Below are 72,089 nucleotides of genomic sequence, written 5' to 3'. Positions count from 1 at the left end.
GTCTTTTCCCAACCAACAACGTTGATCCAACATCAGACATCAATTTTGCCTCAATTTACATATACAACTATTTTGCAGCATTGTTTCAAAGTCAGTTTTAAAGGACAGGTTAACATTGTTTCAATGTCTTGTGGGTTAGGGTTAAATGTAAATATATTTATTTTCAATTTCTTTGTTTTCAAAAGTTTTTTTGTTGTGTTGTTCATATTGTTACATTTTTAATATAATATGATCGTCTGCCTTTATTTTTTTATTTTTTATTATTATTATTATTTTTTTTTTTTGTCCTGTCCAACTTCTCAAGCAAATCATATAGTTGATGTAGATGCCCATGTCGGCTGTTCAGATTTACTTTACAAAAGAGAAGTGTAGGATACTTTTCTTGTTGCCTTATTTGTATTTGACTTTATTAAATGTATTTATATTATCATTTAGTGCAGCTGGGCCGGAGCAGGAGGGGATAGAAAGAGAAAAAAAAGAAGGGGGAAATTGTCGGGACAAGAGGGGGATTAGACAGAGAGACAAAAACAACAACAACAACAACAATAGAGCAACATCAGCAATCATCTGCCTTTATTCCATCCATCTTCTTCCGCTTATCCGAGGTCAGGTCGCAGGGGCAGCAGCCTAAGCAGGGAAGCCAAGACTTCCCTCTCCCCAGCCACTTCGTGCAGCTCCTCCCGGGGATCCCGAGGCGTTCCCAGGCCAGCCGGGAGACATAGTCTTCCCAACGTGTCCTGGGTCTTCTCCTACCGGTCGGACGCACTCAAAACACCTCCCTAGGGAGGCATTCGGGTGGCATCCTGACCAGATGCCTGAACCACCTCATCTGGCTCCTCTTGTTGTGGAGGAGCAGCGGCTTTACTTTGAGCTCCCCCCGGATGGCAGAGCTTCTCACCCTATCTGTAAGAGAGCGCCCCGCCACCCGGCGGAGGAAACTCATTTCGGCTGCTTGTACCCGTGATCTTGTCCTTTCGGTTATACCCCAAAGCTCATGACCATAGGTGAGGATGGGAACGTAGATCGACCGGTAAATTGAGAGCTTTGCCTTCCGACTCAGCTCCTTCTTCACCGCAACGGATCGATACAGCCTCTGCATTTTATTATCAAACAAAAACATTTTTTTCTCAGGTAGTTGTTATAATTTTTTTCAACTGTTGTGTTTAATTTTCACCTGTTTAGTCTGTGGGCTGTGCAGCTATTTCCATTGTCTTATATACTGTATGTGGTGTTTCTGCTATTGTAACCTTCAGTATCAGGAGTGTAATGATTCGTTTCAACAACGATTCAATTCGATTTAGAATTTGCGGTTGCCAATACGATTCAGTATTGTTATTGTTATTTTAGAACGGTACGATTCAGTACATTTTTAGCAAAAAAAATCAAGCAGTTTGACTAAGAAATAAATACTAGATACTGTAGGTGAGGTTTACTATAGTTCTGTTATTTATTGTAAGGGAATTGTGTATAAAGAAATTATGGATACAAACAAGCCGGTAATCAACAATTAATGACCAATGCATTCACATTTTATTTGAAGTGCAACTAAAACTTTAGGTTGAATTAACAAGAGGAAACCTATTCTGCTCACATTTTCAACATCCTTTGTGGCTTAAAGTTGTGTTGCGGCTTTATATCATTGTTGTGTCGTTTATCTTTGTTGTGGCTTTTGCAATCGTGCTGTAGCTGAAAGTTTTTGTGTTGTAATTTATGATATTATCTTGTGCATATGTTCTAACATTTCTCGACCACCGCAGGTATCCGACATTTTTGATTTGATCATGCCACAGACTTAAGTCTGCTGTTCTTGAATCCAATGTTTTCTTTTTTCTAGTATTGATAAAATCAATCGATTTCCTTTTAAAATGATCTTGGATCGATACTTATCTTCCAGGGTGTAAACTTGCAGAGCAGAGATCTACGTAGTTGAAACTCAGGAATATTAATCGATATTAGATGTTACACTCTTATTCATTATATATGATGATTAGAGATGTGCCGATAGGTCGGCCACTGTGCAGTATCAGCCAATATTTGTGAAAAAGGATATAATCCCCATTGCTGGTTAATGCTGATCACATACGCCGATCCCCTTTGGATAACACTGTATTTATTCTTTTTTGTTGTTGTTGTTGTTGTCCTGTCCAGCTTCTCAGGCAAATCATATAGTTGATGTAGATGCCTAGACTGTATTTATTCTTAATGCCCTAGTTGACAAGCGTCTACAGCAGCTAATTACATGTTTCCATACACAGTGTGGAGCTGCTCCTCTAAGCTAATAATCATCACCTCCATTACAGCAAAAAAACTGCATTGCTTAGTATCTTACGTATCCTTATCACTGGAGGATGAGGCTAAACATATTACACAATGAGTAAGAGCATGCCAAGATCGGGCATCTTAGTAGCTAAAGTACAGTAGCGTAAAACAACAGAAGAAATAAATGCTTAGTAAAGTTTAAGAAGTGCAGATGGAAACACATGACAGTAAAATGTAAGCAGATATCACCGGGAAATTAACTATTAGATATTAATTGGCAGGGCAGCACGGTGGTGCAGGGGTTGGCGCATGTGCCTCACGATACTAGGGTTCTGGGTTCGATCCCTGGGCTTGGGGTCTTTCTGTGTGGAGTTTGCATGTTCTCCCCATGACTGCGTGGGTTCCCTCCGGGTACTCCGGCTTCCTCCCACCTCCAAAGTTATTCATAGGCTGCCCTAGTGTGTGAATGTGAGTGTGAATGTTGTCTATCTATCTGTGTTGGCCCTGCGATGAGGTGGCTATGTGCCGACTTGTCGAGGGTGTACCCCACCTTCCGCCCGAATGCAGCTGAGATAGGCTCCAGCAACCCCCGCGACCCCGAAAGGGACAAGCGGTAGAAAATGGATGGATATTAATTGGTAGTCTAAGGAGAGGAGGTTAGTATAACAATGTGTCAGCAATGTTGCAGGCAGTACACAACGCTTAAAAGGAGGGAGGATCGATCCATAGATTTATGGTGTAGATAGTTAGTATCACACTTTGCAAAACACACAAAAAAAGACTAAAACAACTTACAATTTCAGAAAACACACAATATAGGACTAAAACAACAGAAAACAAATGAACAAGAGACGAAACACTCCAATTTCAAAAAACACAAAAATTAAAGACCAAACATTTTACAATTTCAGAAAACAAATTAACAAAAGACGAAACAATTCACAATGTCAGAAAACACAAAAACCAAAGTCAAAACAACTTACAATTTCATACACCAGAAAGGGAATGTCCCAAATCACAAACTAAATCAACCAATCAGCCGCTGAGTCTTTACTTCCTCATCCAGGCTCTGCTCACATGAACACAATGATTGGCTGACTTTGCCGTCTATCTTTTGTTTGATTGATTGAAACTTTTATTAGTAGATTGCACAGTACAGTACATATTCCGTACAATTGACCACTAAATGGACACCCGAATACGTTTTTTAACTTGTTTAAGTCGGGGTCCACGTAAATCAATTCATGGTAATTCTGAGATTTGGGACATTCCCTCTCCGGTTTATCAGAATGTAAATCAGAATGTAATATATACTTACTTTGCTTCAAAAAATTGTAAGTAATAATCTTATTATTTTTGTTTAGATTGTTACAGGGTCTTAATAATAGCGTATTTATAAAATGTTCAAAAACTTGTGTTGATCAATATTTGCCTAAAATCCTTGTCCTGTATTGTGATTATAATCATGATCAAAAAATGACGGCAAATATTACACAACTATTCAATGATCTTGAAAAATGTTCAAGGTTCGAGAACTGTAATGTGTGAACCAAATTTGTGTATAGATTTGGCCCTTTCCGTTTGCCATAAATCATTTATCAAAGTAATTTTTCCATCCTCTGTTGCTAATCCTCTTGTATAATTTGAAAGACACTGTGTGAATGTGAGTGTGATTGTCTGCCAATCTGTGTTGGCCCTACGACGAGGTGGCAACTTGTCCAGGGTGTGCCCCGCCTTCCGTCCAACTGCATCCGGGATAGGCGGCAACCCCACCGCAAGAAAGAAAATGGATGGATGACTGCATGCAATCATTTATTGCATGGAGTTACATTATATTGACAAAACAGCTTTAAATAGTCTACAATGAAATAGATTACATAGTTGCGGATGAAGAGACAGGGCTGCGGAGCTAGCGCTTGAGCGCCGGGACGGACAAGCTTCACAGTGTCTTGGCTGAATGAGCTGGTATCGGACACCTCGGCCTTATTAGACGCATCCTCACTCATCCATGCGGACTGGACACTGGCCGAGAGTTAGTGGGCGGTCAAGGGTGGAGTCAGCTCTCTTGGTTGCTTTGTTGGGTCTGCTCCTGTCTCTGGCCATGCTCCCCCCCTCCCCAGCAGTAAACGTATTACAGTCAAACGTTAGTTACGCTGTAAAATACAGTTTCGGCAAAAAAAACTTTTATAAAGTTGTCAGAATAAATTGTATATAAGTTATCACACAACTTTGTATTCCCATGAGTTCAGGCTGCCCTGCGAGAAGACAAAAGCTGTCTTTGTTCTTATCAAGCAAAAGGCCTGCCGCTTGTAAACCTCCACTGTGTGCGATGGGATGCGACGTGGAGGTGTTGGTTTCCCTGATCTATTGGACAGCCACAGGAAGACCTTGTCATGACCCGAGATCTACAAAGCAGAGAGGGAGCAGACCTGACACCGCTCCAGGCACCTTTTCTTTGAACTGTTTATGACCGAGTGCGGCAGCTGTTTATGAGCTCCCTCCCCTTAGGAGCACCTGCGTAGTGTAATGTAATCCTGTTTGGGTCCCACATCAACCTTAAGAAAGTCAATGACTTCACTATAAAAGTGGGTGACATTGTTATCACCAGGAAAGATGAGGTCACCTACCTAGGTTCCATTCTAGAGGCTAATCTTTCCTGTGATAAAATGGCAACCAAGGTAATCAAAAAGGTCAACCAACGAACGAGATTTCTCTATAGAATCTCCTCTCTGGTCAACAAAAGCACCATGAGGATTCTAGCGGCAACTCTCGTTCAACCCTTTTTCGATTACGCATGCACCTCCTGGTACCCTAGCAAAACCCTCAAATTTAAACTCCAAACATCCCAGAACAAGCTAGTCAGAATACCTCTAGACCTCCACCCCAGATCCCACCTCACTCCTACCCACTTTTCCAAAGTGGGCTGGCTCAGGGTGGAGGACAGAGTAAAACAACTTGCAGTGAGCCTAGTCTATAAAATCCGCTACAGCTCCCTGATACCGAAGTACATGTCAAACTACTTCCTTAACGTAAATGACCGCCATAACCACAACACCAGGGGGAGCTCCACTAACCACGTTAAACCCAGATTCCGATCTAACAAAGGTTTTAACTCATTCTCTTTCTATGCCACATCAATGTGGAATGCGTTCCCAACAGGTCTAAAAGAAAGGGCATCTCTATCCTCCTTCAAAACCGCAATAAAAGTACACCTCCAGGCAGCTACAACCCTAAACTAACACCCTCCCAGGATTGTTAATAATCAAATGTAAACAATCAAATGTAGATACTTTTTCTTATGCCTTCTGATCTCTCTCTCTCTCTCTCTCTCTCTCTCTCTCTCTGTCTGTCCACTACTTGCTGTACATATCCTACCAAGTCAGACCTACACTGTTCCAATATCCATTTCTCTGTTCTCAACTGTTGATGACTGATGATAACAACCAAACCTAACCCCCCCCCCCCACACACACACACACCCCGGATTGTAAATAATGTAAATAAGTCAATGTGATTATCTTGTGTGATGACTGTATTATGATGATAGTATATATCTGATAGTATATACAGTATCTGTATCATGAATCAATTAAAGTGGACCCCGACTTAAACAAGTTGAAAAACTTATTTGGGTGTTACCATTTAGTGGTCAATTGTACGGAATATGTACTGCACTGTGCAACCTACTAATAAAAGTCTCAATCAATCAATCAATCAATCAGAAAATTCCCAAAAAAAGGAGGAGCGCGTTGGGACTGCCTTCAGAGCATGGTGGGAGACTGTATGAGTGTGCAGCCCCAGACGTTTCTCCTCATGAGCTAAATTGAATCCTGTCTCTGTTTGATTCCTTTGCTTCTTGTCTTGTCTAATAGATGTCATCAGTGTTTGAACCTGACCAAAGTTTAACAAACAAATGTGATTCACGTTCGATACTCACGTGCCTACCATCATCAATCTTCTGTATCCATAAATACTGAAAGCCAGGGTCCACAAGTGTGAGTCTGAACGGCGCTAAATGCACGCGCATCAACATCAACGTTGGTGAGTTTAAATTTTTTTCAAACGTGTTCAATTACAAGTGATATATAATATAGTTCACACATTTACATTTCTCTTTGTGTAGGAGTGTAGCTAGACTCTCTGGCGGTAGTGTCAGAGAGGAAAAGTCTAGCAAAACTCCTAGCCATTATGGACAACACCTCCCACCCACTACACTCGGACCTTGCGGGGAGAATGAGCACGTTCAGTGGAAGGCTCAAACTCCCAAAATGCAACACGGAACGACACAGGAGGTCCTTCATACCGACAGCCATCAGACTGTATAATGCATATGTTCCTTGACTGCACTTAAATGTAGAGTATATGTAGAATATATTTATATTATCTATATATTATATATATATTATATTATATTATTTATAATTATTATTGTCTAATGTGAGCGAACTGTGGTGCTGAATTTCCCCCAGGGATCAATAAAGTACTTTCTATTCTATTCTATTCTATTTACAACATGTTCGAAAAGGAGTTAGAAGAAGTCAAGCTTATTTATTCCTACCCCTTTTCCAATTCATAGCAATTTAATAGGACATATTCACTTCCTGTCCTCATTTTGTAACACAATTTACATCAATGAATACACCAGATCTCTTAATAATAGTTAAGTCAGTTATGGTCAGAGGTGGGTAGAGTAGCCAGAAATTGTACTCAAGTAAGAGTACTGTTACTTTAGAGATTTATTACTCAAGTAAAAGTAAGGAGTAGTCACCCAAATATTTACTTGAGTAAAAGTAAAAAGTATGTTGTGAAAAAACTACTCAAGTACTGAGTAACTGATGAGTAACATACACACTCATATCATATATATATATATATATATATATATATATATATATATATATATATATATATATATATATATATATATATATATATATATATATACATACATACATACATATACATTGATATATACATACATATACATTGATGTATACAGTATATAATTTATATGTATTTATTTTGCTGTTTTTGTTTACATGTTAAAGGTGTTTTCTTTCATGAAGACTAGAATATAAGTTGGTGTATTACCTGATTCTGATGACTTGCGTTGATTGTAATCAGACAGTCGTGATGATAATGTCCACGTTTTCAAATGGAGGAGAAGAAAAGTTCCTCCTTTCTGTCTAATACCACATGAAAGTGGTGAGTTTTTGGCATCTTAGTTGTCCAGCTTCCATATTCGTTTTTATACACTTTACAAGAAATATATTGGCGTCAAACTCCGTAGCTTGCTAGCTTGTTTGCGCTGGCTTTCGGAGACTCTTATTTTGAAAGCGCAGGCGCGATGGAGCGGCACTTTTATTGTGAAGACAGGAACGTCCTCATGTGCGGTCAGTTTTTAGGCTTTTGACGGGATGTATGGTTGGAATGAAAAGGTATCTTTTTTCCTTCACACTTTTGATTGATTGATTGATTGGAACTTTTATTAGTAGATTGCACAGTACAGTACATATTCCGTACAATTGACCACTAAATGGTAACACCCCAATAAGTTTTTCAACTTGTTTAAGTCAGGTCATGTGACCACCTGGCTCTGTTTGATTGGTCCAACGTCACCAGTGACTGCATCTGATTGGTGGAACGAAGTGAAACGTCACCAGTAAGGCAGGCACCATGAAGGTCTGTCTGACAGACCAAAACAAACAAAGCATGCATTAACAGATCGATAAAAATTAGTAGCGAGTAGCGAGCTGAATGTAGATAAAAGTAGCGGAGTAAAAGTAGCGTTCCTTCTCTATAAATATACTTAAGTAAAAGTAAAAGTATGTTGCATTAAAACTACTCTTAGAAGTACAATTTATCCCTAAAGTTACTCAAGTAGATGTAACGGAGTAAATGTAGCGCGTTACTACCCACCTCTGGTTATGGTTCATATATGAGATGCATATTATCTAATTTTCAATCAGATTGAAGATGTTCACCAAAATTCTTCTTTTAGTTTGAACAGCCTCTTAAACTGGATCACATTGTTTAACTTCTGTGCTTAATCCATTCCATAATGTCATCACTATTTGCAAACAGTAAAAGGGTCTATTCAGAGGTTGTACCAGTAGAGGGCAGTATGTCATCAGCAAATATCTCTACACTGCATTTAGACAAGCAAATGAAGACAGCTTACCGACAATAAAAGATAAAACTAACACGAAAAGACAACAAAACTTTCCACCCCTTTGCAACCCTAGTTGTCAGTTTTGTATAAGGCCAGAGGTCACTGATCCAAGTTAATTCCAATATAAATGCGATCAGAAGTCTGCTTTAGTGTCACCTCTCAACACCTATATATGTAATGTAGTAACAGGCACATTTATAATAAAATGTGATATTTAAATTTTTGGTCATTTTAAGCATACGGCGGTGCATTAATTTAAAAAACTCATCACGACTTTCGCTTTTTCCTTTGTCAACATCCCTGATTACCAGAGGTGGGACCAAGTCATTGTTTTGCAAGTCACAAGTAAGTCTCAAGTCTTTTGCCCTCAAGTCCGAGTCAAGTCCCGGGTCAAGACAGTCAAGCCCCGAGTCAAGTCCAAAGTCAAGACTGGAAAGTCTCAAGTCAAGTCCTAAGTCCGGCATTTTGAGTTTCGAGTCCTTTCAAGTCCTTTTAACCACAGACTAATATATTAACACAGATTGTGTATGCTTTTCAAACGCTGTATTTATTTATTAAAACAAGTGCATTTTAAATTGCAGGAAAGAAAATTGTGCTGACATTGCACTTTATAATATCACTATTAACCAGTCATTTTAAACATTAACTCATTCCTTTACAGAACAAACACATTGAAAAATAAAGTGCAAATGTACTTATTTGTACAAAAGTGTTAACATTGAAAAAACATGACATATACGTGAACATAACAAAAAAGTTGTACTTTTTATATGTCAGGGCCCTATGCTGCATTGCATTTGCAAAAGACCAAATTAGCCAAGAGTCTGTCAGTCATTTGTGCACAATGGGGGCGTAGTATGATGCCACCATGGCTGAAAACTCGCTCCACTGGAGCACTGGAGGCAGGCACTGCCAAGACTCTCATGGCCACTCGGAACAGTGAAGGAAGAGTCTTCATGTTCAATGCCCAGAACAAAAGGGGGGAGAGAGTTGTTTTGGGTTGGTGCACTACTTGTAAGTGTATCTTGTGTTTTTTATGTTGATTTAATTAAAAAAAGAAAAGAAAAAAAATATTTCTTGTGCGGCACGATACCAATCGATCCACGGACCAGTACCGGGCCCGGTGGTTGGGGACCACTGAGGTAAACAACCAACAGTATGTCAGAAAGCTAGCTAAAACGGTACACATATTCATAATATAGTATACATTTTAACTGACCTTTATTTTACTATTTTTGTCTCTTTTTTAGGTGGCTAAAATACGCGGTGCTGCTGACCGCCGTCTAACGTTACGTGTGATATATTGACTAACGTAACCCTGCTTGAAAAAAATCACTGAACAAAAGGTATGAATAAGGTAGTGAACTGCAACAGATTCCCGTGTTTGCAATAACGTTATAACGTTAGCAGTGAGTTTACAGCCTCACTGATTTAACTACACAGCAAATAAAAATCACGTTACTTAGCCAATAAACGTTATCTTACATTCAAAACTTACCGTTCTTTGTGCAACTTCAAATGCCGGACGAAGTTGGAAGTTGTTGCCTCTCCATCAGTAATTTTCGAACCGCATGTGTTGCATACTGCAAACCGTTTTGTGTTGACCACCTCGTAATTTTTATACCCAAACAAAATTATTTTAGGTATCATTTTTTGTTCACTGGCGTGTGGTTTGGACATGTCTTCTTCGTTGGTTGTCCTGCAATTTGATTGGATGAATGCTGTGTGATGACAACAAAGTAGATCTTTGGGGCGGCATGGCGTAGTGGGTAGAGCAACCGTGCCAGAAACCTGAGGGTTGCAGGTTCGCTCCCCGCCTCTTGCCATCCAAAAAAAATAAAAAATCGCTGCCGTTGTGTCCTTGGGCACACTTCACCCTTTGCCCCCGGTGCCACTCACACCGGTGAACTGAATGATGGTGGTGGTCGGAGGGGCCGTTGGCGCAAATTGCAGCCACGCTTCCGTCAGTCTACCCCAGGGCAGCTGTGGCTATGAAAGTAGCTTACCACCACCAGGTGTGAATGATTGATGGGTTCTACATGTAAAGCGACTTTGGGTACTTAGAAAAGCGCTATATAAATCCCAGTTATTATTATTATTAGATCTAATTTGATTGGCTGTTGTACTGAGACCACACCAGCTGACACACGCAACGCTGATAGACAAGTACACAATGAAAAATACGGAGCGCTCCCGAATAACTTTTTCATCTTTGGGTTTTGGGGAAAGTAGCAAGTCATGTCAAGTCATGTCAATTCAAAAGGCTCAAGTCCAAGTGAAGTCACAAGTCATTGATGTTAAAGTCTAAGTCGAGTTGCAAGTCTTTTTACATTTTGTCAAGTCGAGTCTAAAGTCATCAAATTCATGACTCGAGTCTGACTCGAGTCCAAGTCATGTGACTCGAGTCCACACCTCTGCTGATTACTACTCACTGCAGACTTCACGATAGCCAACAAACATAATAAAACATCACTTACTGTACAATTTCTGCTGTCACTGGGATGCCGATTGATGGGATGTCTATATCTTCCCCTTTAGATCAAGAATGACTCATAATCTTCTCAAAGAAAAAAAGGGCATGGAAACCACCGTCTTTTTGTCTTTTTCACCATTTTCCGGGTCTAAATTTAGACCCGAAAATGGTCTAATCTTTAAGAAGGGGAACCGGGGGGTGTGTTCTAACTATCGTGGGGTCACACCCCTCAGCCTTCCCGGTAAGGTCTATTCAGGTGTACTGGAGAGGAGGCTACGCCGGATAGTCGAACCTCGGATTCAGGAGGAACAGTGTGGTCTTCGTCCTGGTCGTGGAACTGTGGACCAGCTCTATACTCTCGGCAGGGTCCTTGAGGGTGCATGGGAGTTTGCCCAACCAGTCTACATGTGCTTTGTGGACTTGGAGAAGGCATTCGACCGTGTCCCTCGGGAGGTCCTGTGGGGAGTGCTCAGAGAGTATGGGGTATCGGACTGTCTGATTGTGGCGGTCCGCTCACTGTATGATCAGTGTCAGAGCTTGGTCCGCATTGCTGGCAGTAAGTCGGACACGTTTCCAGTGAGGTTTGGACTCCGCCAAGGCTGCCCTTTGTCACCCATTCTGTTTATAACTTTTATGGACAGAATTTCTAGGCGCAGTCAAGGCGTTGAGGGGATCTGGTTTGGTGGCTGCAGGATTAGGTCTCTGCTTTTTGCAGTTGATGTGGTCCTGATGGCTTCATCTGGCCAGGATCTTCAGCTCTCACTGGATCGGTTCGCAGCTGAGTGTGAAGCGACTGGGATGAGAATCAGCCCGGAAAAGGGTGGAGTGCCATCTCTGGGTTGGGGAGGAGACCCTGCCCCAAGTGGAGGAGTTCAAGTACCTTGGAGTCTTGTTCACGAGTGAGGGAAGAGTGGATCGTGAGATCGACAGGCGGATCGGTGCGGCGTCTTCAGTAATGCGGACGCTGTATCGATCCGTTGTGGTGAAGAAGGAGCTGAGCCGGAAGGCAGAGCTCTCAATTTACCGGTCGATCTACGTTCCCATCCTCACCTATGGTCATGAGCTTTGGGTTATTACCGAAAGGACAAGATCACGGGTACAAGCGGCCGAAATGAGTTTCCTCCGCCGGGTGGCGGGGCTCTCCCTTAGAGATAGGGTGAGGAGCTCTGCCATCCGGGGAGAGCTCAAAGTAAAGCCGCTGCTCCTCCACATCGAGAGGAGCCAGATGAGGTGGTTCGGGCATGTGGTAAGGATGCCACCCGAACCCCTCCCTAGGGAGGTGTTTAGGGCACGTCCGACCGGTAGGAGGCCACGGGGAAGACCCAGGACACGTTGGGAAGACTATGTCTCCCGGCTGGCCTGGGAACGCCTCGGGATCCCCCGGGAAGAGCTGGACGAAGTGGCTGGGGAGAGGGAAGTCTGGGCTTCCCTGCTTAGGCTGCTGCCCCCGCGACCCGACCTCGGATAAGCGGAAGAAGATGGATGAATGGAGTTTACCAACTTCTCAGTTTATGTCTTTATCCTTCTATTTTCAAGGTGAGAGGCAATATTTTTGATCTAGAATGAACTTTCACGAGTTCCGAGGCGAGAAAGCAGCTCAATAGCTGAGGATGTCAATACAGCCAGCCTAGAAGTTGCCTCTCTCTGATCAATGCACCGCTAAATGTAGGTCCTTAACATTAGCGCTTATAATACAATATCACTTATACATGGTTAATATTCAGGTCATGAATTGTAAATGGAATATTGTTGGCGCATTTTAGATGGTTATTTATTGGGTTTTATGGTTAGACTAAACGCAGTAAGTGCAATGACGTCATGGATCGCATTTGCTCCATTGTAAACTGACTTTTATTTCTGTTTATTTACGAGTTAGAATGCAATAGAAAAATACATACAGTATGTGTTCTTGTCTTACTAATGAATTGTGAATTACAGACAAAATTTCAAATAAAGTGCAGTTCCCGTTTAAGATTGTTTTGAGATAAGATCTGCCTCTCAGTTAATTGTTATGCTTTAAAAGTTGCAAGCAAACATTTGAGTTACAAGTATCTGCGCCATTCGTCGGCGTAGCAAATGTCACAGTGAACCCCGTAAGATCTGACTAAAACAAAATTTAGTTTTTTCCAACCATGGGAAGGAAGAATGCACGCGAAAAACAGTGCTGAGAAGTAGAAGTGGATGCTATTCATTGAATTAAAAGAAATAAATCATAAAGAACTTGACAGAGCGTGTCCCCAACTTGGCGAAGGAATTGGAGAGCATCACTGCTGGCCTGCACCACACAGAAGCAGAATGAGTCTAAGAATGTTAAAATAATATCTACAGGTATCCATGAAAATATAGAAAAGCTGTTGACGGTGTGTTTGACAGAAGCAGCTGGAAGGGGATAGCGTAAAAGTCCACTGGGGCGCCACAGCGCGGTTGGTAGAGTGGCCGTGCCAGCAACTTGAGGGTTCCGGGTTCGATTCCCACTTCCGCCATTCTAGTTACTGTCGTTGTGTCCTTGGGCAAGACACTTTACCCACCTGCTCCCAGTGCCACCCACACTGGCTTAAATGTAACTTAGATATTGAGTTTCACTATGTAAAGCGCTTTGAGTCACTAGAGAAAAGCGCTATATAACTATAATTCACTTCACTCTACAAGGTTAATGGTGAACATTATTATTACATGACGTCATAAAATTACTGTAGTTGAAAGTATCACATTCTATTGTGTGGTTTTCACAAAATATTTCTTATCTAAAAGTTTGTTATTCTTTTTAAAAGACATGTTAAAATTGTGCTGTCTTGGGAGGCCAAGCACCTATTAAATTTATATGAACTAATTTCAATGGGAGACGTTGATTTGAGGTGCAAGTGCTTTGAGTTAAGAACTCTATCAAAGAACCCAATCTGAAAGTATGTCTCTAAATAGCCATGAACTGGAAGATGCACTTTTTAATCAAGATACAATTAAGAAATTAATTAAAAGGTTGTATGGAATAATAAATGAACATCATACTAGAAATGCAAATGATGCATGTGTTCGGAAATGGATGATCGACTTAAACATTTTAGATGAAAAAGACATATCATGGAATGATATTTAATAATAATAATAATAATACCTGGGATTTATATAGCGCTTTTCTAAATACCCAAAGTCGCTTTACATGTAGAACCCATCATTCATTCACACCTGGTGGTGGTAAGCTACTTTCATAGCCACAGCTGCCCTGGGGTAGACTGACGGAAGCGTGGCTGCAATTTGCGCCAACGGCCCCTCCGACCACCACCTATCATTCATCATTCAATTCACCGGTGTGAGTGGCACCGGGGGCAAAGGGTGAAGTGTCCCGCCCAAGGACACAACGGCAGCGATTTTTGGATGGTACGAGGCGGGGAGCGAACCTGCAACCCTCAGGTTTCTGGCACGGTTGCTCTACCCACTACACCATGCCGCCCCTATTATTTATTTGGAAAAAGGCCAATAAGACCTTTAGAAGCATTACAAATAAGCTGAGTCAATTTAAGATCTTGAATAGATTGTATTTTACATCTTCTCAGTTGTTTAAAATTGGTGCACTAGATTGCAAATTACCGGTAAGTGTCGGGCAGCTGAGGGAACTCTTGTCATTGTGGGAATGTCAGAGAATAAAAGAGTTATGGTTAAAAACAACTAAAGAAGCAATCACATTCCTAAAAATAAACATCCCAATGACTCTGCAAACTTGTATTCTTGGTGATCGGCATCAATTTAGTAACGTGTCATTAAAGAGTAAAAAGGCATTTCTTTCAATATGCATGATAACCAAAAGGGTTATACTAAAAAAAATGGATAGATGTTGATAGTCCAACTCATACTGACTGGTATACACAAGCTATGGAAATTATATCAGTAGATAAAACTGACTTCTTTTATCTTTGTGGAAAATAACACAATGTGTTGTCAAGCTTATGAGATGTGATGCAAGTGTAAGCCACTGTGACACTATTGTTCATTTTTTATTTTTTATTTATTTATTTATTATTATTATTTTTTTGTCCTGTCCAGCTTCTCAGGCAAATCATATAGTTGATGTAGATGCCCATATCGGCTGTTCATATTTACTTTACAAAAGAGAAGTGTAGGATACTTCTCTTGCTGCCTTATTTGTATTTGACTTTATTAAATGTATTTATATTATTATTTGGTGCAGCCGGGCCGGAGCAGGAGGGGATTGAAAGAGAAAACAAAGGAAGACAGCGAGTAATTGTGGGCACAAGAGGGGGATTAGACAGAGAGACAAAAACAACAACAGCAAACACAACAACAACAACAACAGCAACAACAATAGAGCAATATCAGCAAATCCGACATGTACAAATATGATGGTAAAAGTAATAGCAAATAAGCGGTTAGCGAAAATAAAAAATAACGCAGAAATGACAATGAGCATTATTACACAACAAATGGATCAATACAAATACCAATAGAAATAGCGCTATTGATAATGAACAATACCAATACTTTACCTTTATTATCAACAATGCAGTTGTTCAAATGCAACAATACATATATGTAATGATAACTAGAGATACGAAAGAATGCAGAAAAATGGAGGGGAAGAAAGAGAAGCAACCTACCTTAACCTTGTAGATTGTTATAGTAACAATAGGTTAAGCTTTGTCAGTGTGCCATGTGTTATACCCAGTTTACCCTAGGGCAACAACATTAATATATGTTTGATGAAACGTGATTATGTGCATGAGTGTATGTATGCATATGTACTTGTATATGCACAGAATGTGTATATGTGTTTGTACAGTGAGTGTATATGTACAGTATGTGTATATTATATATTTTTCATTTTTTAAATGTTTGTATTTTATTTGTTATAAATGGCTGTGATGATAATATCAATGAGGGATTTCTAATCACTGTTATGTTGGAATTATTATTAATATTGATACTGTTGCTGATATTTATTTTTGTTTGACTACTTTTGGATTGTTTTGTGTCATGTTGGTGTGTCCTCTCAATTGCTCTGTCGATTGCTATTCTGAATGTTGCTGGTTTTGGAATTGGAATTGTATTATTATGGTATTATTGTGTACGGATAGGTTGATTGGCAACACTAAATTGGCCCTAGTGTGTGAATGTGAGTGTGAATGTTGTCTGTCTATCTGTGTTGGCCTTGTGATGAGGTGACGACTTGTCCAGGGTGTACTCCGCCTTCCGCCCGATTGTAGCAGAGATAGGCTCCAGCGCCCCCTGCGACCCCGAAGGGAATAAACGGTAGAAAATGGATGGATGGATGGAAAAATAAATTGTAAATTGAGATTCTGTAATAAGTTTTGTCATTTGGTCCACAAACAGAAATGATGAGAGTAGCATGTAGAGAAGTTTGTCACCTGAACTTATATACCTTTTGTCAGGCTCATTCATCTTTCATTGTTCACCCAGCAGGCTGACATCAGATGAACCTGCAGAGATGACGTTGGGGGGAAGATGGTGGTAATGATAAAGAGGATGAATAGAGGGGCTGGGCAACACCTTCCCCTCCCTTCTTGGAGCGCGTGAGATGGAGCGGTGGCTTGAAGATATGCTTCCAGTCCAGCTGGATACATAGATGAGCAACGTGGCAAGGAGCTTAAAAAAAGTGGATTCTGTAGTTTGAATTAGTTAGTTTAAAAGTCTTCCAAAGACATGAAATTAGATTCAAGGACTTGTCCAACATCATCTTTGTCCTCTGAATCCTCACTGCACGTCTGAGAAGGGTGCAGGGTTCGTCTGTCTGTGTCACCCTTGGCACCTGCAGTCAACAGTGGAGTCAACATCTCGTGCCACAAGCCTATGAAGGATGGACGTTTAGTGGATTTTGTCGGTCAGAGACGCCAAGACACCTTTTGCTTAACGGAGACCAGTCAACATGCCTTTTGGTGCTTTGGGGGGTTTGAAGGAGCAGGTGCTAAAGCCTGGAAAAGAAGACGTGAAGAGTACAGTTGGAAATTCTTTAGGCAAACTGCAAAGGTAAGAGCATTTTTTATTATAAAGAGAATGATGGGAAGAGCAATGTTTCATCTGTACTTTCAAAAAACCTGTAGAGTGCTGGTGTGTCACTCAGAGTCTGGCAGTATAATATTATGTTCATTGTTATCAGAAGATACATATTTGGTTGTTGTGCTTGCCAGGCTGAATAATGTATTTAAAGACAGTAATAATTACTTGATGTCTCATACATCACAGTGTTTGGTGCTGGTACATGCTTTCGTACTGGTGATTATATCAACTCTTTTTTCTTTATTTTCTATTTGCGAATCTCATTTATCGGGCTCAATTTTCAAAAATCTAATAAAAAAACTGTCAAGACTTGGTCCTTGGATTTTGTTTTTCCAGAAGGCAACGGAAAGTTGGCTCGGGCGAGACGGGAATGCGAGTACATATTTTATTTAATATATCAAAAAAGAACAAACGAAAAGCGCGCACAATGGCGGAGGTACACAACTTGGCTAATGAAAACAAAACTTGCACATAGGCAGAAACTGTGAACAATGAAACAAAAACACTAACTGTGGCATTATAAACAAAAACTTACTTGGCATGGACTATGAAGTGCGCAGAGGTAAACAGAGTGTGACAGGGGTATGAATGCGGATGTCGCCAGAAAGACAAACTGAAAACAATGAACTTAAATACTACAGACATGATTAGTGAAAACAGGTGCGTGACTCAAAACGTGAAACAGGTGCGTGACGTGACAGGTGAAAACTAATGGTTGCTATGGTGACAAAACAAACAAAAGTGCACAAAAAGTCCAAAAACAAAACCGAACATGACTAAAACAAAACATGATCACACAGACATGACAAAAACAACAATTTGTATGTATATATATATATATATATATATATATATATATATATATATATATATATATATATATATATATATATATATATATATATATATATATATATATATATATATATATAGTCAAGGTTTCTGTGGTTTATCAGTTATACAGTGCTCAATACCGGGGTAGAGTGGAATATATGTTAGGTCAGGAAAAAACACAAGAGACTATATCATCCCTACAAGCCTGTTTCGCAGGTTTCCCTGCTCGTCATTTATATATAACCTCATCTTTTAAATTTTTTTATATTTGGCTCTCGGGCCAAATGGAGCTTTTATAACCTGTTTTAAAAATATTTTTATTATGATTTTATACCAAATGATATATTATGAGAATGGGTTACATCGAGAATCGATTATGAATTGGACTGTCACCCCAAAAATCAGAATCAAATTGAATCATGAGGAGTTGTAAAATTCACATCACTATGTAAATTGACGTGCATTATAAATGTGATGTAGGGTATTTCGCTCACAATGTAAAACATTTGAATCTTAACCTTAATTCACACAATCACCAATTGTAAATTAGTATTTGTTAAATAGGACTGTTCAGTGTGGGGATAACTCATAAGAAAGTGGCTTTACACTGTGCGAAATTGTGTAGATGAAAAATAGTCACAATTTATTTTGGAAGCGGTGCCCAATACTGACTTTACTTTGTACCAATAATGTCCAGCACTTTATTTACGATAATGACATGTTGTGTATGCATGTCATATTTGTTATTATATTTTATATTAATTAATACATCAAATAGGCTCCAGCACCCCCCGCGACCCCAAAAGGGACAAGCGGTAGAAAATGGATGGATTATACATCAAATTAAAATCAAATGTTATTGTCATTTATTGTCATATACATATGTCATTGTTATCATATTTTAATATTTCTAATACATACAATTTTATTGTCATTTATTATATATATATATATATATATATATATATATATATATATATATATATATATATATATATATATATATATATATATATACATATATATATATATATATATATATATATATATATATATATATATATATATATATATATATATATATATATATATACATGATGAATGGATTACATTATATTATTATGATATTTATATAGAACATATATATAATATATAATAATAATAATAGGATATAGATGTATAATAGTGTTTTTTTTAAAATATTTTATTGTATATCCATGCATATGATAATTTATATATACATACACACACATATAAACAAAGTACAAAGTAAACATATACAGTATTATATTTAATATGATCATAATAATATGATCATATATTAAATACAAATATTCAATTCACTACATATCTGGTATAACCAATGAACACTTCTACTGTGATGCCACTGGATGCAGTTTTTGCAAAATCAGACAAAAACTGCAATGTAAGTTATAGAAAAAATATATAATTATATCAATTTTGAACATTTTGGCTACACAAAATATATTTTTTAAAATCAATAGTCAACCAAAATAATATGTTCTACTACTATCAACAAGTAAGACAGGCTACTCTTTGAAATAAATTCTCAAATAAGGATATATGGTTGACAACTATACAATTTGGAGATCTGCATGTTTCTATGTGGCACAAACATCCTGACAAGAACAAAGTAAATTGTGGAAATGTGGAATAAAGTAGAATAAATGCTCAGTTTACAAAAAGTTAGGGCTTTTTTTTTTATTTTGTCGCGCATATGTGTTGCATGTACTGCACATATCGGATGAAATGTAGTTCAGGAGTGCAGACTACTATTGAAAAAGATGGTAATGGAACAGGTGTAATCTACCTGAATGCAACCTGATAACAAAATTCTGGCGACCCTTTTGTTGGCTATGTGCCTTGACTGCTTACCTTCTGACCTCGGCATGACAGCAGAGATGTTCTTACTTTTGTCGTTGTTGTTGTTGCTTTTTTCCACTTTTAAAGTGCCATCACCGAGATGCAAGATTCAAGGGCATTTATTGTCTTTATGTCAACGTAGTGTATATAACCCCCTGCCCCATTTTTTGTATATATTGTTTTTCAAATCACCTAACATGTATACTGTGTATATGTACATCATTTATCAAATTTTTAACATATTTTTTTATATACATGTTACAGGTTATATATCTTTTATTATTGAATGTATCAATCAATGTTTATTTATATAGCCCTAAATCACAAGTGTCTGAAAGGGCTGCACAAGCCACAACGACATCCTCGGTACAGTGCCCACATAAAGGCAAGGAAAAACTCACCCCAGTGGGACGTCGTTGTGAATGACTATGAGAAACCTTGGAGAGGACCGCATATGTGGGTAACCCCCCCCTCTAGGGGAGACCGAAAGCAATGGATGTCAATGTATCAAATGTGATGAATATTTAATGGACCACAATGGAAACAACCCTTTTGGCTTTTGTGCCGTCCATTTGCCTTTTTAAAGCATTACATGGATTCAATTCTTTAAGATGTCAATAAACTTCTCAATCAATCAATCAATCAATCAATCAATCAATCAACCATAACAACATTTTTGTCGAGGCTTTAAATAAAAGGACACTTTAAAAATAATGACAAAAAAATTAAAATAACACTTTAGTATGGGGTAACATATTCTAGGTAACAAAGACTTAATTTATAGTTATTTGGACACTAGGAGAACATATTCTAAGTAACAAAGACTTAATTTAGAGTTATTTGGTTAGGTGTAGGGTTAGGGTTAGGGTTAGGGTTAGAGGGTTAGGTTTAGAGTTAGAGGGTTAGGGTTAGGGGGTTGGGGTTAGCGTTGGGGTTAGGGTTAGGTTGTATAATAAGGCCATGCAGACTAAGGCATTAATAAGTACTTAATAATGACTAATTAAGAGCCAATATGTTACTAATTTGCATGTTAATAAGCAACTAATTAATGGTGAATATGTTCCCCATACTAAAGTGTTACCAAAAAATTATATTTGCAAATATTGAACTAAGATAATGGGTGATAAGTCATAAATAGCGGCAGGAGTTGGTGATGGGTTGGTGACATGATCAAAGTACTCAGTAGCAGCATAAGTGATAACCAAACAGCATAAATGAGTAAAATTATTCATGTATGAATAATGACCTGACCAGTGAGCAGTAATTGACAAAATATTATGTACATAAAATGCACTTAGTGTAGAGGAGGAGGTTCCATGGGCATGTCTGAGTGTACTGCAAGGGGATGGGGTGAGTATGATTACAGTTATCCCTCGTTTATTGCTGTTAATTGGCTCTGGACATGACCGCGACAAACATATTTCGGCAAAGCAGGAATTATGAATTTAATATTTTCATAGCCAGAGCATACAAAAAAAAATGTTTACTAGGTTCTAAACATAGTTTTTGACATGGGACCCGTCTAGACATGAAATAAACCCTTAAAGGGGTCATATTCAGATTTTAATGTAATGGTGGTTCATTGGTCAAAATAGATTATGTTTTACCGACCGTACAGGCCGCTTTCTGACCGTCTCCTCAGGATGCACCTTTTTGTGGGCGGTCTTATTTATGTGGCTACACTTCGACTGCGTCTTCTCCCCGTCAGCTATGTTGTACGTTTTAATGAATCTACTGACGGAAAAAAGTTTGAACTACACGCTACTTTGTATTAGAAATGGCAACAGCAGAGGATGCATGTGCATGTACGAGCCAGTCTTCCCCACAACAAGAGGATAGAGAAAAAGAAGGAACTTATTGATCACAGCGCGAACTCACGCAAAGCTCTTCGGGTAAAACTTTACCATATATGGAGATATCCACTGACGTCACTGATGGGAAGAATGTCACAAAACGAGCAAATTCCAAATGGCTCTTTTGGAAGAAGTTTGAAGGAAAGCAAGGTTGTTTTTATAAATATCTCCGCCATGCCTTCATGGTTTAATTAGAAATGTTCGGGACTTTTGTAGATCCCAAATACGCAAAAACAAGTACCAATAGGTAAGAAAAGTTGGTTTTGTATAATCGGTCTCCTTTAAATCACTTAGACTTAGACTTAGACTTAGACAAACTTTATTGATCCACAAGGGAAATTGTTCCACACAGTAGCTCAGTTTCAAAGGATGGAAAGGGTAAGGATAGAAAGGATAATGCAGGTATTAAGTAGACTAAAAATGCACCATAGTAGCAATATAAAATATAACATATGTAATATTTACATATATATATATATATATATACATATATATATATATATATATATATATATATATATATATATATATATATATATATATATATATATATATATATATATATATATATATATATATATATATGTGTGTGTGTGTGTGTATATATATATACATATATATATATATATATATATATATATATATGTGTGTGTGTGTATATATATATGTATATGTATATATATGATATATACCTATATAATATATCATTATATTATATTATATTTTTATATAATATATACAATATATAACAAATCCCAATTACCATGTACAATACTGTAATATGATGTTTTTAGTTCATTTAGCCTAATTTATACTTGAAAATCTGTAATTTAGGCCAATATATCTTGAAGAATATCCATCCATTCATCCATTTTCTACCGCCTGTCCTCTCGGGGTCACGGGCGTGCTGGAGCCTATTTTACAAAAAAATCCGCAATGTGGTGAAGCCTCAATATTTGAAGCGCAACTTGGCAAGGAAGGACTGTACATGAAGGTGATCGCCTTCACAGTTTATGAGGAAAAAAGCTGTTTGTTGTTAGCCATGTATTGTTGGTTTTAATGCTATTTCTAAATATACAAATGAATGCTTTAATATTTTTTGCTAAATAAAGTAAATGGATGTAAGAAAAAATATGCAATGCCAAAAAGTTACTTTGCATTGTATCTAATTTTGAAGATAGAAAAAACCTGATAGTTAGTCATAGCAATTAGGGACTCACTATCTTATACTGTACACCGCATTTACAATACATGTCATTTGCTGCTGGCTCTGTAGGAAAATAGATGGCAGCAATGTAGAGGAGGAGAACCACATTGAACTGACCGAAGATGGTCGTCCAGTGGCGTCCACGTCTCGCCCTGCTCCGCTTTTGGACTGCAGCTGTGGAGGTCTTCCCAAGCGTTACATCCTTGCCATCCTCAGTGGTTTAGGTTTCTGCATTTCCTTTGGAATTCGTTGTAACCTCGGTGTAGCAATTGTGGAGATGGTGAACAACAATACAGTCTATATCAATGGCACTCAAGTAATTCAGGTAAGGACAATTATTTTATATACAAAGCTTGTATTCTAATCAGCCAATTCTTTTTTTAGAAAGCACAGTTTAACTGGGATCCAGAGACTGTTGGACTGATCCATGGATCCTTCTTCTGGGGCTACATTGTCACTCAAATCCCTGGTGGTTTCATCTCCAACAAGCTGTCTGCCAACAGGTCATCTTTTTATTGACTTCCCTGTACCTTGGTACTGTACTTTGGTTTTCGTACTTCCTACTTTTCCAAAATGTTTTGCCAGAATCACAATGTACAAAAATGAAGACCAAGGAATGGGAAAAAGTCAGAGATGCAATGGGATCCATCCAAGATACCTTGACAACCATTAGTGTCACCTGTTTTACGTCTTGGACTCATGCACCTGTTGCTAATTATGTTCACCTGTCTCTGATTAGTGTCCGGCCGCACACCTGCTACCCGAGCACTAATCAGAGGCATTATTTAAGTTTGCCTTTGACAGTCACTCGGCGTGGCGTCATTGTTTGCTACATGCAACCTGTCTACGTGAGTTTTGCCTTGTATCTAGTTTATGCTAAGTGTTTGATTCATGCCATGCTATGTAAGTCTTGTTTGTTTCATGCCACAGTTACCTGAGTATTGTTTGTCCCTAGTCCATGCTAAGAAGTAGCATTAGCTCCAAGTGCGATCAACACGTTGTGCCTTCGCCTTGTTTTCCATTTTGTTGGTACTACTTTGGTAGTTTGAGAAATAAATCATGTTTTTACCTACACTCCATGTCCGGAGTGGTTCGTCTGCATTCCTGGGAGAACGACACCGCAGCGAGCTGCGACCCCCCCATCGTGACAATATATATATATATATATATATATATATGGTAATTGTAGATGCGGACAGACTCATCGCGTTTAGAGCACCTTTCTTGTCTGGGCACACGTTTTCCCATCGATTTCGCCATTTTTTTCCCTTGCGCGCTAATTAACTGAAAGAGCACGCACTTCACGTCACGTTATCGATGGGAAAATGCATTTTTTAGACAATATAACTTGCCTGAGCGGCTAGGAGACCCCAAGAGTAACAAGCGGTAGAACATGGATTGATGAATGGGTGAGAAAGGACGAATTAAAAAAAAGATAATTTCAAAAAAACCTTTTTTTTTTAACTTGGGACTTCCCTCGGGCCAGATTTTGGACGCGGGCCGTAGTTTGGGGACCACTGATCGAGACCATAAGGAAGTGTTTTAAATGTAGATGGAAATGATCATACTGTAAGTCCCCTTCAATTAAGAAAAATGATTATCTAAACTTGTTTGGATTATTTCCATGTAACTATGGAGACACATTTGTGTCTTTTTATGCAATCAAACAAAAACAAGATTTGAGACATTATCTAACTATCATTCACTTTCTGGGTACCACAACTTTACTGGGAATAAAACCAGCGGAGTAACGTCAAACATGTTTTAAAATAAGATTCCCTCACTAGAATCATCACCCTTTTCACTATAGCTGTTACTGTCATCAATGTGTGGTTTTGTTAAAAAAAACAACAACTTCAAAATATTCCTGTTAACAGTCTTCCCACTCAGGCTCAGGCAGGTGCAGTGTTGACAACTCTTCAGTAAGGAAAGTAGCTATTGGCTGCCCTAAAAGTCGCTCAAAGTCACTAAAAGAGCTAAAAAAAAAAGACCCTAGATTTGTCGCTACTAGCTGTTTTCATAAAAAGTCACTAAGAGAATTTGGAAAGTCGCCAGATTTAGCAACAAAGTCACCAAGTTGCCAACACTTCTGCCATACTTGCCAACCTTGAGACCTCCGATTTCGGGAGGTGGGGTGGGGGGCGTGGTTGGGGGCGTGGTTAAGAGGGGAGGAGTATATTGACAGCTAGAATTCACCAAGTCAATCATTCCATACACACACACACATATATATATATATATATATATATATATATATATATATATATATATATATATATATATATATATATACACATCCTGAAAATATGCAAACAAAACTGTGTTTAGATAATTGATACTTCAAACTTGCATAAATAAATCTTAAGGAATATAACATAACTTGGCTTCTGAGAGCTTCAAAATGTAATGAATAAAATGCTAAAGTTGTTGATAAACAAGCAATTATTTTAATAATTAGATAGGGTCATTTTAAATGAATTACTATGATCATTTACAATTAATTATTTCAAACATGTTTATTTTAATGTATAATTCTATGGCTGGATGTAATAAGGAGTCAGAAAAAATACAAATAAAAATACAATTAATTTTGATGTTTTTAGCAAAATATAGTAAAAATGTATTTAGTTTTTGTTTTTTTTAATTAACAAATATATTTATTTGTAGGTAAGATAAACATAATAATACAATTTATCTCTAGTCTGGATGATTTAGTTCTTGTCACCCTGTTGTCCTCCCGTCATGAAAAAAGGCTGTCCTCACTCAGGTCTGCATGGAGCTGGAGGGGGGGTGGCTTCCAGCTCCGGCTGAAAACCGGGAGATTTTCGGGAAAATATTTGTCACGGGAGGTTTTCGGGAGAGGCGCTGAATTTCGGGAGTCTCCCGGAAAATTCGGGAGGGTTGGCAAGTATGACTTCTGCTGATGAATGTCTTTTGTAGGGGAGTCTAAGGTAGTCTGTCTGCAGGCTACTTACGCAGCTGCTGCCTCTCTGTTGGACTCCGGTACTGCAGGTCACTTCAGATTTTCAGAAAACGTCCCAGGCTTGAGCCCCAGTGGCCATCAACCCTAAGACAGTTGTCCTCGTATGTTTGGGAAAGACCATAAGACAAATACCAGCAAGAAAACATGGCGGTGTGCTGAAAGGGTTAAAGCTGTGCTGTGCTTTGAGCGGTGCCGATGGAGCAGATAACGCTCCTGTAATAAAAGCTTCGCAGGAAAAAGAGGACACGCCACTGAGAGTTAATAATGAAAGATCCTGCCTCTGATTTCTTTCTGAAACACCAGCCACTGGAATATTACAAGTGTCACTTACAAACTGTTTTGGAAAAAAGAAGGGATGGGTGGATGTGGTGGAGGAGAAGTATAGGTACCGCATTTTTTGGAGTATAAGTCGCTCCGGAGTATAAGTCGCACCAGCCGAAAATGCATAATAAAGAAGGAAAAAAACATATATAAGTCACACTGGAGTATAAGTCGCATTTTTTGGGGACATTTATTTGATAAAACCCATCACCAAGAATAGACATTTGAAAGGCAATTTAAAATGAATAAAGAATAGTGAACAACAGGCTGAATAAGTGTACGTTATATCAGTGGTTCTCAACCTTTTTTCAGTGATGTACCCCCTGTGAAAATTGTTTTAATTCAAGTACCCCCTAATCAGAGCAAAGCATTTTTGGTTGAAAAAAAGAGATAAAGAAGTAAAATACAGCACTATGTCATCAGTTTCTGATTTATTAAATTGTATAACAGTGCAAAATATTGCTCATTTGTAGTGGTCTTTCTTGAACTATTTGGGAAAAAAAGATAGGATTTTATTTATATTTATAAAGGATTTTTGAATTGTTGCTATTTTTAGAATATTAAAAAAAAATCTCACGTACCCCTTGGCATAGCTTCAAGTACCCCCAGGGGTACGCGTACCCCCATTTGAGAACCACTGCATTATATGACGCATAAATTACCAACTGAGAACGTGCCTGGTATGTTAACGTAACATATTATGGTAAGAGACATTCAAATAACTATAACATATAGAACATGCTATACGTTTACCAAACAATCTGTCACTCCTAATCGCTAAATCCCATGAAATCTTATACGCCTAGTCTCTTACGTGAATGAGCTAAATAATATTATTTGATATTTTACGGTAATGTGTTAATAATTTCACACATAAGTCGCTCCTGAGTATAAGTCGCACCCCCGGCCAAACTATGAATAAAACTGCGACTTATAGTCCGAAAAATACGGTATTTACTAGATGCAACTACTGCTGTTCAATTTGTTTTTTAATACATAAGTGCTGGTTGGTGCACAAATCCCGTACTGTAAGTGTGGACTGGGGGCCATTCGTGTACCGCGGTTTATTTTTAAAACAAATAAAATGGGGAAAATAGAGCAAAAGGTACAATTTGAAGTGAAAATACTGAATATTTATAATAATAAAAGGTCCCAGAATCTCCCTCCTTTAATTTCCTTTTCTCTCAAATGCAAATATACTATTATAGCGCTTCATTCATGGCAATGTTAAACATAGCACAGACAGAGAAGAGCGCAATCATCTGTGCCCAACAATGGGCAATGAAAACAATGGATATGATAAACTCAGTTGTTTGAATGACAAACTACACGCTGATGACACTCTGTCCCCAAACAGAGAGCTTGACAGGAACAGGAAGTCAGACAGACACATTGGAAATTACTCCTCTACAAGGATTCGGAGCCAATTTTCTACTCAATAACGTTGCAATCAAATCACTCCTCTGTATTAAATACAGTGTTGGGACTAACGCGTTACTAAGTAACGCGTTACTGTAACGCCGTTAGTTTCGGCGGTAACTAGTAATCTAACGCGTTATTTTTTTATATCCAGTAACTCAGTTACCGTTACTACATGATGCGTTACTGCGTTATTTTACGTTATTTTTTAATGTAGTATCGGCTAGAAACAGAAGAAGTGTCGTCCTTCTGTCTCACAAGGAAAAGAAAAGGCGTGCTTTCCTCGACCGAGGAGCGGAGCGCAGGGGAGACGTTCCTCCAGGGCCTATGTACTTCGGGGCTAACACCCTTCACTTTACCCGGCAGTGGGTCTTTACAGCTCCGGACTCGAGGGTGAATGACGAGGCCGGCGGTTTGTTGCAATTTTGTGACTTTATTGGTGTCTTGCACGCAGCCATCCACCAAGCTAGAGCACCTGTACGCATCCACTGTTGCGCTCCCTCACCTCTCTCGCCCACTCACTCACTGACGTCACTCACCTCACATGCTGTCATTTCTTAAAGGGCCACACACACACACACACACACACACGCTACTCTCATAACAACTAAAAAGACATCATGGCGAAGCCAGAAGTCGAGTTACATGGAGACATTGTCACTATTTTTCTTTTGTCGAGCACAAAGAAAATAACATTTTAGTTAAATGTAAGTTGTGTCTTGGATCAAAGATCCCATCTACTTAAAGTTAAAGTGACAATGATTGTCACACACACACTAGGTGTGGTGAAATTATTCTCTGCATTTGACCCATCACCCTTGATCACCCCCTGGGAGGTGAGGGGAGCAGTGAGTAGCAACAGTGACCGCACCCGGGAATACTGCCCAAAACAGCAATTCAAATCTGCTGAAATAGCTACATAAATGTAAATGGGTTATACTTGTATAGCTTTTCTACCTTTTTCAGGAACTCAAAGCGCTTTGACACTATTTCCACATTCACCCATTCACACACACATTCACATACTGATGGCGGGAGCTGCCATGCAAGGCACTAACCAGGACCCATCAGGAGCAAGGTTGAAGTGTCTTGCTCAAGGACACAACGGACGTGACTAGGATGGTAGAAGGTGGGGATTGAACCAGTAACCCTCAGATTGCTGGCACGGCCACTCTCCCAACTTCGCCACGCCACATAAGCAACATGCTTTGACGAAGCTAGTAAAGAGAGACACAGACTCCGATGCCACTTCACCTCCACCTAAGGATTTTAACGGAGGGACTGCTAGCCAGGACAACATTGATAGAGCCATTGCAGCGTATGTGCTAGAAGACATGCAGGCTATTTCTACAGTGGAGTCACCCGTTTTCTGGCAGCTAAATAGCATGATACCGGCATCAAACAACAAATGGCACAGAAAACATGTTCCAAGTACCTGGACAGTGAGTACATAAACATGGAAAGCGAGCTAAAGAAAACACTCCAAACTCTGCCTCTGCTCATCATTGAAGGTACACACTGTCAATTCTCTTATATACTATTTCATTCTAGACTTCTAGAGTGTTTGATTATCACATCACTCTAAATGTATAGACTATAAAGTTCACAAACATAAAGAGGGATGCTAGTGGGCCAGGCCAATCTTTCATTTTCTCTAAACTAAAACTGGGGAAATGTGTAGAGTCTTCTGGGCTTCACTACAGTGTTGATCTCCTGAATACATGATTTTATTTCACAATTCCTTGAGAGAAAAAAAATGCCTGATTAGGCTTTGTGTATGTCATGTGTGCCTTCCTTGGGTGAAGCCAGCTTTACAGCTATGTTGTTATTATGCGGTTTGTTACTTATGTATGTTATGTTGCAGCTATTTAAAATAGTTTTGTCAATTTGTTGTGGCCTGAAATAAATTGGCCCTTTGAAACATATCTTTGTCTTTGTGTGTTGTATGTAGACCACATTGCTTAGCAGAGTTCAGTGATGCAAATGCATGTCAAGTTGATCAACACATTGTATTATTCTCCAGTGCAATAACAGTACTGAAACGAAGACTAAAAGGGCATTAATGGGAGCCTTAAAAAAAAGGAGAAAAAAATAAGTAACTAAATAGTTACTTTTCACAGTAACGCATTACTTTTTGGTGTAAGTAACTGAGTTAGTAACTGAGTTACTTTTGAAATAAAGTAACTAGTAACTGTAACTAGTTACTGGTTTTCAGTAACTAACCCAACACTGATTAAATATAAAAAAAAGGTACAGTATCAAAAAGACAAACATACCGGCATTTCTGGACTGAAAGATGCTTTTTGAACGCTGCGCAGCACAGTGCTGCGGCTAATTATAATTCCAAGTTCACAAGCTTCACATGCCGTCAATAAATTTAGTCTCGTCACATCAGACCAATGAAATTGCCAAGCGAATGTTTAATTTTGGCAGCAGGTTTTTATTTAGTTTTAGTCATAGTCTTTTGATGAAAACATATTTTAGTTTTAGTCATATTTTAGTCACTTAAATTAATTTAGTTTTAGTCCAGTTTAGGCCACTAAATTCCTCAACATTTTAGTTGATTAAAATTACAGTAAATTTCGTAAAATATAAAGCATAAATGGTAACGTATCTTTGAAGTTGTCTTGATACCACTTATAGGGGAAGTGGTATCAAGTGGTATCATATGTCTTCTCTTTTCTCTCTTCCCAGTGTGGGATACATATTGTATTGGCGTCTTGTATTGTGTCTTGTTTCCCAGGTAAAAAATCAAAACAAATTCTGATTGGATAACCTTTGTGCTTTTTCTACCGCCCGTCTCCTACATTGCAACTGTGATTGGCAATTTTCTTCCACCCACCTACAGAGGAAATTAAATATGATTGGCTTTCGTCTCTGTCAATCATTTCGTCTCGTTTTTTAATTTCATCATTGTTTTAGTCAACGTGCTTTTGATTTTGATCATCCATCCATCTATCCATTTTCTACCGCTTATCCCTTTCGGGGTCGCTGGAGCCTATCTCAGCTGCATTCGGGCGGAAGGCGGGGTACACCCTGGAAAAGTCGCCACCTCATCGCAGTAGCCTAATTTCATCAAGGGAAAATAGTTTGTTGACGATAACGAAGACGGACATTTTTATTTAACAAAATTAACACTGCGTTGGACCAAAAAAAATGTTTACATTAAAGCAAACACACTCACACAATCATCCAGTCAGCCATTTAGCGTGTTATGGACTCACCTTCATCATGAAGAAGTAACAACGAAATGCACACGACGCAGCCCCAAAGCCAAAGACGGTCGGCCATAAAAAATGAAAATGAAATAAAAATCCACCACTACGAAGATCCCAGAAAGGTTTGACTGCTGCACGGAGAAGAAAGACGAAAATCGCGCTCAATATTTTTTCCGGTAGTCTACTGCAGTGGTTCTCAAATGGGGGTACGCGTACCCCTGGGGGTACTTGAAGGTATGCCAAGGGGTACGTGAGATTTTTTTTAAATATTCTAAAAATAGCAACAATTCAAAAATCCTTTATAAACATAAATAAAAACCTATCTTTTTTTCCAAATAGTTCAAGAAAGACCACTACAAATGAGCAATATTTTGCACTGTTATACAATTTAATAAATCAGAACTGATGACATAGTGCTGTATTTTACTTCTTTATCTCTTTTTTTCAACCAAAAATGCTTTGCTCTGATTAGGGGGTACTTGAATTAAAAAACAATTCACAGGGGGTACATCACTGAAAAAAGGTTGAGAACCACTGGTCTACTGTATGTCGTGTTACAGGCACTGTCTATTTTTAAACTTGTCACCAAGTTCATGAGTAAATATTTCATGGTTCAATGTGTACACCTGCTGTTTATAGACTTGTGTGGCCAATATATATACAAAATAAAATGTGCCCATAAATTAGGTGCATCCAGATTATATTTAGCCGGGAAACTACTATTGTTTAAATTGCCCCTACAGCAGAATTACAATTGAGTCAGTCAAACAGTATAAAACCCTGCTTGATGATTTCTCACAAAATGACTTTTTTCTTCAGGGTTTTCGGAGCTGCCATTTTCTTGACGTCAGTGCTGAATATGTTCATTCCGTCTGCAGCAAGGGTGCATTATGGCTGTGTCATGTTTGTTCGCATCCTGCAGGGATTGGTTGAGGTAAGAATCAAAATAGTTACTTTAGACACGAAAGAAGCCGAATGGAGATATTCACTGTTTACTTTATTATTGTTGGCATGTTTTCCTTCTAGGGAGTCACTTACCCAGCATGTCATGGAATGTGGTCAAAATGGGCCCCACCTCTTGAGCGAAGTCGACTGGCCACAACATCCTTCTGCGGTGAGTTATAGCTGTCGAGATGAGATGCCAATAATAGGCAAAGTATAAAACAGTCTAAATGGCAGTAGTGACTAGTCAGTCAAGGGGCGTGGGAGATTAAAGGCCTACTGAAATGCGATTTTCTTATTTAAACGGGGATAGCAGGTCCATTCTATGTGTCATACTTGATCATTTCGCGATATTGCCATATTTTTGCTGAAAGGATTTAGTAGAGAACATCGACGATAAAGTTCGCAACTTTTAATCACTGATAAAAAAGCCTTGCCTCTACCGGAAGTAGCAGACGATATGCGCGTGACGTCACAGGTTGTGGAGCTCCTCACATCTGCACATTGTTTACAATCATGGCCACCAGCAGCGAGAGCGATTCGGACCGAGAAAGCGACGATTTCCCCATTAATTTGAGCGAGGATGAAAGATTTGTGGATGAGGAAAGTGAGAGTGAAGGACTAGAGGGCAGTGGGAGCGATTCAGATAGGGAAGATGCTGTGAGAGGCCGGTGGGACCTGATATTCAGCTGGGAATGACTAAAACAGTAAATAAACACAAGACATATATATATATATACTCTACTAGCCACAACACAACCAGGCTTATATTTAATATGCCACAAATTAATCCCGCATAACAAACACCTCCCCCCTCCCGTCCATATAACCCGCCAATACAACTCAAACACCTGCACAACACACTCAATCCCACAGCCCAAAGTACCGTTCACCTCCCCAAAGTTCATACAGCACATATATTTCCCCAAAGTCCCCAAAGTTACGTACGTGACATGCACATAGCGGCAAGCACGTTCGGGCAAGCGATCAAATGTTTGGAAGCCGCAGCTGCATGCGTACTCACGGTACCACGTCTGCGCATCCAACTCAAAGTCCTCCTGGTAAGAGTCTCTGTTGTCCCAGTTCTCCACAGGCCAATGGTAAAGCTTGACTGTCATCTTTCGGGAATGTAAACAATGAAACACCGGCTGTGTTTGTTTTTGCTACAGCCGCCCGCAATACACCGCTTCCCACCTACAGCTTTCTTCTTTGCTGTCTCCATTGTTCATTGAACAAATTGCAAAAGATTCACCAACACAGATGTTCAGAATACTGTGGAATTTTGCGATGAAAACAGACGATTTAAAAGCTGGCCACCATGCTGTCCCAAAATGTCCTCTACAATCCGTGACGTCACGTGCCGGCATCATCATACCGAGACGTTTTCAGCAGGATATTTTGCGTGAAATTTAAATTTGCACTTTAGTAAGCTAACCCGGCCATATTGGCATGTGTTGCAATGTTAAGATTTCATCATTGATATATAAACTATCAGACTGCGTGGTCGGTAGTAGTGGGTTTCAGGAGGCCTTTAACTGGAACTTTAGGGGAACAGTTTGTGGAAGTCTATTTTGTAGGAGTGCAATGATTACTCGATATATAAATATATCGATTTATATTCCTTAGATTCAACTACATCGATCTGTGCTCGGTTAGTTTGCCAACCGGAAGATACTGTAGGTATCGATTCAAGATCGTTTTAAAAGGGAATTGATCGATTTTATTCCATCCATCCATTTTCTACCGCTTGTCCCTTATTGATCCTACAAAAAGGAAAACTTTGGTTTTAAAAACAGCAGACTTTATATGAAGTTTATCACTTTTAATGTTAGGGATATTAATTGTTAAGTCTGCCTGTCCACCCCGTGGTGTCATTAAAACAAATATGGCAGAAAGCTACGGTGGTCGAGGACGGTCATAACAAATGCAAACAAACGCCACAAGACAATATCATTATTTACAACATAAAACCTTTCAGCTACAGCACGGTTGCAAAAGCCACAACAAAGACAAATGACACAAATATAATATAAAGCCGCAAAACAACTTTAAGCCACAAAGGACGCGACCGACACATCAGAAGTGACAGCGGAGCGAGTTGCGAGTTGGCAGCCAAGGAGAAGTCATTTCATGAGAAACAAACAAATCCAAGAGATGGATGAAGGAGGCTATGGAAATTAGGAAGTGAAGGCCCAACACCATCAACAGGGATGAGGGGACATACATGCTTCCCCACACCTGGTACACTGTCCTTCATCTGCGACGCCAGGGCAGAGAAAAGATACTTTAAGATTGGGTCGGTAAACTTTATTTTGCATGTAAATCTACTCTTAAAATGTTGGTTAATGTGCTTTTATTTAAAATTGCTTGAATGTTGAAAATGAGAGCAGAAAAGGTTTCCTAAGCTAGAGTCTTGTTTGCACTTCAAATAAATGGGAATGCATTTATTGCATTTATTGCACCCAATACTATCCATCCATCCATCCATTTTCTACTGCTTTTCCCTTTCACGGGGCGTGCTGGAGACTATCTCAGCTGCATTCAGGCAGAAGGCGGGGTACACCCTGGACAAGTCGCCACCTCGCAGGGCCATCATAGATAGACAGACAACATTCACACTCACATTCACACACTAGGGCCAATTTAGTGTTGCCAATCAGTCTATCCCCAGGTGCATGTCTTTGGAGGTGGGATGAAGCCGGAGTACCCGGAGGGAACCCACGCAGTCACGAGGAGATCATGCAAACTCCACACAGAAAGATCCCGAGCCCAGGATCGAACCCAGGACCTTCGTATTGTGAGGCACATGCACTAACCCCTGTTTCACCGTGCTGCCCGCACCCAATACCCTTACAACAAATAACAGGAATTTAACCTGGGGTGTCCAGCAATATCAAGTATTTATTTACAGGCACACTGGTTGATTTTTTTTTTTGCTAAGCCACTTAATCGATTTCAACTCACTGAAACGTTTTGGACCGTATCGTTTAAAAAAATGAATATCGTCCCTGAATCGTATCGGTAGCCACAAATTCTGAATTGAATGGAATTGTTGTTAAAACGCATCGTTACACCCCCACTATTTTTTGTAACTCACTCAGTTCACAAAGCAAAGGTCCATAAATACATGACTGCACGAGTCCAGTGCAGAACAAATGTACAGCCCGGACATAGAGTCCATCAAGATACCATTAGACATTTCCTATTTTGAAATTATGTAATGACTTGTGTCTGTATGTTACTGCTGCAACAATAACAACATGAGATTAATTTTCCCAGGATCCTACGCAGGAGCTGTGATCGCCATGCCTTTGGCTGGAGTGATGGTACAGTACGTTGGCTGGCCGTCAGTGTTTTACATCTACGGTAAGAACATGAAGATACATGTAAAAATGTAAGGTGGTTGTCCATATAGACACATTTGACTATAGTCGAATGAAAACAAACAAAGGCCCCTATAGTGTTCTGATCTACTAAGATCTGAAAATCACGCTCTAAACAGCACCTGCAAACTATAATATTGGGTGTACTATTAGTGGGTGTGTTGCGTATGATCTACTAAGACTACGTGTACAACATGTGGCATGTTTCTATGTTTTTAAACATGCAGCAGACATGTACCATTTTTCATGGGCATTTTAGTGGCAGTCCTGCAGTGCATCTACAGTGGAACCCACTTTTTAGTGCACTGAATATGCATGCTGGAAGATGCTTGCACTAACTTTGAGCGTGCATTGGAATCTTCTAGACGCAAGAAAATGCATGAAGCAGGAAGGTTTTTTTCCCCATGAAAAAACAAATGTCATTAAAAAACGCCAACAGACACCTAAAACAATCAATTGAATTTCTTTGAATCAGCTCCTTAAGTCATCCGGCAGCTATAAATTTATACAACTATATTGCTGAATTGATGATATGTCTAATATTTGTATTTTCGACAGTCCATATACAACAGTATGTTTACAAGCATACGTAGAACGGAGCTGCAGAGCGATTGCCAGAGGTGTGGACTCGAGTCACATGACTTGGACTCGAGTCAGACTCGAGTCATGAATTTGATGACTTTAGACTCGACTTGACAAAATGTAAAGAGACTTGCAACTCGACTTAGACTTTAACATCAATGACTTGTGACTTCACTTGGACTTGAGCCTTTTGACTTGACATGACTTGACATGACTTGCCACTTTCCCCAAAATCCAAAGCTTAAAAAGTTATTTGGGAGCGCTCCGTATTTTTCATTTTCTTCGTCTGTCTATCAGCGTGTTATTCCTGTCAGCTGGTGTGCTGTCAGTACAACAGCCAATCAAATTAGAACTACGTTGTTTTCATCACACAGCATTCATCCAATCAAATTGCAGGACAACCAATGAACAAGAGTTGGTCCAACAACGTGCCAGTGATAAACAATTATGTTAAAGTTGGTTTCGTTCGGGTATAAAAACTACGACTTGGTCAACAAAAAACAAATTGCCGTATGCAAATCACGCAGTTCGAATATTACAGACGGAGACGCAACAACTTCCAACTTCGTTCGACATTTGAAGTTGCACAAAGAAGGGTAAGTTTTGAATGTAAGATAACGTTTATTGGCTAAGTAACGTGACTTTTATTTGCTGTGTAGTTAAATCAGTGAGGCTGCAAACTCACTGCTAACGTTATAACCATAGACATCTTATAAGTAGACGCAGCATAGAGCGCTACTGCCTACTGGCGCAGACGAGGCGCAGGGCCGCCATCTTGGAGTGGTGATCCGCTCCACTCAGTGCAATTCATTTGGCAATGAACTGTCAGCGCATTTAATTAATTTTACCTCACTGAATACCACTGATTTTCACGCGCTTTTTTGTCATACGTGTGTAACAGACACATGTTTTGGCGTGTTTTATTATTCATAGTTTGCTTAACAGTAATATAATATTCTTATACGCTATAAGTGACCAGACGTCCGAGATCATCCATCCATCCATCCATTTTCTAAAACTGGGAATATAATCCTAGAGAGGGGGGAAAAAAACGGTAAGCTATTTTTAAATTGAAGAAACAATATGATTAGGTTGTATATACATATGCGTGTATCCTACATAAACAATGTATGAATACATTAGATATCTATATCTTAGGGACCTATAGACTGTATCTCTGTTGCTTCAGCAGCAGAGAGTTTATTCTTGACACTTTGTATTGATATTTTATATTACATTCTTCCCTTAAATGATAATGTTTGCAGTGATTGTTTTATATGTATTATTTTATGTAAGTCGCTTTGGATAAAAGCGTCTGCCAAATACTTAAACATATATAAACACCTGAAAGTCTTCATATCAGCTAAAACCACCAATCTGTTTCACTGGATTCAGAATAAAACCAAATTCTGTTTAACCCAACAATGTTAGTATTTGAATATTGTTACTTGAAGACTGATTCCTGGTTACAATTATACTGTTAAGAAAGTATTGTCTTATACTTTGCCTAAAATGAGAATGCATCATAATCAGTAGTGGCTGGTGAATTTTGTTTTAGGTGGGGCTGAAAGTTTGTAAACCAAACCCCTGTAGGGGGGTCATCCTCCCCCAGAAGATTTCTTTGTGATTTTCACATACAAATATTGAAGATCTTTGATCCTTCTCAACTCTGTGGTAATATTATTTTCATATAATACAACCAATAGTACGTTAATGTTAAATCTTACTTGTGAAAAGTAATCCCCCGATTCCTATTTTCAACAGTCCGCTCATTTGAGCAGGAAAACGCTGAACACCATCTTTGTTTTCTACCTTTCAACTGTCAGTTTAGGCTGCTCGCCGGCTCCTCATCAGCACTTCAAGATGGCGGGCAAATTGCTCACGTCACAGCAACCAATGCTGCGTCTACTTATAAGATGTCTATGGTTATAACGTCATTGCAAACACGGCAATCTGTTGCGTCCACTGCAGTTTGCTACCTTATTCATACTTTTTGTCAAGTGATTTTTTTTTAAGCAGGGTTTCATGAGGTACCTATACATAACGTTACGTTAGTCAATGTATCACACACAGTAACGTAACGTTAGTCAATGTATCACACACAGTAACATTACGTTAGTCAATGTATCACACACAGTAACGTAACGTTAGTCAATGTATCACACACAGTAACGTAACGTTAGTCAATGTATCACACACAGTAACATTACGTTAGTCAATGTATCACACACAGTAACGTAACGTTAGTCAATGTATCACACACAGTAACGTAACGTTAGTCAATGTATCACACACAGTAACATTACGTTAGTCAATGTATCACACACAGTAACATTACGTTAGTCAATGTATCACACACAGTAACATTACTTTAGTCAATGTATCACACACAGTAACGTAACTTTAGTCAATGTATCACACACAGTAACATTACTTTAGTCAATGTATCACACACAGTAACGTAACGTTAGACGGCAGTCAGCAGCACCGCGTATTTTAGCCACCTACAAAAAGACAAACATAGTCAAATAAAGGTCAGTTAAAATGTATACTATATTAAGAATATGTGTACATATTGCATAGGGTCCTGACATCTAAAAAGTACAACTCTGTTCATTGTTATGTTCATGTATTTGTTATGTTTTTCATGTGTACGCACACATAAACACACATACAGTATGAGATGAGATCAATGAGATAAGGTAAGAACAGGATAGAAACTGCTGTGGAACTAGTTACAATGCAATATGCCATGGAAATACAATGTTAACACTTTTGTGCAAATAAGTACAGTTGCACTTGTTTTTTTCAAATGTGTTTATTCTATAAAGGAATGAGTTACATGTTTAAAATGACTGGTTAATAGTGCTATTTTGAAGTGCAATGTCAGCACTATCTTTTTCCCTGCAATTTCAAATGCACTTGTTTTAATAAATAAATACAGCGTTTTAAAAGCATACACAATCTGTGTAAATATATTAGTCTGTGGTTAAATGACTTGAAAGGACTCGAAACTCAAAATGCAGGACTTGGGACTTGACTTGAGACTTTCCAGTCTTGACTTTGGACTTGACTCGGACTTGCCCTGTCTTGACTCGGGACTTGACTCGAGACTTGAGGGTAAAGACTTGAGACTTACTTGTGACTTGCAAAGCAATGACTTGGTCCCACCTCTGGCGATTGCCTCCTTTCTCACAGCCATTTCTGCGCAACTCCTAGTTTGCACATTTCAGGCACATAAAGACACACAAAAAATCTTCCGCAGAACAGTTTTAGTCTTGATAAATCACACTGTATGTGCTAAATAATCTTATTCTCCTGATGATCCTCATATATTCTGCATATTTGTGGAGACAGACAAGCTAAAAGGCTTGAGCTCCTTATATTGCCCACTTAACAGGTGCAGTTCTCTGCACACAAGCTTAGTCGATCAGCTTTGGGTGTGCTATCAAGTTTGTATTTGTTTCACTACACGCCAACCTGTAGTAGATCAGGCCCTATTTGTTATGTTATGGTTCTTTAATCCTCAACTGTCTGTAAAGCCATAAAGGTGTACAAGCTGAGTCCTGTTCAGTAATTTGATGAACAAGCGAGTGAAGAGAAAAAAGATATATAGCGTGTGCGGGGCAATTTAACTATATAATGAAGAGCGCCGCAGTTTCAAGAGTCCAAGGGCTCAGGTGCCGGACATCGAAATGTGGATGTTTTGTCAGGTTATATTTCTTTGAAACTGCATTTACTTAACACATCGTCTTTCACACCGCACTGTCAATAAATTAATTGCAGCGTGTGCAGCTAGTTAAGAAAAAGAAGCTCCAGTTTTTGTTGGATGGATGTTCCTTCTTTTCAATTATTTTCCTTCCTGAGTTGTACTTCTTTACACTTCTTCCTTTATTCATGCTTGTAAGACTGAAAATATAAACATAAAATAGACCTAAATGTACACCGTCCATTGTGTATTTTATATAAATAAAATAGAAGGTTTAGAGTTAATATATTCACACAATAAACTACAAATGTTTACACATATAGAAATTACACAACATTCACACACCAAACATTGTATGTGATTTATCACTATTGGCGTTGACGCCGTCTACTGGTCAAATTTAGCACTACATGTATTAAAAGAGGTTTGAACGTTACTCTCAGACAAAACATCAACACGACCACAAATACAAAATACATCACTAGGTCAGCAATTTCAATACAAAACAAACTAAACTATCTTTAAGCACAAATTATATCTACTTCCAAATGTTTGACCAAGTTTCGTGAGGAAGCTTACAGCTGGGATTTCTACCATTGTTGCTGCTTGTCTGGATCAATGTTTCCGTCGCTTAAAAGGTCCGCCAGGAAACAATGACTCAAGCACTTGCTCAGGGTAGAACATTGATACGTTGTTGTTCAGTCCTTGTTAAAAGTCTGATTTTTGCAATTTATTTAGATTTTTTTCCTATAGGGTTAATTGAGTAGTCTTCTTCTACTCACCCTACTGCTGCTTCACTGTGACACGTAAACCTCACTGTTGCCCCCTGCTGGGTGGCGAAAGTACTGCATACACGATCAACCCTAGTTTTAATTGTTTCAACAAGCCTATTTGGGTGATGTTCGGCGAGCCGAATGAAAAGCTTTGGCGGACCGGATATGGCCTGCAGGCCGCCAGTTGTTTAGGGCTGAGCTAGTGTGTAGATGCGTGTTGAAGAAGACTGATGCTGGTGGGGAGGTTTTACGCATTAACCCATTAACCTGGGATTTCCACGACATGCGTAATGGCTGCTGTACAGCTACGTTTTCCGTCCCGGGTGTCCAGCCTTTGATTGGTATTTTTTTACTCTTCCCCCATTCCCCAATATCACATGTTTTCCACCTTTTTTAAGGAGCGCCGTAAGTGGCTGATCCGTTGGCGGTCCTTTTCTTGTCTCCCTGTAATGTATGTCTGCTCTTAGTGTGACTGTGCCGAAAATTTGATTTCAGTTATTATATGTCTTGTACATGTTAAGAATGGACAATAAACAGCACCTTGAACTTGAATTAAAGGGGAACATTATCACCAGACCTATGTAAGCGTCAATATATACCTTGATGTTGCAGAAAAAAGACCATATATTTTTTAACCGATTTCTGAACTCTAAATGGGTGAATTTTGGCGAATTAAACGCCTTTCTAATATTCGCTCTCGGAGCGATGACGTCACATCGGGAAGCAATCCGCCATTTTCTCAAACACCGAATCAAAGCTCTGTTATTTTCCGTTTTTTCGACTGTTTTCCATACCTTGGAGACATCATGCCTCGTCGGTGTGTTGTCGGAGGGTGTAACAACACGAACAGGGACGGATTCAAGTTGCACCAGTGGCCCAAAGATGCGAAAGTGGCAAGAAATTGGACGTTTGTTCCGCACACTTTACCGACGAAAGCTATACTACGACAAAGATGGCAAGAATGTGTGGATATCCTGCGACACTCAAAGCAGATGCATTTCCAACGATAAAGTCAAAGAAATCTGCCGCCAGACCCCCTTTGAATCTGCCGGAGTGTGTGAGCAATTCAGGGACAAAGGACCTCGGTAGCACGGTAAGCAATGGTGGCAGTTTGTTCCCGCAGACGAGCGAGCTAAACCCCCTATCGACCCTAGCTTCCCTGGCCTGCTGACATCAACTCCAAAACTGGACAGATCAGCTTTCAGGAAAAGAGCGCGGATGAGGGTATGTCTACAGAATATATTAATTGATGAAAATTGGGCTGTCTGCACTCTCAAAGTGCATGTTGTTGCCAAATGTATTTCATATGCTGTAAACCTAGTTCACAGTTGTTAGTTTCCTTTAATGCCAAACAAACACATACCAATCGTTGGTTAGAAGGCGATCGCCGAATTCGTCCTCGCTTTCTCCCGTGTCGCTGGCTGTCGTGTCGTTTTCGTCGGTTTCGCTTGCATACGGTTCAAACCGATATGGCTCAATAGCTTCAGTTTCTTCTTCAATTTCGTTTTCGCTACCTGCCTCCACACTACAACCATCCGTTTCAATACATTCGTAATCTGTTGAATCGCTTAAGCCGCTGAAATCCGAGTCTGAATCCGAGCTAATGTCGCTATAGCTTGCTGTTCTTTCCGCCATGTTTGTTTGTGTTGGCTTCACTATGTGACGTCACAGGAAAATGGACGGGTGTTTATAACGATGGTTAAAATCAGGCACTTTGAAGCTTTTTTTAGGCGTGATGGGTAAAATTTTGAAAAAAAACTTCGAAAAATATAATAAGCCACAGGGAACTGATTTTTAATGGTTTTAACAATTCTGAAATTGTGATAATGTTCCCCTTTAAACATTTTGGAGTAGATATTTATTTGGCTTCAACAATCTTACATTTGGTCATCCACATGTAACAAATTGATTTAGCAAAATGATCTACCAAATTACCACTTCAGGGCCATAAATCATTGACTATCACTTTATAAATGTTATCATCACTGATCGTTCATCAACTGTGGGGAGGACTTCCATGTGTCCAGTCCATCTATTAAGACTATATCACAGCAAGCTATTTGAAGATGGTATCTCACTAATGACAGTACCTGTAACCACTCACAGGTTGGACTACTTCTATTTCTCAAACATTTAGTTTGAGAAAATGTTGTGATTGTAGAAACATCCAATCATCTGCTAAATTACTCAAAGTCTCTCTCTTCCAATCCACACACACATGCCAGAAGGTCAACTCCATAGCCTCAGCCAAATAACATATATAAATTAAAAAGGCCTTCTGAAATTATTACAGGGAGGGTATTATTACCCAACCATTTGTAATGTCTGAAGGTGTCAGCTGAGATTTCATAAGCATCCACTGCTATTTGCATAATAACCCTTATCTGAATTGCTTTGTAGATTGCTTAAATCGATTAATACTGACATGAAATTCACATATTGCCAGATATGTTTTAATAAAAATCCACTTTGCTTTTTCACGTGATACGATCTCATGATTTATTGCTGTAAAATACCACTTTCCTGTCTGGGTTCTGTGACTCATCATTTCATCTGAATAATAATGACGCGTCTCAGGTGGAGGTTTCAACTTGACAACCGTGATGGGCCCTCATCAATACTTCATATGTCCATTTACGCTTGTGTTTCATTCCCGATAAGGTGTTTTTGGCATCATATGGTATGTCCTATGGCTCCTGTTGGCATATGGGAGTCCTGCAGTGCATCCAACCATTACAGATGAAGAAAGGATATACATTGAGTCCACCATCGGTGAAACCATCCATCATCTGAGTATGGCTGAGGTTGGCGACATTGCACTACAATCACGCAAATTTTAACCCCCCACTAAAACTGGAGTTGTTTCTCTCTTCGTGTTAAGAAATTCAAGACACCATGGCGTCGGTTCTTTACGTCCATGCCTGTGTACGCCATAATTGTGGCCAACTTCTGCCGCAGCTGGACCTTTTATCTGCTTCTCATCAGCCAACCGGCATATTTTGAAGAGGTCTTTGGTTTCCCCATCAGCAAGGTTGACCTCATGTTTTTATAGTGAGGGATGAATCAGTGTGCTTTTATTTATACTACATGCCCTGTCAATGGATTATTGCCTTTGCAGGTGGGGATTCTGTCTGCTGTGCCCCACATGGTGATGACTATTGTAGTTCCCATTGGAGGACAGCTGGCGGACTATCTATGCAGTAACAAAATCCTGACTACTACAAATGTGAGAAAACTCATGAACTGTGGAGGTACGTTCAGGAAATCAGAATTTACAATGTAGGGAACACACTTCTTAAACCAGTACAGTGGAACATTTAGTTAAACAATGTCTCCAATATGTGATAATGATGACTATCAAAACTTTTGTGTGGAATTGTGTTTCTGCAGGGTTTGGTATGGAGGCTACTTTTCTGTTGGTGGTTGGATTTTCACACACACGAGCAGTAGCCATCTCCTTCCTGGTGCTTGCCGTTGGCTTCAGTGGATTTGCCATCTCAGGTATGACTTCTTTCTTACTCTACTTGTTTTTTTAACCACAGACTAAGGCTTTGTTCACACTGCAGGGTATGATGCTGAACTCAGATTTTTTGTAAAATCCGACCTTTTTTGTACAGTCGTTCACATTACCCCCAAAAATCCAACCATCATCCATCTTCAACCGCTTATCCAGAATCGGGTCGCGGGGACAACAGCTCCAGCAGAGACCCCCAGACTTCCCTCTCCAGAGCAACATTAACAACTTCCTCGTGAGGAATCCCGAAGCGTTCCCAGGCCAGAGAGGAGATGTAATCCCCCAATCTGGTCCTTGGCCTGCCGCGGGGTCTCCTCCCAGTGGGACGTGCAACGAGGACCTCCCTAGGGAGACGCTCGTGAGGCATCCGCACAAGATGCCCGAACCACCTAAGCTGGTTTCTTTCCAAGCGAAGGAGCAGCGGCTCTACTCTGAGTTTCTCTCGGGTGACTGAACTTCTCACCCTATCTCTAAGGGAGATGCCAGCCACCCTTCTGAGGAAACTCATTTCGGCCGCTTGTATCCGCAATCTTATTCTTTCGGTCATGACCCACACTTCATGACCATAGGCGAGAGTAGGAATGTAGATAGCTCGGTAGACCGAGAGCTTTGCCTTCTGGCTCAGCTCTCGTTTCGTCACAACAGTGCGGCAGAGAGACTGCAATACTGCCCCAGCTGCTCCGATTCTCCGGCTGAGTTCCTTCTCCATCTTTCCCTCACTCGTGAACAAGACCCCAAGATACTTAAACTCCTCCACCTGGGACAGAGTCTCGTTCTCTACCTGGACAGTACAAACCATCGGTTTCCTGCTGAGAACCATGGCCTCAGATTTGGAGATGCTGATCCTCATTCCAGCCGCTGAACACTTGGCTGCGAACCGATCCAGTGAGAGCTGAAGGTCACAAACCAAAGGTGCCATCAGGACCACATCATTTGCAAACAGCAATGACGCAGCCTTTAGCCCCCCGAGACGTATACCCTCTCCGCCATGGTCACGACTCTGCCTAGAAATCCCGTCCATGAAAATCACAAACAGGATAGGTGACAAAGCGCAGCCCTGGCGGAGACCAACCTCCACTGGAAACGGATCCGTCTTACATCCAAGCACCCGGACACAACTCTCGCTTTGGTTGTACAGAGATTGGATGGCCCTCAGCAGGGTTCCCCTCACTCCGTACTCCCCCAGCACCTCCCACAATATCTCCCAGGGGACCCGGTCATACCCCCAAAAATGTGATGTTCAATTTTAAAGAAATGGGTTTGTCCAGGCTGCCCGGTCCTTAGCCAGTTCTGTCGTTTTGTCAATGAAAATGCCAGTACCAGAGGTGATGAGAATGTTCTGGATGATGTCTCTCCAGCGTGTCCTAGGTCGACCTCATAGAAGACGCCAGTGGCTGGAAGGGTTACGCCACAGGACGACTGCTGAGTGCAAGTGGTCATGCCGACACAGGCGGCCAAAAATAAGTAGCTGAGCGCCATTGTCATGTTGTGGTTAGTTTTGTGTTAATACTGTTTATTTTTATCTTGTTGTATAAGTGTCTACAGGGAACTGACGTTGAATGATACCAGGATTTCATCTAGAGATAGCCTAATGTTCCAATACCTTAGTGGCGAAGTCTGGAGTTGTAGATATGTGGATACAACCAATGGTGTCAGACTTGCTTCTAGATATTTGGCAATGTTGTGGGGAATGATGTTGCTGAAAGTCGGCCTGAGTTGAGCTTTTTTCGTGGGAATTTTAGACAGTTCGTAAATGCAAAAGACTCACCAGTCACAGCTGGTAACAGCTGGTAAGACGCGTGAACACCCTACCAGAGACATATGCACCCAATCATTCAGAACTGAATCAGCCTTTTGGTGTTTTTTTCTGTATTACCATGAACTGGATGACTGAGAATCTAAAGAGACAAACCTGTGCTTTTTGTGTTGGCAGGTTTTAATGTCAATCATCTGGACATTGCTCCTCGCTATGCCAGTATCTTGATGGGCATATCCAATGGGGTGGGAACACTGTCTGGAATGGTGTGTCCCCTGATTGTTGGTGCCCTGACCATACACAAGGTACAACATGTTATACAGTAGTACACCATTAACTTCATCACAGCAATCATTTTGATGTAGTCATATAGCCAGATCTAGTCAACAGAAAAAGTTGTAGATTGTTAATTTAGAGGGGATCTAAATAAATTATTAAGTTTTGAACTGCTCAGTCCACAGGATCACAATGACACATCATCCCCCAGGCACCAGTAGATAGCCTGCAGCATTCAAACAAGAATAGTTCTCCCATCATAAATTATTTTAGCTAAAAGTTTGTCCTGCAAATACTGTAGCTGTGTTTCAAAGGCGGGTGAATGGGTCTTTTTTTTTTTTTTGTACTAGAAGTCGTGCATCAAAAGTGCTACTTTCAGAATATGCATTGACTTTGTATTCTCTCACACAGACTCGACTGGAGTGGCAGAATGTCTTTGTTATAGCATCGATGGTGCACTACTCAGGGGTCATCTTCTATGCCATCTTTGCCTCGGGAGAACAACAGGATTGGGCCAACCCCGAAAGTACCAGTGAGGAGAAATGCGGCTTTGTTGAGGAGGACGAACTGGCTGAAGAGTCTGAGCTCAATAGCGAGAGCCTGGCGGCCCCCAAAAAGAGTTACGGAACAACGGCTGGTGAAGTGGGTCGGAAACACGACTGGAAAAAGAAAAGAGGGGTGACCATGCAAGAAGAAGAAGAGCATTACGCTAATGGGGACTATCAGGATGGATACCAGTAAAATGCCCTGGGGGTTAAAGACGTTCACACTTCGGTGAAGATTACACTTTCCACTAGTGGAATGCTGGAGCAACAGGAAAAACATCAAAAACCTCTACAGTCGACATGCTAAAGTGTTCAAATTTATGAGGAGTTCATCATTTTAACCTGATTTTTTTGTGTCACCTATGCAACATGCGTCCGTTTGCTAGCAAGCCCCAGTGATAAGTGTGTTATTGTTGTTTTTCCTTGTATAAGCTGTTACGGAGTGACATACTGCTTGATCTAATGGCATCAAATACAATAGATTTGTCTGCCTTTACAAAATAGTAATAACATCCCCCAGAGATAATATTGTAACATAAGATTATTTATTTTGAGAATTGTGCAAACTATTTTGGTATTTTATTGCAAACTAGTCCAAGTTTGCAAATAAATAGTATCTACAATGAGACTTGAATAATTCAGTGGGGCTAAATCTTAGTAAGATAGCGCAGTACAATAGCAACAATGCATATTTATTCAGTAATACACTTTACAATTCAATCAAAATTAAGCATTATTGTTTTGTAAAGGCAGAATGTTTGATACCAACCTTTATTTGTAACTCATTAAACTGCGGTGTACCTGATGGCAGGTGAGTAAGCACCACTTTTGTTATTTCAACTGTAAATATCAGCTAATTTCTAAATTAAACAGACAGTGAGTCATCTTTGACGCCTATGAATAAGCATTTAATATAGTCCCACATTCCTTCTTCAGATCTTTGTCAACATTATCTGTTCTTATGTAAATGAGTAAAAGTGGAAACATGATACATTCATAATTTGGGATAACAAACATGACAACTTTGTACAGTAGAGTATCCTGTTGATGTTGTTGTTGTTCGTATTAAAAAAAAGAAATAGACATACAACGAAGTTAATATCCCATATGATTTGTGGCTTTATTATTTTGTAAAACGGACCAAACTCGCCACAAAATTAATTACCACAAGATTCATTTTTTGAAAATTTAAAGTTGTCATCAATCCCACGTGGGTGCTAGGCATTGTTCGTGGGTGCTCGGGCCCTGAAGCACCCACAGGATCGGCGCCTACGGGAGGAGAGACACTGGTTTTGTGCTTTACTTGAATTGAAATAAGTTTAATAAAGTACATTTTTATGCAGCATTTAGTAAATTTCAGGTTTTCATCCTCCAGAATTATTGGGGTGTTTAACATTGCAAAACTGGAAGCCTAATAGTCATGTCTCTATGAGGTTTGGCTTTAAATGCAATAAAGCACCTCTATTGTTCTTTGGTGTTACTATATCAGAATTATTGTGTAGTGATAACATTTGCCTTAAAAGTGACTGCTGTGACAAATTGATTAGTTCCAAGGCAATCACACTGCCAGGCTGTCTTCATTATGATTGTCTGCTCGTGATGAAGGAAGCTATACGGTAGGTCAGGGCAGGGTCCCCAAACTTTTTGACTCGGGGGGCCGCATTGGGTTAAAAAAATTTGGCCGGGGGCCGGGCTGTGTATATATATATACACAGTACAGGCCAAAATGTGGACACACCTCCTCATTTCAATGCATTTTCTTTATTTTCATGACTATTTACATTGTAGATTGTCACTGAAGGCATCAAAACTATGACACCTGTGAAGTGAAAACCCTTTTTGGTGACTACCTCTTGAAGCTCATCGAGAGAATGCCAAGAGTGTGCAAAACAGTAATCTGAGCAAAGGGTGGCTATTTTGAAGAAACTAGAATATAAAACATGGTTTTGTCAGGCTTGTCACTGACAGTTTGGGTATGTTTTAGTTTTCTCTTTGTGTTTTAGTTCCTGTCAGCGCTCTTATTTTGGTTAAGTTTCCTCCTTGTCTCCCCGAGTGCTGTTTTCCCTCTACCTGTCCCTGATTGGCAGTCTGGCACACCTGGTGACAATTGCCAATCAGGCTCCTATTTATACCTGCCTCTCCCTCCAGTCAGTGCTGGAGTATTACTACCTGTATGATGTGGACTGTTTGCTGTTTCCTGTATGCTGTGGACTGTTTGCTGGTTGCTGTCTCCAGTTTTCTCGTTTCCTGTTTGCTGGTTCCTGTTCGCTGTTTCCAGTTTTCCTGGTATCCTGTTTCCTGTCTCCTGGTTCCGGGTTTGTGTTTTTCCTGCATTTTTTGGACATTAAAAATCTTGTCTTCCTGTATCAAGCCTGCCATCTCTGCATCTTGGGGTTCGTCACCGCCATTACTTGACAGTTTTCTGTTATTTCACCTTTTTTTGTTAAGTATGTAACTCCACATGTGTTCATTCATAGTTTTGATGCCTTCAGTGACAATCTAAAATGTAAATAGTCATGAAAAAAAAAAAAAAACATTGAATAAGAAGGTGTGTCCAAACATTTGGCCTGTAGTGTGTGTGTGTGTGTGTGTGTGTGTGTGTATGTATATATATATATATATATATATATATATATATATATATATATATATTAGAGATGCGCGGTTTGCGGACACAACCGTGGATTCCGCGGATAAACCGCGTGTCGGGCGGGTAAAAATAGATTTTAAATAAATGCGGGTGGGTTGCGGTTGAACCAATTCAGAAATATATATACATAGTTAAATGTTGTTACCCACATACGAAAAACGAGCAGCACTCTTTGAAACAGTCAATTTTTCATCAGGCACCGCATCCCAGCAACAGTGGCGCAAGTGCGCTCTCGCATGAATCCTGGCACTGTAGATGCCATTTTATTCCTGCATAGTGCTAACAAAAAAAAAAGTAAGTAGACATACGGTTGGATATGTTAAACGAATTAGTCTACGTTACCTATAGGCTATACCAAATAAGCCCATGTCTAACCTATATTGAGTTCGGTTAGCTAAATAATTTTGATGGTTACGTGTTGTTTGGGCGCACTACAATGCAAAAGAATTAAGGCAATTGCGTTGTTTATTGTGTTTTTTTCTATTCGAGATATACTACTATGTGTGAATAATTATTTGGCCTCACTTTCAAGTGAAGCGCATCTCCGATTGGCGACAATGTAAGGCTATGTAGCCTGCTTTGTTTGTCGCGACCGTCTATTTTCATTATAATTCAAGTTTGATGATAAAGTGCAGTCTGATGGGTTTGATTTCCCCCCTTCAGCTATTTGCCTTGGCCAATAAGTTGCAGGTAATTTATTATTATTATTTATTTAATTTATTTTTGTTTAAATAGAGATGACATACATATGTTATTGTATAATTTAAGTTTGTGCGCGTGATTGACAGCCTAAGGCTTATGAGGCACATTTTTTATTTATTTTTTTATTTCAATTTAAAAACGTATGAGCCTATGCCTATGCCTAGAACATAGGCTATGTGTTTATCTTTATTTTCCTGCCTGTCGTTGACATTGGAGATTGTCTGATATTTTGTCATGGCTGCAGATCAATCAATAAAGGTTCATCTTTGTCGCAAAATTGTTCACTGTTTCACTGTCCCTATTTGAGCATTATAACGTTAACAAGTTAATATTCATTGAAATAAATTCAGAACATTTTTTTTACCTAACGAAAATATAGGCTTAGTCTTTCTAAAACATTTTTTTAACTTCTTAAAAGCCTCGTTCGGCTTGCTGGAACTGCGCACACAAAGTGTGAGGAACGCACTCCTGATCTGAGGGCATTGGCAACAATAGTCAACACTTTCTTAATGGAAATGACAATAATATTATAATAATGATAAATAATATTATCACGCATTAATATCTCTTAGCCACGAATGCGTGGCCAAGAGATGCGTGGCACGCATTGAATGTCTCTGCTGAATTGGATCAGTCTCCTTTCTTTAACAGGCAAAAGCTTTATAACCTCACTAATGCCTTGCATCGTCTATATTAGATATATAACAACGGGCGGGTGCGGGCGGGTGTGGTTTTTGTAAAATGTTGGTTCGGGTGGATGGCGGATGGTTGACGACTTTTGTGATGCGGTTGCGGATGAAATAATTGCCTATCCGCGCATCTCTAATATATATATATATATATATATATATATATATATATATATTAGGGCTGCAACAACTAATTGATTAAAATCGATTATAAAAATAGTTGGCGATTAATTTAGTCATCGATTTGTTGGATCTATGCTGTGCGCATACGCAGAGGACATTTTTTTTAAATTTTATTATTATTATTTTTTTATTATTTATTTTTTTTATAAACCTTTATTTATAAACTGCAACATGTACAAACAGCTGAGAAAATCAAAATAAGTATGGTGCCAGTATGCTGTTTTGTTTTCAATAAAATACTGGAAAGGATAGAAATGTAGTTTGTCTCTTTTATCCGATTATTAATCGATTAATCGAAGTAATCGACAGATTAATCGATTATCAAATTAATCGTTAGTTGCAGCCCTAATATATATATATATATATATATATATATATATATATATATATATATATATATATATATATATATACACACACATATATATATACACACACACGTACATATATGTTCCTTGCGCACTAATTGAATGAAAGAGTGCGCACTCGCCCGACACTGCGGCGCAATGTCACATTATCGATGGGAAAATTAATTTTTAGACAATATTATTTGCTCGAGTGGCTCTGAGACCCCAAGAGTAACGAGCGGTAGAAAATGGATTAGAAAGGACAGATTTAAAAAAACATTTTTTATTTTATTCACATACCCACTGCTAGTTGGCGTGGAGAATGCCAGGGGCAGATTTAGGATTGAAGAACATCCCATTTTTAGCAATTGAAAAAAAAGTGTGTTTTTTTTAAAATTAATTATACAACATCTAAATTTTCAGATTCTGCCCACCTTAAAGGGGAACTGCAATTTCTTGTAATTTTGCCTATTGTTCACTATCATTATAAAAAGACAAAAACTCACATGGGCTTTTTTTTGTGGGGGGGATTTTTAAAGATGCTGAAAAACGCTTGGAAGATGCAGCTAATGGGAGTCACTGTTGTAGCCTTCAAAGGCCTCTAAAACCACTTCAAAACCCTCCATCAACATTTTTTATACACACTGTAAGTATATATATATAATGTAGTAACAGATACGTTCATAACAATATGTAATATGTACAATATTTACCTTAGTTTGGTCATTTTAATCATTACCGGAACTAATTATTTGGCGCATTTATTTCCGTTTCCTTAGCAGCTCACGTCTGACTTCTGGCAACAACCCCTTCCAGATACAAACACGCGAGTGTGTTCTAATCATGGCAAATTCGGTAACAAACAATGAAGACGACTATTTATGATTCACAATCTTATCTTGTTAAATCTGAATTTATGGAGGATGAGCTACTGCTTCTAGAAGTGAGCACGAAGGAAAAGGAAATGTTGGAGCAGACGGAAGCTGAGAGAGTGAGGTGAATGTGAATTGACGCTGCAAAATGTGGAACTTGAAGCCAAGCTATTTCGACATAAATGGAGTGCTTACCCATAATTACCTGGTAAAAACATCCAAGCCAGCTGGACCAAACAGACAACTAACTGTCCATCGAGTGAGTCACACTTTATATTGATCATTATTACAGGATTACACCTTTAAATTATCATGCTTTAATGAAACATAATGATTATTATCCAAACTTGTTTGGATTCTTCCCATGTGGGGTGTAGCCTTTATTTCAGAAGTGAGTGGAAAGATTGTAAAGGAACAAGATGATTATACATGAACAGAAACTTTTTTTTGTGCTAAATGTCTAAATTAACAATATAGTAAAATATTGTTGTTCTTTTCCACTACTCATACTATTTTACTTAAAACTATCTAAGATTTGAACCTGCGTCCTACTGGTCTCAATGAAAAGTCATGTACCGCAAAACCACAACAGTTCGATGCATCATGGAGGTGAAATACTTTTTTTATATCATCCTAATGCATGAGCATGAGGGGAGGTAATGCATTTCAAAAATATTTAACATAAAGTGCTCTGTTATATATTAATTCACATTTTCTAAACTATTTTTGGTTCTCAAGTGTGTCTTCTCTGCAGCAGCTTGTGTGGGAGAATTAAAAACAATAACAATGGCCGCTAGAGGCGGGAATCTCTTTGATGGATTTCTAGGGGTGATGATGCGAGTCAGAATCGATTCTCAATTAAACACAATTCTTGTAAAATATTATGTGGTATATAAATTATAATAAAACATTTTCAAAACAGGTTAGAGGTTACAAACGCTCCTCTTGGCTGCTGACGTATGACTTATACACACATTGTTGGCCTAAACAAACTTATTTTTAAAAACAAGGGACAAGCGGTAGAAAATGAATGGATGGATATTTACAAAAAACACATAATGTTAGTCTACCTATCAAAATAATATAGAGCAACACCAACATGAATTGATTAACGTGGACCCCGACTTAAACAAGTTGAAAAACGTATTCGGGTGTTACCATTTAGTGGTCAATTGTACGGAATATGTACTGTACTGTGCAATCTACCAATACAATTCTCAATCAATCAATCAAAAACACCAAACCAATCTCAGCTTTACAATACTTAGGACAAACATTTACAAAGCAATTGAGAAGACATACGAATACAATACTTATTTACAATACAAAAAAGAAAAAACTAAACTTTAAAAAATCAACAGTATCAATAACTAATAATAATTATGACAATAATAGTTGTTTAATATCTTTATTCCAAAAGGGACAAGCGGTAGAAAATGAATGGATGGAAACTGATTCTTAAAAAAATAATTGCAAAAAAACCCCAAAACAATTATCATTATTTTTAAATCAATTCCCGAAAATTATGAATTAATTTAAAATCGGGAAAAATACAAAAATCACGATTTGGATGTGAATCGATTTTGAGCATCACTTTATTGTCCGCCCTAAGATCGGTAGGTTGTGAGTTCAAACCCTGGCAGAGCCATACTAAAAACTATAAAAATGGGACCCATTACCTCCCTGCTTGGCACTCAGCATCAAGGGTTGGAATCGGGGGTTAAATCACCAAAAATGATTCCCGTGCGCGGCCACCGCTGCTGCCCACTGCTCCCCTCACCTCCCAGGGGGTGATCAAGGGTGATGGGTCAAATGCAGAGAATAATTTCACCACACCTTAGTGTGTGTGTGACAATCATTGGTACTTTAACTTTATTGGCCGCCCATCAATCCATGGCCAGTCTAGCCTCGTATGAGTGCCAGCCAACACTGATAAGTGGAGACGAGTATACAGCATCAGAACAACTGTCTTAGTGTCTGTGCCCACGGCCTGCTCATAGAAAGACATGCAGCCCTATAATCTACAGGAGAATAATCAGAGCTGGTGAATTAAGAAAAAGCAAAAACTACCACTTATCCATGATTACATTCTTCCAATGACGCACAGCATGTTGCTGAAGCGCTTCCTCTTCAGGAAAGGCCAAGGGTTAAGCACACACGACTTTCGATCCACAAGCGGCTCTTTAGCGCCGCCCTAGTGGCTCCCTGGAGCTTTTTCAAAAATATATAAAAATGGAAAAAGATGAGGAAACATTTTTTGTGTTTGTTTTACTATGGTTTCTGTAGGAGGACATGACACAAACCTTCCTAATTGTTAGAAGTCCCACGGTTTAAATTAAACATGCTTTACTGATGAGAGTATTCGGTGCGCGCCATTTTGTCCTGATTTCGGAAGTCCTTGAACACACCATAGTTGGTTTGCATGTACAATTTTCCTTGATACTGCCACAGAAAGACGTGTTTGATGCCACTCCTTCTTCGTCTCTATTTGTCCATTCAACGTCTTATGCTGTGTGTGAATCCACAAAGGTGAGCTTTGTTAATGTTATTGACTTGTGTGGAGTGCTAATCAGGCATATTTGATCACTGCATGACTGCAAGCTAATCGATGCTAACATGCTATTTATGATAGCTGCATGTACATATTGCATCATTATGCCTCATATTTTAGGTATATTTGAGCTCATTTTATTTGTAGTCCCTTCAAAAAGCCATAAATGCTGTCTCTAGTCTGTATGGAGGCAGCTGGACTACTATTCAAAAGAGTCCATTTGCATCAATTATACCTTTTTGGATTATATGACTTGATGACTGACAATCTACACACACATGCTTTCATATTATTTGACTTCAACCAAAATGTAATTAGATGTGCAGGTTTTGGACTAATACAAACACATGGGAAAGTAATTGTTTAATGATCAATGTTTTGGTGCAAAATAACAAAATGAACAGAATAAAATAAAAACATTTTCCTCAAGAGAAATATTTCCTGCTTAACCTAACAGACTAAAAATAAACATTTTACTCAATCAGACATCTCTCCTGTCTAACAGTATACATGTAGTGTGCAGCTTTATGATAGAGGAGTCTCCAACTTTCATCAGTTTGAGAACCACGTTGACAAAAAGAAAGAAAAGGGAGGTATTTGTCTTTTTTTTATATGACTGGCTACATTTAAATAAAGCACCCATTGTTTATTCATGCTATATTTGTCATTAAAAGATGCATCATGTTACAATGTGACACTGTAAAACTATTAAGAGTTGCAGGAAATGTAATTTGACCCTTTGGTGAGTTACTGTATTACCAGTTGGGAGTGTCACAATCATAAAGTGTAGTGTCACTAATAGTGTAGTGTCACTAATAATTATGATGAACATCTTGACCACTTCTTTATTTATTTATTTATTTATTTTTAAGATAAAGATCATTTATGTATTTAATATTTGTTTACTTACTATGGTATAGTATTTATTCATTATTTATTTAGTCACTGTTTTGTTACTGTTTTGAATGATTGGCAACCCTAGTGTGTATCCAACTAGTAGGCAGTAGAGTTAATAGCATAGTGCTGCTACAATACAATCCACTACAAAACCCGAAACCAGTGAAGTTGACATGTTGTGTAAATTGTAAATAAGAACAGAATACAATGATTTGCAAATCCTTTTCAACTTATATTCAATTGAATGAACTGCAAAGACATGATACTTAATGTTCAAACTGAGAAACTTTTTTTTTTTTCTTTGCAAATAATCATTAACTTAGAATTTAATGGCAGCAACAAATTGCAAAAAAGTTGAGAGTTTTAACTTGCACTTACAGATGTAGCGACCAACTGTAGTTACTGAAAGTGGTTTTCTGAAGTGTTCCTGAGCCCGCGTGGTGATATCCTTTACACACCGATGTTGGATTTTGATGAAGTACCGTCTGAGGGATCGAAGGTCACGGGCAGTGATTTCTCCAGATTATCTGAACCTTTTGATGATATTACAGACTGTAGATGGTGAAATCCCTAAATTCCTTGCAATAGCTGGTTGAGAAATTTTGTTCTTAAACTGTTTGACAATTTGCTCACGCATTTGTTAACAAAGTTGCAGCGACGTGCGGTGAGGTTCATGGCTGGTGACTTCATCACAGTCAGATTTACAAACATATGAACCCTAAAGAGTATCTTATTCACCATTTGATTGGCAGCAGTTAACGGGTTATGTTTAAAAACTCATACCAGCATTCTTCCCTGCTTGGCACTCAGCATCAAGGGTTGGAATTGGGGGTTAAATCACCAAAAATGATTCCCGGGCGCGGCACCGCTGCTGCCCACTGCTTCCCTCACCTCCCAGGGGGTGAGCAAGTGGATGGGTCAAATGCAGAGGACACATTTCACCACACCTAGTGTGTGTGACAATCATTGGTACTTTAACTTAACTTTAACTTTACACATACAAACTGTAGCACACAAAAAAGCACATTTAATAAAAAAAAACATTATTCTGGTCTTACCTTTACTTATAAATGAAGTCCATGCGCTGCTCCTTTTGAACAAAAGCATCGACAACTTGTTTATAGAAATCTTCCTTATCTTTCTTCAGTTTTAAAAGTCTCTCTGTCTCGATGGAAATCTTCCTTTAAGTATTACCTCCTGCTTCGATTGAAAGTCCAGTTTAGAAAACTGCTTTATTTTAGATATGTACGGTAATCCTCCATGTTAATAGTCCAGGCAAGAGGAAAAAATAAACGATCGCTGCTAACTGTTGCTGCTTTTTGTCACTTCTTCTGCAGCCGAGTAGTTGCAAGAATGATCTCTGGGAGCACTAGCGCCCTCTACCACCAGGAGGCGGGATTACTGTGAGCCTCATACAGTGCGTCTTCGCAGCCGTTTTATGATTGCTCAGCACAAGGAATACGTTACACACATAAAGTTGTTGACCAAATACTTTGTACATTTTATACTTCAGCTAACTAAACTATGGAAATGTATAATATAATTCATATAGCAATAAGGTCTCACTGCACAGTAGGCCAGCAGTTAGCCGAGTCATTGCGCAATCCATGGTGAGGCTCAACTCAGTGACGTGCCTCAACTGGCTGCTGACTCACCGCAAGTCTCTTCTCAGTATTTGAACGGCAAATGTGAAAATTGAGCGATTTTGAATAAAAATAATCTAAAACTGGTGAAGTTAAATGGAAAATAACTTTATAGTATAATCACTGAATACATCCATCCATCCATTTTCTACCGCTTATTCCCTTTGGGGTCGCGGGGGGCGCTGGAGCCTATCTCAGCTACAATCGGGCGGAAGGCGGGGTACACCCTGGACAAGTCGCCACCTCATCGCAGGGCCAACACAGATAGACAGACAACATTCACACTCACATCCACACACTAGGGCCAATTTAGTGTTGCCAATCAACTTATCCCCAGGTGCATGTCTTTGGAGGTGGGAGGAAGCCGGAGTACCCGGAGGGAACCCACGCAGTCACGGGGAGGACATGCAAACTCCACACAGAAAGATCCCGAGCCCGGGATTGAACCCAAGACTACTCAGGACCTTCGTATTGTGAGGCAGATGCACTAACCCCTCTTCCACCGTGAAGCCCCACTGAATACATATAACAATTAAATATTTTTTTTTTTTCTTTTTACATTTTTTTTTTCTTTCCATAATGGCACGTGAGGCCCCGCCTCACCTGCCTCCCCTGACTGCACGTCACTGCAAAGTTGTGACCCTCGCCCCATTCTTGTTTGTGAATGACTGTGCATTTCATGGAAGCTGCTTTTATACCCAATCATGGCACCCACCTGTTCACCAGTGGGATGTTCCAAATAAGTGTTTGATGAGCATTCATCAACTTTCTCAGACTTTTTTGCCACTTGTGCCAGCTTTTTTGAAACATGTTGCAGGCATCAAATTCCAAATGAGCTAATATTTGCAAAAAATAACAAAGTTTCTCAGTTTGAACATTAAGTATCTTGTCTTTGCAGTCTGTTCAATTGAATATAGGTTGAAAAGGGTTTGCTAATCATTGTATTCTGTTTTTATTTACGATTTACACGATGTGCCAACTTCACTGGTTTTGGGTTTTGTATAACTGACACTATACTGAAGCAGAAGGTGTCAAAAAAGGCCACAATAACATCAGCCATGGGTGTTAAAATCATTTTTTAACCGCGGACATTAGTTCATAACAATATGGAGAAGCAGCTCGCAGGAGAAACCATAGAAGTCCGCTATCCATGGTAATAAAATTAAAATTACTGTTGTCATTTGTAGTACATTCCATTGTATTGTTTTTGTACAGTACAATCTTCATTAATGTAGTCAGTTTTTTTTTATTACTATAAAGCATTGTTGTGTTTGAGGGTGGCCCAGAACGGATTAATGACATTTGATTCCCTTTGAATGGAGAACTCAAGAATTTTGTTTTACACACAGAACAAATTAAACATGTATGTCAAAGCACAGCTGTATATCCAACCAAAAAACTGGAGTAGGGCCTAAAGAACAACTGCAATGTTTTAAATAGCTGCCCTTGCACTTTATCTTTATGAGACACCAATACCAAACTTTACACCACAATATTTAACATAAAGAATTAATGAAGGTATGAAAAGTATAGTTTGTAGTTTCATGTTCGATCCAAACAAATCATTGACAAAATATACCGTTACTGTCCTAAATAACTGCGTGTTTAGACGAGTTGGCTCAAATTAGACGTTTACTTTTTTTCAAGGCTCAGGATGGTTCTGTTTCCCATCACAGTGTAGTAAACATCCTTTGTCTTATCTGCCTTCGTCCAACATCGTTTCATTCTCACCATGGAACATAATTAATGGGTAGTCTTCAACAGTGTGAGTATGACATAAGTGTAAATGGTACACACTCATGGTAATTGCTAAAATGAAGTGTGTAGAATTATTAATGTTGTGCTGAAGTACTCACCTCATTTTCAACTTGAGACTGTTTTGAAGACTGATGTAGTGGTTAGGAAATACTAAACCTTCCTCCCGATACCAAGGAAAAAAGAGCCAGTATTGCTAATACCGGTACGGCTACTTTCTATTTGGTTATTTTCAAGATCAGTGAATGATTTTGTGATTTATTTAATTTGTTGATCATGATTAATATCAGAATAAAAACATTAAAAATATTTTAGGAAATAAATAATATATTATTATTAATGTATAATAATTTATTTTTGTGAACAATGTATATTTTAATTCAATAATATAAAACAGTGTAACAATGATTTTTTATTTGTTTTTTTAATTGGTTTTACTAAAGTATTTTATTATTTACCTACCGTCTGTTTGTTTTATGTTAATTTTGTAAGTATTGTTTTTTTCTTTTATTATAGTGTGCGACTGCTGTTGTTTTTTATGTTGTTATATGTATTATGAAACCTGTTTTGCTGCCTTCTTGGCCAAGTCACTCTTGTGAAAGAGATTTTTATCTAAATTACTTTTTACCTGGTTAAATAAAAGAAAATGAAAATGAATGAGTATCAACCAATTATGATTACTGTATTCTCTTATATTACATTGTTTGAGAAAAATAAAGCCAATACTGTAAAAATAAGTCAACAAAACCAAAAACTACAAGTGGTTCTCATTTCTTCTGCTTTTTGGCCTTAAAGGCCTCCTGTAACCAAGAACGTGAATATTTTTATGTTCTCCTTGTTCTTATGTGGGTTTTCTCTGGGTACTTCCTGTGACAGTATGTCCTAATTGTATGTACGGGTGAATTGGTATGTACTGAAAAGAAGATGGTAAAACAGAAATAACCAGGCAGGGTGATAAGTTACGGATAGATCAAGGACTAAAATATTTAAAGGAGAACTGCAATATTTTTCCCATCATCCACAATCCTTATGTGGGGCAAGAACACAAGTCTTTCTCGTTTCTGTGTATCCTGAAAAGTGAAATATTGCTACTAAGAGGCGACTAACAATGCAGGTAACCGAGATACCATGTATTGTGTCTATTAAGTCATCTAAAAAAACATCCAAATACCTCCAATATTGTTTTATATATGTGCCGTAAGTATGTATGTAATGTAGTAACAGGCACATTCATGATAACATGTAATGATTACAGTATTTTGCGCATTAAGCATTACCGCAATTTATTTTCTGGGTGCATTGATTTCACAGAGAGCATTGCAAAAAACGCTACAGTACACACTTTGTAGGCCTCTAAAAAAAATAAAAAATTACACATTCAACCTAATGGCAAAGACTGCTTCCTAGTAAAGACAACACACTGTAGTCTATACACCACTGCCATTTAATGTCTTGGAATTGCAATTGCATGCAAAATCTACTATATAATACAGTACTTGCAAATGTAAAAAAAATATACAACTGGACAGAACAGCTTCATGTTAAATGTTACTTTTTTATTTTATTTTTTATTTTGATTAAACCATTAACGTTTATGAACACGTTCAAACACACATAAAAGTACCAAAAATTCCCAGATAACAGAAATTTATACTGTATTGATTCAATTGTGAAAGGACCCATTCCTAATTTGTTATAAATTGATAATCATCAAAGTATCTTTCAAGTGACAACCAACCCCCAAGAGAATGTGACGGCCAACCCTAACTGGAATTTCTTGCAAACATCAAGGCTAACAACTGTGTAACAACTATTTAGCAAGCAACTAACTAGCTAAGGACTAGTATACACATTAAGGTTTTCATTATCTTAAGACATTTTTTATGTGTTACAAACCCCGTACGTACAGATAAAAAAAATCAAGCATTGAGCAGTTGTAATCTGTGGTGTGCTACGATAATACCAGCACTAATAATCTACTGAGCGAGGTGAATACCTCCTCAACAAAATAGTCCCAATGCTTTTATTAGCTTCTTAAATTGCTACTTTCTGTACTATGTCACAATTCACGGAGCAATCACTTGGGCGGCATTGGTATGAAGACTTTTGGTCTGAAGCTGTTAATATTTTGGAGATAATTATCGGGACAAATTCACTCCTCCATTGTAAGGGGGAAAATCGGGACAAAAACCACCCGATTGTGTGTATCTATAGTTTTCCCTTTATATTTAAGGGTAACAGTTGTTTTGAATATGTACAATTTCAATCTCAATTTAGCCCTCTTACTCTAGAGAAGACCATGTAGGTGAGCTCTAATCTTATTTCCATATCACAGTTTGAGAGAAAGCACCATTTGGTGGTGAGATAGAATGAATGTGACGACCAACCCGTGTGACAACAACCGGGTTCGCTCCTACCGCCTGATTTACAAAAACTTTTTTTTAATTTTTTTTGGTTTGTTTTTTTGTCCTGTCCAGCTACTTAGGCACATTATATTGTTGATGTAGATGTCCATGTCGGCTGTACAAATTTACTTTACAAAAGAGAAGTGTGGGATACTTCTCTTGTTCCCTTATTTGTATTAGACTTTATTAAATGGATTTATATTATTATTTGGTGCAGCCGGGCCGGAGAAAAATAAGAAGACAGAGGGGGAAATTGCGGGGATAAGAGGGGGATAAGACAGAGAGACAACAACAACAGCAAACACAACAATAACAATAACAACAAAAACAGAACAACATCAGCAAATAGAATATGTACAAATAGGATGGAAAAAGTGATAGCAAAGAAGCAGTTAGTGAAAGAAATAAAAATACAGAAACGACAATGAACATTATTACACTACAAATGTCGCAATACAAACACCAATAGAAATATCACTATGATGAATAATAACAATAATTACCTCTATTATCAACAATACAATTGTTCAAATGCCACAATACATATATGTAATGATAACATGAAATACAAAAGAAAGCAGATAAATGGAGGGAAAGAAAGAGAAGCCAACTATGTTAACCTTGTAGATTGTTATAGTGACAAAAGGGTAAAGCTTTGGCAGTGTGCCGTGTGATTTATCTTAAGAACACCAACAAATCATCATATATTTTCTCCGTATATATGGACATTATCATTCATCAAGGTCATTGTAGATTTATCCATCCATCCATCCATCCATTTTCTACCGCTTATTCCCTTTGGGTTCGCGGGGGGCGCTGGAGCCTATCTCAGCTACGATCGGGCGGAACGTGGGGTACACCCTGGACAAGTCGCCACCTCATCGCAGGGCCCATTGTAGATTTACAAAAATCTAAATAACAAGCGTTAAACAGCACGTGCAATCTATAAAATAGTGTGTACTATTAATGGCCGTGTTGCGTGTGATCTACTAACACTGCATGTGCAATCGAAAAGTGGTGCAGACCGCCTTATTTAAATGAGGACTTTGCATGTGCTATACAGGGCGTCACCAGGAGGACTCTCATTTACTACTTTCAAAAAAGCAGAAGACATTTACTACTTTTTATGGGCATTTTAGCAGTCAAGCGGTACATCTACATTGACACCATTTTTTTTTCTTTTTTTCCTTTTTTTTTTACTGCTGAAGGTGCATGGTAGAGAGGCTGTACTTATGTGCTAAAGACATAAAAAATGCATACTTCAAGAAGTTTCTTATTATATAGGATATATCTTAGTAATTTATATTCTACGCGAAAAAACAAACGTCATTAAAAAAATATTAAATTACAAACCCCGTTTCCATATGAGTTGGGAAATTGTGTTAGATGTAAATATAAACGGAATACAATGATTTGCAAATCATTTTCAACCCATATTCAATTGAATGCACTACAAAGACAAACTATTTGATGTTCAAACTCATAAACTTTTTTTTTTTTTGCAAATAATAATTAACTTAGAATTTCATGGCTGCAACACATGCCAAAGTAGTTGGGAAAGGGCATGTTCACCACTGTGTTACATGGCCTTTCCTTTTAACAACACTCAGTAAACGTTTGGGAACTGATGAGACCAATTTTTGTGCTGTTCAGGTGGAATTCTTTCCCATTCTTGCTTGATGTACAGCTTAAATTGTTCAACAGTCCGGGGTCTCCATTGTGGTATTTTAGGCTTCATAATGCACCACACATTTTCAATGGGAGACAGGTCTGGACTACAGGCAGGCCAGTCTAGTACCCGCACTCTTTTACTATGAAGCCACGTTGATGTAACACGTGGCTTGGCATTGTCTTGCTGAAATAAGCAGGGGCGTCCATGGTAACGTTGCTTGGATGGCAACATATGTTGCTCCAAAACCTGTATGTACCTTTCAGCATTAATGGCGCCTTCACAGATGTGTAAGTTACCCATGCCTTGGGCACTAACACACCCACATACCATCACAGATGCTGACTTTTCAACTTTGTGCCTATAACAATCCGGATGATTCTTTTCCTCTTTGGTCCGGAGGACACAACGTCCACAGTTTCCAAAAACAATTTGAAATGTGGATTTGTCAGACCACAGAACACTTTTCCACTTTGTATCAGTCCATCTTAGATGAGCTCAGGCCCAGCAAAGCCGACGGCGTTTCTGGGTGTTGTTGATAAACGGTTTCCGCCTTGCATAGGAGAGTTTTAACTTGCACTTACAGACAGTGGGTTTCTGAAGTGTTCCTGAGCCCATGTGGTGATATCCTTTACACACTGATGTTGCTTGTTGATGCAGTACAGCCTGAGGGATCGAAGGTCACGGCTTAGCTGCTTACGTGCAGTGATTTCTCCAGATTCTCTGAACCCTTTGATGATATTACGAACCGTAGATGGTGAAATCCCTAAATTTCCTTGCAATAGCTGGTTGAGAAAGGTTTTTCTTAAACTGTTCAACAATTTGCTCACTCATTTGTTGACAAAGTGGTGACCCTCGCCCCATCCTTGTTTGTGAATGACTGAGCATTTCATGGAATCTACTTTTATACCCAATCATGGCACCCACCTGTTCCCAAATTGCCTGTTCACCTGTGGGATGTTCCAAATAAGTGTTTGATGAGCATTCCTCAACTTTATCAGTATTTATTGCCACCTTTCCCAACTTCTTTGTCACGTGTTGCTGGCATCAAATTCTAAAGTTAATGATTATTTGCAAAAAAAAAAAATGTTTATCAGTTTGAACATCAAATATGTTGTCTTTGTAGCATATTCAACTGAATATGGGTTGAAAATGATTTGCAAATCATTGTATTCTGTTTATATTTACATCTAACACAATTTCCCAACTCATATGGAAACGGGGTTTGTACACCAAAATGCATGAATTGAATGCAATCAGCCTCTTCAATCATCTGGCAGCTATGAAATTATAAAAGGATGTTGTTGAAAAGAAGATATGTCTAATTCTTATTATTTCTGACGGACCATGCAAATCTGTTGAAAAAAATGTATGACGGAAGATTCTCTGTCCATCGTCCTTTTCAAACGTTCCGAATAAAATGCAAAATAGAGCTCCCAAAACGGGGATGATAAATCACATTGCGTTTGCTCTATAATATATTTGCATTTTCTCCTCCCAGTGTTGTGGCCGTTTTGATGATCAGCATATATTTTGCACATTAATGAAGAGAGAGACTCAAAATGGATTGCACGCCTTATTCTGCTCACTTGACAGACGCAATCCACCTTGCGCACGTATAGTAGACCAGCTTTGCATTTGCTATCAAATTTGAACGTGTTTTAGTACATACTAGGGTTGTACGGTATACCGTATTAGTATAGTATCGCAATACTAATGAATCATTTTCAGTACGATACCGTTTCTGAAAGGTACCGGTCCGCTATTCCCCCCGCGTCGAAGTCACGTCATGACATTCCTGGTTTACGAGCAGACGAGCATGTTCGGTAGCACACAATTACGGAGTACTTACAAGCAGACACAGTGTGTAGACAGAAAAGGGAGAACGGACGCATTTTGACTTAAAAACTAAAGATAAAGGTGAAATTATAACACTGAAATGCCCTCAGGAAGAGATGCTTTAAGACATGGCTAGCTAGCTAGCGGCTAATGTCCATCCGCCGTCTGCGATGTTTTAGCGACTTCTAAATCACTAATCCTCGTCTCCATGGCGACAAATAAAGTAAGTTTCTTACAGGTATCATCCCTGCAGGACGAGGAATAGCTAAACATGCTTCACCACACACCGTAGGTCGCTGGCGTCAAAATGTAAACAAACACCATTGATGGATCTACACCTAACATCCACTGTAATGATATCAAGTACAGGCACGTAGCTAAACGATACTACTATGATTATGTCGATATTTTTTAGCATCACAACATCTTCTTTCGTTTAAAAAAAATGTATATTATGTTTATAAACTCCGTAAATACGTCCCTGGAACAATGAGGACTTTTAATATGACCAATGTATGATCCTGTAACTACTTGGTATCGTATTGATACCCAAATTTGTGGTATCATCCAAAACTAATGTAAAGTATCAAACAACAGAAGAATAAATGATTATTACATTTTAACAGAAGTGTAGACAGAACATGTTAAATGAGAAAGTAAGCAGATATTAACAGTAAATGAACAAGTAGATTAATAATTCATTTTCTACTACTTGTCCTTAATAATGTTGACAAAATAATAGACTGATATATGACACAGTATGTTACTGCATACGTCAGCAGACTAAATTACGAGCCTTTGTTGTTTACTTACTACTAAAAGACAAGTTGTCTTGTATGTTCACAAGGACTTAACTGCAATAAGAAACATATGTTTAATGTACCCTAAGATTTTTTGTTAAAATAAAGCCAATAATGCAATTTTTTGTGGTCCCCTTTATTTAGAAAAGTACCGAAAAGTACAGAAAAGTATCAACATAATTTTAGTACCGGTACCAAATTATTGGTATCGTTACAACACTAGTACACACAAAGCTTTCGTTAATCAGGCCGTGTGTCTTCTTTGATTGACCGGTAAATTGGCCCAGGGTGTTGACCTGTGACCCTGATTATAACAGTCGGTGTATAAAAAGAATGGATGGCTGCATAATGCTTAAAATAGCTTCATTAATGTGACCACCATGTACATCTCTGGCAGCACTTAAGCACAAACCACAGAGTCCAGCAGCCAATGGCAAAGGTTCTGTTTATTCCAGAGTGACTGTCTGTTGACTCAGATTGGCCTCATTGAATGGAGCAAGAGCCCATCAATGATTAAACTATTGTTTATGGACAAAATACAGATGAAATTAGTACAAAGAAATGAGAGAACGGTAAACAAACAGTTCGGTCCAGATTTATGATTTTGCCTTCACACTCACCATGAAAACGGATTTGAAATAAAATAACTAGGGTGTGATTCGGGTGTAGCAATTCCACTTTAAATGAAGAAGCTTCATAAAACATTTAGCATTTCATGTACAGTACCCCAATTGTCAAAGATTCTAAATTTACTTATGAAGACTTGAGTTCATTTAAGGAAAAAAAGGTGGCATGTTAAAAATGAACCAAAAAAAAAAGTGTTTATACTGCTGGTTTTACTCCCAATCATAGCAATGCTAATCAGTGTATGTACGCCCCCTGCATGTGTGTGGTGTTTGTGTTAGAGGGTGGGATCTCTCATTACCAGAACATTCAAGACTTTTGGAGATAAAGAATTTTTTTAGGGGGGAGAGTGTGTTTAAGCTGGGTTTGGGGTTGGGGGGGTGGTTGTGGACAAGGATAGAGCGTTTAATTAATAACCACTATCCATTTCTCCCTGACCTTAGCTGGTCACGCATGCTTTAGTCGGAGCCCACAGACAAACTTGGTGCATTAGCAAATATTAGCAAATATTGATGTATAACTCACAGGTTGGGCATCCGAAACAAGGCTGAATGGGAATACACGTATTCAACTAGTGGAATCATCCAGACAGGAGAAGGTAAGAACCATCATAGTGTATATTTTATGGTGATGAGTATGTCAATGTGTGTGCAGGATGGGTAGGATGTCTGGTTGTTGCATGGAAAAGTTTAAACACACAGTAAGGCCTCCAAAATCAGTTAATCAAAAAAGTTGCTGCCATCTATAAAAAAGGATGTGACACAAAGAAGGTGGAAAAGTTCACAAAGTTAGGTACTTCTTTTAATACATGCATTTACTGTACTGTATGTAGGTACTTTATGGATCCTTTGCAGGAAATGGTGTTGCTCCAGCAGACTTGTTTACAAACACTTCGAACACGACCAAAATGCGAATGAACTGATGGCTAAATATAGTTCACTCATTGATTCTTTGTCAATAATGTATAGTGCATATTGTTCATATACCAATTAAAAAAATAATTAAGATAAACAATGAACATAAAAATGTTAATGAAAAAAATTCAAGCGTAATCAAAACCTTAGAAACACCTCTCACTGCCGTGTCTCACAGCTAAAATATTTTTCTTATCACTTTGGTAGAAACAACTGTTGTCAAATAACTGTAGCGGTGATTGTAGTCACGTTCTGAAACATCTTATTTTATAGGGTTATTAAAGATCACAATAAAAAAAAAGTCAATGCTGAAAGATTGTTGTTTACAAAATGTCATCTACTTTATATTACTGAAAATAATATAAAGTAAAGTCATCTACAAGAGGCAGCAGCTGTGTAAAGTAGCCTGAAAGTAAAAATATTGTTGTTTCTGGATGTGTGACACTTGACCTTTCAGCAAGTCAATTCAGTGTGATGTATGTAAATAGCATGTGAATGACACCAGAGTAATCTTACTGGACGCTTAGTAAATCGTCTTCCAAGATCCTGTGACTACATAATAAATCATGTTTGTGATCTGGGCAGAGCAGTCCTATCATTTGGAATCAAATGAGTGGAAAAACAATGATGGCAATAAGAATAACTTGAAGTTACTGTTTAAAATACCCTCATAAATTATGTGGAAATACAGAGGAAACAGATAAATACTTTGAGGACCATTGTGATAAATACAACTCACTATATCATATCCGAACAAACATGTCACTCAAACCACTATTAGGACTATAAACAGTAGATTAGCGTTGATAGGCTGCAGTATTGCAGTAAGCAATATTTCTAAATGAAGTGAAATCCTAATAATTATATTTTACAAAATGTTATGCTTCACATCCTCTCACCAGCCCCAACATACTTGCACCGTGTGCGTAATAAGATAGCTAGAAAAGTAACCGTAGAGTGCAGACCTCCCCCAAAGTAGAAATATTGTTGTCTGCATATCCACACAAACAACTGCACAGTTTAAAAAAACATGAATTTATTAATCTCTTAATAACATTGCCTTACTGCAACTTTCCTGACTTTTTGGATTACTATGGGCGTGCTTGCGAAACAATGCAGCCAGTCACGGCTATAGGTTGTATTCGGTCAAGTGATTTTTTCTAACCTGTTTACATCCGGTGAACTAAGTGGTGGTCATTCAAACCAATATGGCTACCGTGCAGCAAACAGCGTGCACACTATCTGAGTACGCAAGGGGCCTAGATCTTACCGCGAAAAGCAGATATGAGCAAAAAATCTACCTATGCAATAGAATTGATCCCTATATGTTATCAAAAAAGATTGGTAGAGCGATCGCAATGATTATGCGTTGGTCGTCTTCCCAGACATGTCCAACTATCTGGTGCTCCAGATGTCATTCTACACGACAAAACAGATGAAAATTTGGAAAAGCATGGAGGTCTACATATTCTTTGTGTGTGGCTGGTTCAGGAAAATTGTATCAAAACTCTTCCAGATAAATCGTGCATTGTTTTTTGCTCGGGTAGGGTTGCATTTCATGATTTAACTTAGCTTCTTGCGAGGAGTCGTTCTTGTAAACAAACTGCGAGGAGCACTCGATTGTCATGATCCGTGGTCCGGATCATGTTTTTGTTATGTTCTGTTAGTTTTGGACTCCCATAGTTCCTGTTTTTGTGCACCCTTGTTTGTTACCATGGGTGCTTATTGTTTTCACCTGTCTCTGATTGGTGCTCGGGACGCTCACCTGTTTCCCGAGCACTAATCAGAGGGACTATTTAAGCCTGCCTTTGCCGGTCAGTCGGCCTGGCGTGATTGTTTGCTGCAAGCAACAGTTACGTTGAGTACTTCTGTTTCTTGTTTCTAGTTCATGTGCTAAGCTTCGCCATAGCGCCCATGCTATCGGAACGCTTTTCTGTATTCTTGTATTTTGCATGATTTATGGACAATAAATCATCTCTTACCTCACGCTTTCGTCCTGAGTTGTCCCTCTGCACCCCGGGAGAATGACCGGGCAATAAGATGCGATCCGCACGTGACATCGATAACCTTGATTGACTGTTTTTCATTTTGCCATTATGTTAACCACTCACAAAGATAATCAGAGACGCCATTGAACTGAAGCCTGGCTGGTTGGGAAAGAAGACAGAGAAGTGATCACAGCTTAGTGTAACTGCTTAAGTATCGGCCATGTTTCCTTGTTGTTGCACACTTCATTACAAGTATGCGTGTGTTGCTCCGTCTTTATCAAAATATAAATTGTGTATGTGCTGAAAGCTTCATTTATGATTGCTGACTTTGAAACTCATCTAAGTTTTGCTCACATTTGCTTTCTTTTATTCAGACTTGCCGAGTTGGTGGTTTTCAAAACACTCTTGGCAAAAACGTGTTTTAAGAAATCCCAAACAAGATAAAATAGTAATAATATAAAAATAATACTTAAATGGAAAATACCAAATGTTAAAAGTATATCAAAGAAACCTTTAACAAAGTGATCATTGCAAACTTGTGCGTCACTTTGTATAATGTTGCACTCTTTCGCTCTGCTTGGTTACCTCTCAAGGAACTCTTGACGAAAACTGTTATCCTTTTCGCGATTTGAACGGTTCCAACAGCCTAAGACTTTCAGAGTAACACAACCAAAATAGAGCAAACATTTATCTCAAAGGACGAAAAAATGTCCAATATACTCTGAGAGTTAAAAAAATGTTTGAGGGGCAAAACTCAAAAGTCACAGAATCATTCTCAAATGAGGTTCGGATTAAATTTTGGGGGGGAAGTTCAAATATAATTAGGACATTATGTACATGTGCAGTGGCTTGCTAAGTACTTAGACAACCATCCGTTGAAGCAAGATAGATTCTAATATCGTCACAATATAGCCTCCTAGGTTGCTAGCATGCTAGCTGTTAGCTTGCTTGCCTATAGCATTGTTAGCATTTCCGTTTTTTGTTTTTTTTTAGAAATTCAAAGGCAAAGCAAAAGTTGCAAAGTCTGTCTTAAACAGTGAGAAAATTCAGTGGGCAATGTTCTAGTTTGGAGTTGTTGTATTGAGGACTGGTAGGCAGAACGATGTTGTTGATTTTACCATGTAACACGTGTGCCTAGACTGTGTACATTATTTTGGGTTGTTGTGTTTATTTATGTGGCTAGGATTAAGTGGTGGTTATCATTAATACCTCGTAGGACAGGGATATTCCAATAAATAGTTTTGGGGGCCACGTTTACAGAAAGCTAAGGACCGGGGGATTCTTCACTATTAGTCTTATTTTGTATATTCCAGAGAACCAAGGACAAGGACAATCTGCACAAAAGCTATTAAAAGGCATCTCTATAAAATTACTCTACTGTTTTTTAAGAATCTGCTGCAAAAATGTGAGTCTCTCACAAGTTTTTTGAACTGAATAGTTAAAAAGCCCAGATGATAAAAAAGGGAGGACCTAAAATGGAACCTTGAGGAACACCACTAGTATAACTAAAGAAATTGAACAAATTAGTACTGACTGTTTTCAATTAAGGAGCTGTTTTTAAGGATGTTCTGCAAAAAACTTGTCAGAAATAATCGATATGACAGTATTCTAGTGTTTTAAGAATCTGCTGCAAAAATGTGAGTCTCTTACAAGTTTTTTATAGCAGAACTCAGGGGCCACCAGTTGAATAACCTAAGTGATTAAAAAGAGAGGACCTATAATCGAACCTTGAGAAACACCACTGGTATTATTGAAGAAGTTGAACAAATGAGTACTGACTGCATCTGAAGTCAACAAGCTACAGCAAAACCTTAGTTGCATAAATCACATTACAAAAAATAACTGCCAAAAAGGAGATGACTAAAAGGGGTGCCTTGAGGAACGCCTCAGTTATGTAAATCACAAGTTTGGACCCCAGTGTTCTATGTTTGCTAGCAATGTTAAAATGTCAATGCAAGGCTCTGCCACTGTGTTTACAGTGGCCCAAGTCCTCTATACAACAGGAGCACTCTAGTGTTTTTAGGAATTTGCTGCAAAAAAATGTTTGTCTCCCAAGTTTTTAACTGAACTCCGGGATCTGTACGGTTTCTTTCCCGGGCCGGATTTTGCCCACGGTCCTCCAGTTAACTGAACTCGGGGATCTGTATGGTTTCTTTCCGGGCCAGATTTGGCCCACGGTCCTCCAGTTGAATAGCCCTGTTGTAGGAGGCTCAGTTGGCATTAATCATTTGACACTGTCTACTTTGTGCACACATGTACACTGACTTCGTGAATTTTTTTACGTTGTTTTTTTCTAATGTCCAGGTTGGGTGTCTGTGTATTTTGCGTATGTATTTATGTGACTCGGTTGGACTGTACCAACATTGTTGTGAGGTCCGACAGCAATACAGTAAAGTCATGATTGCAAAACATCTATGGAGCCTTAGATTTATATAGGGACGGCATGGCTTGCTTGGTAGAGCAGCCATACCAGCAACTTCAGGGTTCCTGGTTCAATCCCCAGCTTCTGCCATCCTATTCATGTCTGTTGTGTCCTTGAGCAAGACATTTCACCCTTGCCTCTGATGGGTCGGGGTTAGGGCCTTGCATGGCAGCTCCTGCCATCAGTGTGTGAATATGTTTGTGAATGTGGAAATAGAGCCAAATAGGGTTGTACGGTATACCGGTATTAGTATAATACCGCGATACTAATGAATCATATTTGGTACTGTACTGCCTCTGAAGAGTACCGGTCCTCCTATATTATGTTTATAAACTCAGGAAATATGTCCCATGACACATGAGGACTTTGAATATGACCAATGTATGATCCTGTAACGACTTGGTATCGGATTGATACCCAAATTTGTAGTATCATCCAAAACTAATGTAAAGCATTCAAACAACAGAAGAATAAGTGATTATTAAATTTTAACAGAAGTGTAGATAGAACATGTTAAAAGAGAAAGGAAGCAGATATTAACAGTAAATGAACAAGTAGATTAATAACCAATTTTTACAGTTTGTCCCTCATAATGTTGACAAAATAACAGAATGATAAATGACACAATATGTTACTGCATACGTCAGCAGACTAATTAAGTGCTTTTGTTTGTTTACTTACAACTAAAAGACAAGTTGTCTTGTATGTTCACTATTTTATCTAAGGACAAACTTGCAATAAGAAACATATGTTTAATGTACCCTAAGATTTTTTGTTAAAATAAAGCCAATAATGCAATTTTTTGTGGTCCTCTTTATTTAGAAAAGTATCGAAAAGTACCGAAAAGTATCGAAATAATTTTGGTACCTGTACCGGTACCAAAATATTGGTATCAGGACAACACTAGTGTCAAAGCGCTTTGAGTACCTTCAAGGTAGAAAAGTGCTATAAAAGTATAACCCATTTACCATATAGAAAAATGTAATTTTCTTAAATGTTTTTCATTTCT

At 38.7% G+C, this 72,089-nt stretch overlaps 2 protein-coding genes across 3 annotated transcripts in view; both read left to right on the top strand.

Annotated features, from left to right (window-relative positions):
* The first annotated feature begins 16,769 nt into the window (after positions 1-16,769).
* slc17a8 (solute carrier family 17 member 8) lies at positions 16,770-46,326 on the top strand. The gene is made up of 12 exons (XM_061969290.1): positions 16,770-16,901; positions 22,779-23,034; positions 23,094-23,212; positions 31,470-31,584; positions 31,677-31,764; positions 34,872-34,958; positions 42,701-42,843; positions 42,921-43,070; positions 43,158-43,290; positions 43,430-43,540; positions 45,487-45,614; positions 45,997-46,326. The coding sequence occupies exons 1-12, from the start codon at positions 16,801-16,803 to the stop codon at positions 46,324-46,326; spliced, it is 1,761 nt and encodes a 586-aa protein (XP_061825274.1). The 5' UTR covers positions 16,770-16,800.
* Positions 46,327-53,970: 7,644 nt separating this feature from the next.
* nr1h4 (nuclear receptor subfamily 1, group H, member 4) overlaps positions 53,971-72,089 on the top strand; it is a 59,294-nt gene continuing 41,175 nt past the window's right edge. Inside the window, exon 1 of one of the 2 annotated variants that reach the window (XM_061969292.1) lies at positions 53,971-54,102. The gene's annotated coding sequence lies outside the window, so the exon portion shown is untranslated. Of the gene's footprint in view, positions 54,103-66,155; positions 66,355-72,089 lie in introns of those variants that run through there. The other variant, XM_061969291.2, reaches the window with a different exon arrangement.

This window comes from Nerophis lumbriciformis, linkage group LG10 (assembly GCF_033978685.3).
Source record: "Nerophis lumbriciformis linkage group LG10, RoL_Nlum_v2.1, whole genome shotgun sequence".
NCBI lineage: Eukaryota > Metazoa > Chordata > Actinopteri > Syngnathiformes > Syngnathidae > Nerophis > Nerophis lumbriciformis.
This window is presented reverse-complemented; position numbering and strand designations above follow the sequence as displayed.

Coding starts and splice junctions, on each gene's coding strand:
- slc17a8 (XM_061969290.1), top strand. CDS start 16,801: ATGCCTTTTGGTGCTTTGGGGGGTTTGAAGGAGCAGGTGCTAAAGCCT. Junction 23,035..23,093: donor ATGGCACTCAAGTAATTCAG/GTAAGGACAATT, acceptor TTCTTTTTTTAG/AAAGCACAGTTTAACTGGGA. Junction 45,615..45,996: donor GTGCCCTGACCATACACAAG/GTACAACATGTT, acceptor TCTCTCACACAG/ACTCGACTGGAGTGGCAGAA.